This window comes from Paracoccidioides lutzii (genome assembly GCF_000150705.2).
Source record: "Paracoccidioides lutzii Pb01 unplaced genomic scaffold supercont2.2, whole genome shotgun sequence".
NCBI lineage: Eukaryota > Fungi > Ascomycota > Eurotiomycetes > Onygenales > Ajellomycetaceae > Paracoccidioides > Paracoccidioides lutzii.
The window spans coordinates 1121040-1188958 of NW_015440948.1; the positions used below are offsets into that span (position 1 = coordinate 1121040).

General features: G+C 47.2%; 21 protein-coding genes across 21 annotated transcripts in view; 11 read left to right on the forward strand and 10 right to left on the reverse strand.

Annotated features, from left to right (window-relative positions):
* Positions 1–2628, reverse strand: part of PAAG_01002 (NAD-specific glutamate dehydrogenase) — a gene marked incomplete at both ends in the record, with an annotated part of 3641 nt that extends 1013 nt beyond the window's left edge. The window contains 2 exons of the mRNA XM_002797097.2: positions 1–2159; positions 2256–2628. The exon at positions 1–2159 is cut by the window's left edge and continues 675 nt beyond it. Coding sequence (XP_002797143.2) covers positions 1–2159; positions 2256–2628 — 2532 coding nt within the window. The remainder of the gene's footprint in view (positions 2160–2255) is intronic.
* An 8447-nt stretch (positions 2629–11075) lies between these two features.
* PAAG_01007 (hypothetical protein) lies at positions 11076–11324 on the forward strand (the record flags this gene model as incomplete). The annotated part of the gene is made up of 1 exon (XM_002797102.1): positions 11076–11324. One exon carries the CDS (start codon positions 11076–11078, stop codon positions 11322–11324), a length of 249 nt encoding a protein of 82 aa, XP_002797148.1.
* A 1084-nt stretch (positions 11325–12408) lies between these two features.
* Positions 12409–13500, reverse strand: PAAG_01008 (hypothetical protein; the record flags this gene model as incomplete). Its single annotated transcript, XM_002797103.2, has 2 exons — positions 12409–13329; positions 13444–13500. 2 exons carry the CDS (start codon positions 13498–13500, stop codon positions 12409–12411), a joined length of 978 nt encoding a protein of 325 aa, XP_002797149.2.
* Positions 13501–14175: 675 nt separating this feature from the next.
* PAAG_01009 (DNA repair protein RAD14) lies at positions 14176–15475 on the forward strand (the record flags this gene model as incomplete). The annotated part of the gene is made up of 3 exons (XM_002797104.2): positions 14176–14271; positions 14328–14916; positions 15051–15475. 3 exons carry the CDS (start codon positions 14176–14178, stop codon positions 15473–15475), a joined length of 1110 nt encoding a protein of 369 aa, XP_002797150.1.
* Positions 15476–17078: 1603 nt separating this feature from the next.
* Positions 17079–19236, forward strand: PAAG_01010 (hypothetical protein; the record flags this gene model as incomplete). The annotated part of the gene is made up of 3 exons (XM_002797105.1): positions 17079–17136; positions 17246–18675; positions 18745–19236. The coding sequence occupies 3 exons, from the start codon at positions 17079–17081 to the stop codon at positions 19234–19236; spliced, it is 1980 nt and encodes a 659-aa protein (XP_002797151.1).
* Positions 19237–20752: 1516 nt separating this feature from the next.
* On the reverse strand, positions 20753–25580 carry PAAG_01011 (JmjC domain-containing histone demethylation protein; the record flags this gene model as incomplete). Its single annotated transcript, XM_015844211.1, has 2 exons — positions 20753–21877; positions 21969–25580. The coding sequence occupies 2 exons, from the start codon at positions 25578–25580 to the stop codon at positions 20753–20755; spliced, it is 4737 nt and encodes a 1578-aa protein (XP_015700992.1).
* A 3538-nt stretch (positions 25581–29118) lies between these two features.
* PAAG_01012 (pre-mRNA branch site protein p14) lies at positions 29119–29576 on the forward strand (the record flags this gene model as incomplete). The annotated part of the gene is made up of 3 exons (XM_015844212.1): positions 29119–29183; positions 29237–29364; positions 29476–29576. The coding sequence occupies 3 exons, from the start codon at positions 29119–29121 to the stop codon at positions 29574–29576; spliced, it is 294 nt and encodes a 97-aa protein (XP_015700993.1).
* A 1353-nt stretch (positions 29577–30929) lies between these two features.
* On the forward strand, positions 30930–32184 carry PAAG_01013 (hypothetical protein; the record flags this gene model as incomplete). Its single annotated transcript, XM_002797108.2, has 2 exons — positions 30930–31418; positions 31537–32184. 2 exons carry the CDS (start codon positions 30930–30932, stop codon positions 32182–32184), a joined length of 1137 nt encoding a protein of 378 aa, XP_002797154.1.
* Positions 32185–33336: 1152 nt separating this feature from the next.
* PAAG_01014 (U3 small nucleolar RNA-associated protein) lies at positions 33337–35548 on the forward strand (the record flags this gene model as incomplete). Its single annotated transcript, XM_015844213.1, has 4 exons — positions 33337–33687; positions 33772–34299; positions 34379–35291; positions 35397–35548. 4 exons carry the CDS (start codon positions 33337–33339, stop codon positions 35546–35548), a joined length of 1944 nt encoding a protein of 647 aa, XP_015700994.1.
* Positions 35549–35933: 385 nt separating this feature from the next.
* On the reverse strand, positions 35934–37911 carry PAAG_01015 (hexokinase; the record flags this gene model as incomplete). Its single annotated transcript, XM_015844214.1, has 5 exons — positions 35934–36809; positions 36881–37291; positions 37396–37421; positions 37603–37725; positions 37872–37911. The coding sequence occupies 5 exons, from the start codon at positions 37909–37911 to the stop codon at positions 35934–35936; spliced, it is 1476 nt and encodes a 491-aa protein (XP_015700995.1).
* A 903-nt stretch (positions 37912–38814) lies between these two features.
* On the reverse strand, positions 38815–40174 carry PAAG_01016 (NAD-dependent deacetylase sirtuin-2; the record flags this gene model as incomplete). Its single annotated transcript, XM_002797111.1, has 2 exons — positions 38815–39960; positions 40052–40174. The coding sequence occupies 2 exons, from the start codon at positions 40172–40174 to the stop codon at positions 38815–38817; spliced, it is 1269 nt and encodes a 422-aa protein (XP_002797157.1).
* A 511-nt stretch (positions 40175–40685) lies between these two features.
* Positions 40686–43505, forward strand: PAAG_01017 (hypothetical protein; the record flags this gene model as incomplete). Its single annotated transcript, XM_015844215.1, has 2 exons — positions 40686–42089; positions 42180–43505. The coding sequence occupies 2 exons, from the start codon at positions 40686–40688 to the stop codon at positions 43503–43505; spliced, it is 2730 nt and encodes a 909-aa protein (XP_015700996.1).
* Positions 43506–45431: 1926 nt separating this feature from the next.
* Positions 45432–45987, reverse strand: PAAG_01018 (hypothetical protein; the record flags this gene model as incomplete). Its single annotated transcript, XM_015844216.1, has 2 exons — positions 45432–45841; positions 45981–45987. 2 exons carry the CDS (start codon positions 45985–45987, stop codon positions 45432–45434), a joined length of 417 nt encoding a protein of 138 aa, XP_015700997.1.
* A 169-nt stretch (positions 45988–46156) lies between these two features.
* On the forward strand, positions 46157–48064 carry PAAG_01019 (ammonium transporter MEP1; the record flags this gene model as incomplete). The annotated part of the gene is made up of 4 exons (XM_015844217.1): positions 46157–46265; positions 46385–46716; positions 46804–47395; positions 47469–48064. 4 exons carry the CDS (start codon positions 46157–46159, stop codon positions 48062–48064), a joined length of 1629 nt encoding a protein of 542 aa, XP_015700998.1.
* A 1712-nt stretch (positions 48065–49776) lies between these two features.
* Positions 49777–53115, reverse strand: PAAG_01020 (calcium-transporting ATPase; the record flags this gene model as incomplete). The annotated part of the gene is made up of 2 exons (XM_002797115.2): positions 49777–50366; positions 50466–53115. The coding sequence occupies 2 exons, from the start codon at positions 53113–53115 to the stop codon at positions 49777–49779; spliced, it is 3240 nt and encodes a 1079-aa protein (XP_002797161.1).
* An 850-nt stretch (positions 53116–53965) lies between these two features.
* PAAG_01021 (hypothetical protein) lies at positions 53966–54508 on the forward strand (the record flags this gene model as incomplete). Its single annotated transcript, XM_015844218.1, has 3 exons — positions 53966–53971; positions 54046–54288; positions 54383–54508. The coding sequence occupies 3 exons, from the start codon at positions 53966–53968 to the stop codon at positions 54506–54508; spliced, it is 375 nt and encodes a 124-aa protein (XP_015700999.1).
* Positions 54509–54687: 179 nt separating this feature from the next.
* Positions 54688–54941, reverse strand: PAAG_11194 (hypothetical protein; the record flags this gene model as incomplete). Its single annotated transcript, XM_015846887.1, has 2 exons — positions 54688–54832; positions 54874–54941. 2 exons carry the CDS (start codon positions 54939–54941, stop codon positions 54688–54690), a joined length of 213 nt encoding a protein of 70 aa, XP_015703494.1.
* Positions 54942–55004: 63 nt separating this feature from the next.
* Positions 55005–56890, forward strand: PAAG_01022 (double-strand-break repair protein rad21; the record flags this gene model as incomplete). Its single annotated transcript, XM_002797117.2, has 2 exons — positions 55005–55268; positions 55328–56890. 2 exons carry the CDS (start codon positions 55005–55007, stop codon positions 56888–56890), a joined length of 1827 nt encoding a protein of 608 aa, XP_002797163.1.
* Positions 56891–59652: 2762 nt separating this feature from the next.
* Positions 59653–62017, forward strand: PAAG_01023 (hypothetical protein; the record flags this gene model as incomplete). Its single annotated transcript, XM_015844219.1, has 9 exons — positions 59653–60116; positions 60200–60348; positions 60482–60653; positions 60712–60744; positions 60800–60886; positions 60947–61356; positions 61412–61523; positions 61677–61810; positions 61941–62017. 9 exons carry the CDS (start codon positions 59653–59655, stop codon positions 62015–62017), a joined length of 1638 nt encoding a protein of 545 aa, XP_015701000.1.
* A 1186-nt stretch (positions 62018–63203) lies between these two features.
* PAAG_01024 (hypothetical protein) lies at positions 63204–65804 on the reverse strand (the record flags this gene model as incomplete). The annotated part of the gene is made up of 7 exons (XM_002797119.1): positions 63204–63644; positions 63709–64015; positions 64077–64490; positions 64550–64929; positions 65040–65369; positions 65431–65564; positions 65624–65804. The coding sequence occupies 7 exons, from the start codon at positions 65802–65804 to the stop codon at positions 63204–63206; spliced, it is 2187 nt and encodes a 728-aa protein (XP_002797165.1).
* Positions 65805–66289: 485 nt separating this feature from the next.
* On the reverse strand, positions 66290–66705 carry PAAG_01025 (hypothetical protein; the record flags this gene model as incomplete). Its single annotated transcript, XM_015844220.1, has 2 exons — positions 66290–66441; positions 66561–66705. 2 exons carry the CDS (start codon positions 66703–66705, stop codon positions 66290–66292), a joined length of 297 nt encoding a protein of 98 aa, XP_015701001.1.
* Positions 66706–67919: the final 1214 nt, after the last annotated feature.

Consider the following 67919-nt stretch of genomic DNA (forward strand, 5'->3'; position numbering starts at 1 on the left):
AGGTGACAGCTTGGATTTGTTGAATTCAACGATCATGGCACGCTTCTTTGCCAGTCTGACTAGTTCATCGTGATCTAGACCCTGCGGATCGACAATGACGCCGGACCCATCAACGATAGCGCAGTATTTCTCGTTACCTAAGAGGATCTCGTTGGAGCCCAAATCACCGTCCGGACCACCGGTTTGCATCTTTCGAACGGTTGATGGTTCGATGCCTAGCTTGCGGTAGATGCCAAGCACATACTGGCGGACAGATAGAGTGGTCATGCCATATCTGTCGTGGGGGATACCACCCAGCTTGGGACTCTTGCCCGTAAAGAAGGATTTCCACCAAGGCGCACCGCGCTTGCGAGCATGCTCTGTAGCCCAGTTGACCAGATCTGCCGTATTCTCATCAGGGCCCATGAAGAGGATTTCATCCTGTCCGTGCAAGTCGACAATGGGGTCTTTGATGCCAGGACTAGCCGGTGGTAAGAGAAGGTCAAGGATACTATCGATGTACTTCTCAAACGCAACTCTAGCTTTATTCTGGTGATTGACATCGAGCAAGATGACGCCCTTGGCGCCTCCTTCGGGGATATCCTTATTTTTGCGCTGCTGGGTATTGGCCAGGTTGTAATTTTCATCGAAGAGCGATCGAGCATTGATAGCGTACGCTTCCTTGTCACGACTCTTCACGATTCGGATACCTCCACGCGCGATGTCACGGAAGCGCAGGTGGAAACCACGGAACTCAGAGCTGATGACCAGGAACATTCCATACAGGCGCTGGGGATACTCGTGTTCCGGCAGGAAGTCTGCTGCGAGACGGAAGCTCAGGGCAACTTTCGTAGGGGTGTAGAAGTTGGTTTTGAGGACTGCATTGTTGAAGATGCGGAATGAGTTCATGACCATCTCGTCATTCTCGCTGACGACTGTCTTGGAGACAAGTTTGTCAAGTCCCTCTTGATCCAGGGGTTCATCGACTTGCAATCGTAGGTAACTCAGCGTTGGCAGGAAGTCATCGGGGACACCATCCACCATCTGAACGTAATGGGTCTGTGCGAAATCAAGATAAAGCTTGTGGATGAGCTGGGGATACTTGTTGATGATTTCAAGGATATAGTCCGACGTGAAAGTTTCGGTACGGAGTCTCTTCTTGATCTTTGCCAGGAGTTCTGCATGGGAGCTATTGCTCGAGTCGAGGATGGCGGTAAGGGATGTATATTCGGAACCCAGGCGGTTCAGGAACTGTTGCACAAACACCCAGACGCAGTGAGCGTAGATGGTCTCCTGTAAGCTGAGAAGGCCGCTGGCAAAGTGGCCCTGAAATTTGTTTTGAGGGATGCAGTAGAGCAGAGAAATCTCCTTCATAATTTGGTGAATAGCAGCTTCGATGGGTGGGTGTTTCCCAGAGATTTCAGCACCTGCCATTGGCTTAAGATAGAGGGATACCACAGTGATGCCGTTGGAGAAGTTTTCGAGATACTTCCGTGAGCTTGTCAGGCGGTAGTAATGGTAGAGATCAGAAAGCGCGCTGAACATGCCCATAGCGGATCCCTGGCGATAAGCAATAACAAGTCTCTTCTCGCGAGAGCCTTCAATTTCAAACATTTCGATAACAGGACCCGAACGTGCAACAGCATTGATGATGATTTCCTGGTAGATGGCCTTCGTGTTCGCGGTGGCCTTTTGCAAGAAGCGCTTCTCTCCAACAATTTCAATATTGGTCTCTTCCGCGTCTGGATGGGGCTCGTTGAAATGACACTTGTAGACGAAGTAGCAACGAAGCTGCTGCTCATGGTTATCTGGTAAGGAACTGGCAGAGCGGAACGTTTCGACGCGATACGCATTTTTAGGGGTGCAGCCGTTGATGTATTTCTCGTCGATGCGCTGCTCGTAGCGAGGACCATCGAAAGCACTGATCCCTGGCTTGCTAGTGTCGATGTACACGGCATGATCAGGGGCTTCCTTGTCCAATCTTATCTCTAGACGCTTATCATCCCGGGCATATGCCGCGACCTTGGCAGCATAGAGTGACAGGATGTGACTGACGATCGCATCGACCGACTCAGTCTGGAAGTACATGTCGTCAATGCCAAGCATGTTGTAAAACCAATTGGTTTCTGATGGGACAAACTCCGAGGGGATGAATCCCTTTTCCTCAAGCTCATCCATCACTGTAGAGTTACTAGATGTTAGTCACTTAAGACCCATATGAAGTAAAAAACACAAAAATAGCAACCAAAGAGAAAAAAGAAGAAAAAACCACTCACCAGCCTCCATCTGCTTCTTCTTCCCCTCGAACTTCGCCGCAACATACCCGGGCCCCTCCTCGGAGAGCACACGATGCGTGCCACCGGGGATACCCAGATGTGTAGGCTGAGGGGATGGCTGACGCCCCGGGGTGCGAATCACCATCTCCAGTTGCTTATTGATAAGGGGGGGCCTCTGGAAGCCGGTGGTCGGGGTTCCAGTGCCAGATCCTTCCTTGGAGGAGAAGGGGCTGGGACCTGGTCTAGTCGACATGGAGAAATGGGTGCTGCTCAGGCCGTTGGCTACGAGCTTCGGCACTGAGTTGTCTGTGGCCGCTGCCGGCTCCATGTTAGAGGTGGAGGTGGGGTTGATGGTTACGCCTTGGGGAGTCATGGTTTTTATGTTATGCGGACCGGGCATGGGACTTCGTTTGGGGTTTTTGGGAGGTCTGGCACTTTATTTCAATTCGGTCTCAAGACTGGCGGAATACAGCGATTGGCATGGGAGGTAGCGATTGTACTGTAGTTGTACAGCAGAGTACAGTCTTGGAGATTTAGGGATGAATGGATAGGAATGTGTGTGTGTGTGCGTGTGTGTGTGTGCGTGTGTCTGTGGGGGAGGTGTTTGCGGGGGAGGTGTTTGCGGGGAGATTTTTGCGGGGGAGGTTCTCGCAGCGGATCAGCGAAGCTGGGAACAGCAAGGTGGGGAATTCAAGCTGAGAGGGAGGATAATAGGGATAGCTATGAGAGACGCTTAAACTGGAGAACAGGAACAGCAGGGAGCGAAGGTAGCAACAACTGCCATGGAGCAGAGGAGAGGAAATTCAGAAGATCGGGAATTTTGATCTGTTCATGTGTCAATGTCAAGACCATGAGAAAATGATCAAAAAAAGTAAATAAGAGTTTCCAAATTTAAAAGAAGCCATTCAAAGAAAGGCGGAAGTTTTTGCCTTAAATAAGATAAGCCGTTGGGCAACGTCACCCAGAATGACGAGAGGAACTAAGGAACCGCCTGAAGTATATACAAAGTAAGTTATATATACGTATGGGGTACTGTGTACGGATGAGCGTCATTTGATCGCAAGGTACGGTACAGGTGATTACAACCCTCAAAACACTAAGACAACCCCACACCACGCGGCAAGCCATTGCTCAGGCGGGGCATACGTATTGAAATTTATCCACACCGAGACACCTGCAGGAACAAGGTGGCACGCGTGAAAAAAGCTTGGGAAAGGCCGTGACAATACACACCGTAGCTTTGGGGCCAATCAGAGGTGGAAGTGTGGCTCTCCCAACAACACGGAAAGCATCGGTTCAGGTGCGGTGGGGCAAGGGCTGAGGGAATTATTTTATTCCTTGCCGAAACCTGGCACAGATATGCGGTACATACGGTACATACGGTACATACGGTACGGTATGCGTATAATACGTATGGTAACTGGGAATACCGTAAAATTCATCACCAACGCTTGTGGATCATGGTTTTAACAGCTCCCTTCCACCTGTGCAAAGACAAAAAAAAAAGAAGATATCCAGGATATCTCTATTCATCTTCTTTTTTTCTCAGCGGAAAATATAAATATCCATTTACAGCTAATTGCAGGTTCAGTTAAATTAACACTCTAATCATTTATGGTCTCCCGGACTGAGAAAACCTCAGCCATCCGAACCTTATAGCCAGGCGGGCTCTATCTATCAACCTTCCGGAGGCATCACTCTCCCCTACTCTTCTCTATCGCATCATTATTCAAACAAGATCCATCCTGTATACTTCCATACAGGCAACTAAGCAAGCACACAAATAGGAAACTAAATCCCGCCAACCGATCGCTCTTTAAACTCGATCAGATCTCTGCAGACCACGAGATCAAATTAAAAAAAGAAAATAAAGAACAACCAAACCCGGTGCTCGCAACAGGCCAAACAAACGGAGGCCAATCCATCCATCTATCCATCCACGAATCAATCCGTGATCCATCCAATGGATCCACGATTCCACGGATACGGTCCGTAGGTAGGTAACCTCCTCCTAACAAACATCCATTCCAAGCTTTCCCAAGGTTCCCCCGCTGCACGTGACTGACAGTTTGGCTTGGCTGCGGCCCAGCCGACCAAGTGCCCAGGTTAGGACCGAAGTTATTCCACACCGATATTCCTCAGTAACAACCCAGCCCATTGATCGACACAAACCCGGCCGCACAAACCTGGGAGCTTGGAGGCCTAGACCCCGAAAAACAACAGAGAAAGCTGAACGCTGCTTGTCTGAGCTTGCGGGGGAGAAAAGCACTTGAAAGGACGCTGGGGCGTTTCTGGCTCCAGATTACGTAACCGTCCCCCGTTCCACCGCCAGGCCATGTGGGGTTTTGGGCTGGAACGGGAGAGCGCTTGGGCTGTGATTGGGCGGCTATAAATATCTTAGCTCTTTTTAGAAGGTTTAATTTGAGGTTCAATTTGCTTTTTCCCCGCCTGTGGATTGACTGTATTATGTACCTTTTGCACGGAGAAAACGTCGGACGGGATGTGAATTAACTTTTCTCAGGACATTTGTATTCGTTTTTAGTATGGACTGGATCCGAGTGTTCAGAGTGAAGGGGTTATAGGGACCTACTTATGTTGAAGACAGGTTGGGTATACTGTGCTGGATAAGATTGGAATAGTAGTTGAGTGCAATTTGGGAATTCGAGTTCGGTATATTTAAAAATACTTTAACGGCAAATGATATTGAAATGGTTTAGGTACAGTCCATTCTGCTACAGGGACAGTAGTTACATGATGATGCCTTTTTGCTGTGTTGCGGGGAAGGGATAGAACAAGGTTCTTCCCCTCCCCCTTAGTGTTCCTGTTTAGAAGGAATAAGAATTAGTACATGATGAGGAAAAAATCATGAACATTGTGCCAGAATGAATGACACGGTATGATCCCATGGGTTTAACATTGCTGTCGAATTCTGCTTTAATCCTAGGCTATTAGTGACGTAATTGGACGAAGAGGTATGAATGGAAAAGAAAACAGTACCTCCTTGTCATGAATGCCAGGTAGTTACCATGGGGCAGGAGAAAGAAAAATAAAAATTAAATCCTCAGTTGTCCTGAGATTTAAAAAAAAATTCGAAGTGAAGCAAATGCTGTAGGTGAAAAATATAGATAGAGAGATATATATATCATGATATCATATCTTTTCATACCCATACTCCACTCCTATCATAGTTAAGTTACCCTCCACTGTAGCTCACCTCCTGAACAGCCCGGAAACAAACCAAAAATCAAATAGTGAAACAAAACACCTCAGGCCACCAGAAACTGCAAAAGATTCACCTCACCAACACGAACAATGATGCATTCCAACCCTCAATTCTGAGACGGGCACTGAGCAGAGAGAAAGGAAACCTAAAATACAAAAAAATTGAAAAAAAAAAAAAAAAAACCCTACACATGGATCATATGTTCCCACCGCCACCTTGTCCAATTGGAATCATTATCCCTAAGAATCCCACTTCTCCAAGCGCCCACCGTATCATATTTCAATTAAACCCAGCTGCTTGGGCCCCCGTTCATCTCGTCCACCTTCGGGTTAATGTGGGTAAAGCCGCACCAAGACTCCCTTGCGCTTCCCAGTTCCCAGTTACTATGTATTAGACCCCCAATTCCCAGTGTTCTAGTTATCCCTGTGCCCCGGTTTCTCCAGGCCTCCATTCAAGGCTCTCTACCCAGACTGGCTATTTGCGCCTCACCACTCAGTGCCCTAACCGGCCCCAAATGCCGTATCCCGCCTTTTTCAGCAATGGAAACCAGATGAAGAGGGGGGCTTTTTCATAGGGTTAGAACGGTTTGATCGGAAGGGGAATATGATTTGCACGAAAAAAAAAAAAAAAAAAAAAAAAAAAAAAAAAGGTGTGTAAATAAAAAGAAAATAAGATGAAAATGTGCAGATAGAGAACATGCTAAACTTCTCAATGGATGGGAATTTTTGCGGTTATGAACGGGAGATGAGAGGGAGAGGGCACATAATTTAGAGATTGTGGGACAATAATACTAAAATTCTTGCATATTTGTACATATTGAACATATATCATCATTTTTTCCATAGTTGTCTAATGGTCAGTATCGATTCCACAGATTCATTTAAGGTTCTCATCAGTAAGTAGATGACATGATGTCTACAAGCTAGGGTAAGAGAGAGAGCATTCACTAAATGTAAAATGGGAGCGGTCAAGAGATCTCGATGTTACATCTCTACACCAGGTTCCATTTCGTGCTCACTTCTCCTTCTTCTTGAGGCTATATCCCCACATAGCTGCTTGAAGGATTTTATATGTCGCTGTTTTGCATTGAACAATTTCTAAAAATTATTCCGTCATTGATGACATAAAAATAAGAAAAGAAGGATACCGTTGGTCCTGGTGGGGCTTCGCTTACATATAAGAAATAAATAAGTATGGATCCTTGCACATGCACGGGGATGCTTGTATTCCTAGAGAATATGGAAGTGGAGGGGGATTTGGAAGATTCTTTGGACAGATTGGCAAGCTTATCGATTGCAAAGGTTGCTAACTACGAGAAACGATATACAGGAAGAAAATAGATCACGTGATTGGGTACCGACATCTTTTGCACAAGACTTATCCTTGCGCGAACCTACACATGAATAGATCAACTATGCCACTGCGTTGATGGGTAAAGGCGTGAAATTAAGGGGAAATATTTCCGACGTTGGAACCAAAAATGTCGCTGGCTGAGGTTGAGAGATCAAATTGGGACACATTTAAGTACGAGAATGGAGCGGCATTCCAATTGGCAGGGGGATATAATATATATCTGCATGGGATTCTCGGCGGAAGATGTGAAATCTGGGGGAATGAAAAATATGGCCTATGACCACTACTTAATGTGGAGACAGACATAATGTTTCATGATCATGACCGTATGGGATATTATCACGGTGGAACCGCCGCTGCAGCTCAGGACAGGTTTATGATTGGAACATGCCAGGGTGAGTTGGCCTCGCGGGGCTCATTTCCGGGTCAGGAAGGTAAGTAGAAAGTCTTCCACTCTTATAGGGGAAGAAGAGGGTGTATGATGCACATTCCATCTCCGTTTTAGGTGCAGGGGGGTCCGTAGAACCACACTGAAATAACTTAAAGAAACTGCAGCCCGTTTTGCAGGAGCGTATAAAGGTATGCAACCTAGTGTATGGCTAGCTCATATGCAAGATACCTAACACAAGCGGCGTCATGCTTCCTTTCTGCTCTTTCATTAATTATTATTAATGATTTGGATAGAAAGGTGGGGAGTGCAGCAAATGGCCATGGCTTCAAAGCATTTAAATTGTGAAAACGGAGGAAATTTCACTATAGTTAACTGACAAGATGCGTCAGTAGAGCTGTCGCGATGAGATGAGATTTTAAGAAGGTTGAATGTTGAATTAAGTGTATAGCATGTTACGACAGAGGCAAACGTGGAAGGAAGAGGCTCTGAGGAAGGAGGTGCCAGGTCTATCCGGTTGGTATTTGGGAGAATGGTCAGGCATGACGCTGGAGAGGTGCATAGGTGTGGTGACGGGGAGTTTGGGATTCCGTCGATGGACTTGAGGAGGGATAAAAAGAAGCGCGGAAGTCTCTCTAGAGAGATAGATGTGGATATGATCCGCGCATAATTTGAGAATTGTTCCAAGCTTTGTCTAGCAAAGACAACTCATAGGTAGACATATACACGTATAGACGAAATATATCAGTCCACTGACGATTTCACATGAGCTGTGGTATTCTATCATTCTGTAGCTCTCAGAAAGGAGAGATTGAATCCTTTCACATAAAAAAAGGAGAAAGATAGTTCAGCAAGTTGCCATTCGGAGCATAAATTGGATACCAAAACCGTGATGCATAACATATATAGCAAACGATCTCCCGTCCCGTCCCGCACAAACGACGGAAGCGCATCCGTATCCGTATCCGCACATCTCGCGTACTTTGCCGTATCTGTCAAGTCAGTTGTTATATCCCAATATTATCATGTGGTGAAGAAAGTCGCCTTTCCTCCCATAGACGATGCAAGGATCATTGAAGGAAGTGGAGGCAATTTCCGCAGACGCAGATTTTCTAGAAGCCCCTTTAGCACACAGCTCGAGCAGAGTTAGCAGGGGATTGGAGTCCGATCGGCGGCAGTTGGCCTGACTAAGCTGGACACGAAAGAAGCCGGAATGGCTGTCATTGGCTCCTTAACTCTTCCCTGACTTTTTGTAGAAATTTTAAGACCAGGAGGCCTGAAGCGTAGAATTGGACACTGTTACATTTTTGTGTGGGTTTTGTTGGATGTTGTTGGAGGTTGGATTGTTGGCTGATGGAAAATTTATGTAAGGTTGTGTTGATCTCGGGAACTGTTGATCAGCTTGCTTGTTCCAGTTAGCATTTAGATTTTGTTAGATTTTGACACTGCAGTCTGGCAAAAGAAAGGGGTGCACCTATTCCCTCTTATTAATATATATATATATATATATATATTTATTTATTTTTATTTTTTTAAATTAATGATTGTTTTTACTCGTAAACCTCTGAAACCTTTAGCTGGCCATCCCCACAAAGCCACTCAGGCCTAGTATCTCTCCATCTGGGGGAAGCTGAGATTTCGTTACACTACCACGAATGCTCCGTACTGACTAGCGAGTTCGAGAACCCATTCAGTTTGCGTCTCAACTCTCGAGTAAGAGCTAAGCAAGTGAGCTCAAGGAAATGAACAATATAATAATAAATGGTAATCCCGAAAGTATGGGATAAGACATGTCCCAGAGGTTGCCCGCACTCGCACGAGGATTCACATTCATGGATGTGATATGAATCTTAACCCCCATATTTAAACCCATCTTCTGTATTGACACTGGGGGGATCAGCTGTATGACAGTGTCAGAAATTTACCTCTTCAGACCAACTACCATCGCAGCTGGAAAAGCTGGGGGAAATCGAATACGAGAATTCAGATAATAATAGGAAAATCTGGGGAACCTCTCACAAGAACTCTTATTGTTGCCAATTAGCACTAAGCTCTGGCAATCTGCGTACTGATAACACAGACCGTGGTACAAAGGGAAGAAAACGACACGTCAAGAATTTGGTTGTTTTTTCTTTTCTTTTCTTTTTTTTTTTTTTTTTTTTTTTTTTTTTTTTTTTTTCCTGAGGTGTAGGTATGTGAGCCAACGGGCCTGTAAACTGCAACGGATGTCGGTGTTTGAGGCTACTATTGATGCGCTGGCACCAAGGAGCCGGTTCAATGGAGCCCTAAGAATGAGGTTAGTGAGGCTAGGCCGGGCAAGGCAGCAATAATAACAAGCCGTTGTTATATCGCAGGAGAGGGATGATCGATTTGGCAAGTTGTAACTCGCCAACTTGTCATCGATACCAAGAGGCGCGTGCTAAAAAGGCTCTGCAGCCAGTGTCTGTGTTCCTGCTTCCCCGGATATTCGAAGCAAGGAACCTTGTGAAACCTTGGAAGACAGCCAACAGCCAGTTATTGTGCACAACCGGCTTGAAATCAACGGCATCATCTCCAATATCAATCATCAATCACGCCCTGCACCTGGGAGGCCACAACCCTTTGCCCCCAAGCCCAGAACGGATCTTGCAACCCGCTACACGAAAAGTACCTCAGAACCTCAGCGCTAAGCTGCAAATAGCTCTCTAAAATAACTGAACTTTCCATTTCCCGCCTAGTTGCCCTCCACCACCTCCCCCCATCCCTCCCCCCACTGGAGGGGGGAACGGAACTGCGGAACAGGTGGATTCGTTGGCTAGGAGGTTACAAGTACCCGGTACCACCGGTCGATGGTAGCAGCTCTGGTTAGCCAGACGGAGACTTGTTTGTTCTGCCGTACCCCTAGCCTGAAGCGACCTTATACAATACCATACTGGCACTAGTTAGTTTAGCTGGTTTGGTGATGACTGTTCTACCCCGGTTTTTTTTTTTTTTTTTTTTTTTTTTTTATTATTATTATTTCAGCTGCAACCATCTGGCGAGATATTTAAATATGTGTTGGGATTCCGCTGATATTTGGATTTCTCCTTTCTTCCTCTTCATTTTTTCCCCCTCCCTTATCTGCTTGAAATGACCAAATAATCACCTAAAAAGAAAGCGGTTACCTTCCCGAAGCTGTATTTTATCACTGATCGAAACTACGACACACCACTCGTTTCCTAGCTCTCTCACCTCCCGACATACTTCTGCTCTCCTGAACAACGGAGCTCAGGCAAAAATACCTAACCATCCTCTCTGCTCCCTTAATCGTAATACCATAATCACCAAAGAACAAACCTTCCAAAGCCCAGACGAGACACAGTAAGTAGTGATTCAAACTTCTCATCTCGCCTCTGTCGTTTTTGTTTTCGTCTCATTCATTCTTGTTTGGCGTGGCCCTATTCTTCTCGGCCTCCGACGGGACCTCGGCTCGCCATCATGGGCCTGGTTGGAGCGAAAATAATAGAATGGTGCCTTGTGGCGAAGGATTTGAACATCTACATACACGTGCAATGGAGAATGGGAAATATAAAAACATTCTTCTCCTCCTTCATCTTTGCTAATGACTCGTATCCTAGACTTCTTCGACTATCAGATTCCACCCTCTCGCTGGACGTAATACACACCCTCGATACCGTCCTAATTAAAACCTTACACAACTGCAAAGAACAGGACGAAAGCAAAGCTTCCGTTGAACGGGAATCTAACAATCCAAACACCAAAAAGACAACAAGCCATACAAAGGTATATCAATATCATATACTTCGACAATAAAAACGAGGCCTCCACCTCACGTCCTCCACCTCAACCTCCTCTTTAAACCAGCCGAAACGCCAACATGACCTCCACCATATCTGAACAACCCTACCAAAACATCCTCTCCCCCATCCCCTCAAAGCCCAAGTCCGACCGCGTCAACGACCCCACCGCCACTTTCTCAGCAGCAACCTTCTCCCAAGAAATCTCCCGCGCCATGCAAGCGTCCTCGTCTCAACTGCCCAAGTACGTCTCGTACTCCTACATGGAGGATGCATTCGATCAGCCGCCTCCACCGCCCCCATCACCAGTGGGGTGGGCGAAGTCTTGAGAAATTTGGGTCGAAAAAATAAATGTGGGGAAGACAAAGTGCCCCACAGGGGGTTAAGGGTTATCATAATACAAAAATTATTTTCTTTTCGTGAAGTTTTGCATCTTTGTTCTCTTTTTTTTCTTTTTCTTTTTCTTTTCTCTCTCTCTCTCTCTCTCTTTTTTTTTTTTTTTTTTTTTTTTTTTTTTTTTTGGTTCTTTTCCCCTTTTCACCCTTTAATCTCTCTCTCTCTCGCTTGATCATTTCCTTCATTTCATTAAAAAGGCACATTTTGATGTTGATTCATACGATCATCCACATGCGTACGAATATATACATTCGGCGCGTGGTGTGGACGGAGAGCGTGCGCATGGATAGATTTTCAATAGATAGGACTGGTTCGGATATCCCTTGGCGTCTCTGCATTGGATTTTTTTTTTCTTTTCGTCCTTTGGATATTTTGATTTCTGCTTTTCGATTCACCTGCTTTCTTTCCCCCCCCCTTTTCTCCTTGCCCCGCTTGTCAGGAGATGCGTTTGGTGGCAGTTTTCCTCCCTGTTATTATTTGTTGTCCCGCTCTCGTTTTACATTTCCGGGTCCTAAAATCCATATATCTGTATCTACTTACAGTATATACCGCCTCATAAATCGAATTTTCCTACCAATTGGGATACATATTTCCCACTCGTGTTCGACTGTCAGCCCGTCGTTGGAGAGTGAGAGGTTGTGCTTTCTTCCCCCCCCGGAGTTCCTCTGTATTACATTTCTTAGCGCGGGCGGAGGGTTCGCCTGTGTCCATCGTCTGCTGTGTATCAAGAGCCCCGTGTACTGTATTGTATATATGTTCCCATGTACGGGGTACATGAACAGCGTGGCGAATTTACGTTCGGCATCTACATATGCCCAGGTGTGGGGAAGTATGGGGACATAGCCTGACGTCCTCCAACATCTAGTTTCCCTCTTAATCCTTTTTACCATTATAAAAGCCAATACCCCATCGCATATCCTGCCCCTGATGCCAGACATGAAACCGGGAAGCCCCATATATTCCGAAGGTCCCCATCAATCGCCATTTGAACCACCCCCAAAAAACAATCAGGTCAACTCAACCACCCTTTTCAGCCTTCGAAGATCCCCCACGCTTTACTTGCCCCGTTTGCCGCCCTTGCCGGGGTTGTCCCGGAGGCGCCTCTGTACGTACATAAATCTCCTCCAGCGCCCTGAGCGCATTCGCATCCCCCTGCAGCACGCGGCGGTTAAGCACCTCCAATTCAGCCATCTGTTTCCCCGTCTGTGCCCAGCCCTGCAACTTCGCCTCGAAGTTCTGGTTGCGTTTCTGGGAGAAGGTTGTGCGGACGACATCTGTTTCCCCCTTGGCGCGTTTGGCGTTCATGAGGCGCTCAAGGAAGCGGGCTTGGTTTGTTGAGGCTGTTGTTTGAGGTGGTGGTGGTGGTGGTGGTGGTGGTGGTGGTGGTGGTGGTGGGGTAGATGCATCTCCTGCTGTTGCAGTGGGTGTGGATGTGGCTGTTGAGCCTTGGGTGTCACTACTTTGTTTGGGTGTTGTAGAGGACCCGGAAATCAGATTTGCCTTTTGGCCCAAGATTTTGACACGATTGGCGGAGATCAGGTCATACTCTTGATGATGTCGGAGGCGAGGGAGCGTGGAGCGTTCTTCGGGCATAGAGAAGGTCATCTCTGTTCCGACGAGGTCGACCCATGAGCAGGAGAAGATTTGGTTCCGATAGGAGATTATCGGGTTGTCGGAATGCAAGTCCATGATCTGGATCTGGTCTTGATGCCGCAGGGTCTCTAGATCTGGCTCTGTGCTGGCATTGGCTGGCTGCTGATCATTATCGTTGGCCTTTAAGTTTGGGAAGTGCGGGGAGTCGAGCGGGGTTGCGGGTGGGGGTTGGGATGGTTCCGCAGTGGACGTGTCATGAGATGTGGAGGGAAAAGATGTGTTTCGTTTCCGTGGGGCTCGAATGAGGCCATTGGAGGATGTTAGGTCGAGGTTGAGGTAGAAAGTCTTGTGGTCGCGACTATTAGCGGGGTCTTTTGAATCTTGAGCAGATTTACAGTCTCAAGTGCTTCAATATGAAAAACTTTCTTCGAGCAGGTATAGAGTTTGAGATTTACGCACCTCAGTCGCGGAATCATCATATTCGTATTCATAGTCCAAATCGTCTGATGCATCCATGGGGGGCAGATGGCCTGGAGAGGTAATTTTTTGAACCCGATTGCGCGGTGGCTTGCTCAGGTAGGACAGACAGATAATGGTCCGGAACCAAGGGCTTCCTAACGTAGGCTGAGTGAGGGAACTGGTAATTTACTCTTTGTATGTATGTTCATGTTTAGTATAGATTAATTAAACTTGGAATAGCCATCAGCGAGAGCAGTTAACCGCATTCGTTTCCAACCTCGTTCACGCGGAGGCGGAGGGCGGATAGCAGCTGGAGTTCCCAGATTGCTACCTCGAGCACCGCGAACGAATGTTGAGTTCAGATTCAGCCATACATAATCGTTCCTAAAGCATGAAACATTGCAGTCGTCGCACAGACGTTCACAAATTGAAAGAAGACCAGAAAAAGGAAGGGAATAAGACACGGATGGTGAGCACGGATAGCACAGGTGGTATTTTTGTAGCTTGGTTTGAATGGCGGAGAAAATGATTTGGGAGATTGACATGATGACATAAGCTGGAAGTTAACTAGTTTAGCTCCCAAATATCAGCTATCTCTCACATCTTCACATCTTCATACACACAGCTTTTGATCTTCTTCAAATTGTTGATTCGATCTTGAATAAGATGCCTTAGTGCAGGCCACAGGGTTAAATAGTTAATATCTAGCATAAATATTATTGCGCAGCAAGAATGGAATCTCAACAGCGCGCTGTAACTCCGCCGCCAGTCAACTCTGCGTCATCCAAGCCCAAATCACCTTTGACTCCAGAGCAGCTTCGCAAAATTGTAGGTCTGTTTGCATTCCATGTAAAAAGTTTTGCGCATACTCACATGAGATATAGGAGATAAATCGAATGAAAGCAAAAGCACTTCGAGAGCAGCATGATTCTGAAGTGCGAACTGTCTCATTATCTGGAGGTTCTGTTTCTGCAGGACAAAAGCGACCATATTCAGCAATTTCTTCTTTAAAATCTCCTTCGAGCTCTCGCGATGCACGGTCAAATAAACCCAAAGAAAGACCTCTTGATGAGATCCTCCCGGCGCGTAACTTCACAAAATATGTGGAGTACGACCTGAGCAAGATGACTGATACTAAAGGAGGGTTTTTAACAGTGGAAGATGATCCGCATAACAAGGTTTTGCACACCAGTGAGAAAGACACAAAACCCGCTCACATGACATTAAAAGAGTGGGAGCGACATCAACTTCTACAATCCTTACGCCGGGAGAAGGCAGGGCCGTTCGAGCCCGGGCTGAGTGTCCTTGATAAGGAACAGAAGTCATGTCGAGAATGCGGCAGCATGGAGATTGACTGGAAATGGGAAGAAATATTGAAATGCGCTGTTTGCAATTCTTGCAAAGAGAAGTTCCCTGAGAAATATAGCCTCCTCACTAAGACAGAAGCAAAGGAAGATTATCTATTGACAGGCTGTAAGTAGTTTGATACACTTTTTTTTGTTTGTATTCTTTATATTGTTTTTGCTTGTGCTGTTTTTTGTTGAAGTCTTCTTCTGAGGCGCATCCACTAACTGAGCTCCTTTCTCTACACTTTTCAAATTCACCAGCTGAACTGAATGATGAAGAGCTTCTACCTCATCTTGAGAGACCAAACCCTCATAAAGCAACCTGGAATAACATGATGCTCTACGTTCGATTCCAGGTAGAGGAGTATGCGTTTTCGCCAAAGAAATGGGGATCACCTGAAGCTCTAGATGCTGAATTTGAGAGGCGGGAGGCTACAAAAAAAAGACAGAGAGAAGCTAAATTTAAGACCAAACTTCATGATTTGAAGAAGCGAACTCGAGTTGAGGCATACCGACGAAGCCGCCAGGCTGCATCAGGAGAAGGGGCAGGTGGCCATTTTGGTGACGATCTTGGCAGCAACAAACATGTGCATGAATGGGGGAGACTTGTTGAGAATCCTGAGACAGGCATCGGGATAAAGACATGCGTGGGTTGTGGGATGGAGGTCGAAGAACTTGAATTCTGAATGTCGTCGTCTTCTACTCCTAGTCATTATTCACATATGCACATACATTACCGTACAAACGTGGAAATCTGGAAATGGGAGATTGAAGGTCCAACCGGGGAGAGGAAGGGCTGTAGGGGCTGTTTTGCGCAGTCCAGTGCCCACTTGACTGCCTCCTAACACCATGTCCAAGTTTTGTCGGATCTAAGATCTATTATATTGTGTACCTGAACTGCCACGCACCGCACTGTACAGAACATGTCTTGTAGTATGCATGGATGTATACACACACACACACACACACACACACATATATATATATATATATATATCCACCCCGCCAAAGAACAAAGGCCCAAAGGACAGAGAGAGAGAGCAGCTAAACAATGAATATATAGGGAAACGGCTTGAGACTTGCTTAGGAGAGACGCCTCCCACTTATGACGAAATCACCGGGAATTTCAATCACTAACTAGTTAGTTATCTATAGTAACAATGATAATATAATCAAGGCGGGAAATCACTTTGGTATTCAAAAGCCACATAAAAAAGTAATTTGTAAGTTATTTATCTTCTTGCTAAGAATAGTGAGCACAACTTACTTTTGCAGTGCATAGTTATTTATGTATGACAGGACTTGTATGTGCCTTCGAGATCAGCCATTGGACGGATGGAACCTGAAACAAGAAAGTCAGCGTCATCGTTCCCATCCTTCCCACCACCCAACTTTTGCACGACCTGCAACAACCGAGCACCAACAGCCAACCACAATGCGTTATCCACGTTATCCACGTTATCCACCGTCTACCTTAACTCTGAGACACGCAAGGGCGCATTCGAGAATCAAGACCAAACTCCCCCCTTTCTCTGTTGCTGGATCCCCTGGCTATTCCCCCGTTCTATTCGCAAGGAGTGAGTGAAATGGTCCGTAGCCTGCCAAAGGACTTACTTTCCTGCGACTTAACGGCAAAAACTAACTATCCGGCCATATTCGATCGAGTGCTTACTGCAGGTAATAAGCTTACCGCGACTTCCTGGACGAAGGATCTCCCATCAGCTCGCATTTCGTGACGAGACCCCTTAGCTAATGCTATGAGATATAGCTGCCACTACAGCTCGAAATCAGCGCTCGCATCTCTAGCTTAACAGCTGCAGTTATCAAGTCAAGAGTAGGTATTGTCTTTAGATTTAAATTTCTTGGAATGGCCCGGCCAGTTCTCCTTTCCCGCACCGTTTCTTGTTGATTGATTTCCATACTTGGGATGGCGATGGCGATGGGGATGGGGATGGCGGATCCTATGACAAGCATCCCCTCAGTCTATAGAAGAAGTAATGTCAAACAGGCCATTCATAGGCTATATCTCGGTCTTCGTTGGCCCTGGATTCCGTCACAACTGTCCTCTTTCTGCATGACGCCATAGATGGACCGAAACTCCTGAGTTCCGCCTGCTGCCGGTCCGAACTTCTGACTGGCCCTTGTGTTTGGCCGAACATGCCGTTTGACAGGGATATCTTCCGATTTTTATTTTCCACCGCTGCGCCTTTGATTATTATTTGATTGCTCGTTTTGAATCTTCATACGGGTCCCGGGAATCGGCTTGTAGGGCTCGTAGGGCTTGTATCTATGCATTCCCGTCAGGCATCAAACCGAACCATATGGGAAATCCGCCATACTTTCTGCGGTGTTTTTTATGTATAGATATATATACATATATATGTGTCTTTTCCTTTCCATTTCTCAGGATCAGTACATTATTTTCTCGTATTTCCGTCGCTCACACCGTTAAATAGTGGCCCTCCAGCCGCCCCTTGGCCATGGCTCCCACCTGCCGCTCCTTCCTCCTACACCCTCGCTTTCGCCGCTTCACCAACATCCTTTGCTCGCCTCCTCGACATCATTCGCTTCTTATATAGACAATCCAGACGAGGATGAAGACGAAGCCCCCACAATTATTGTCCCAGAATCCGAGTGTGAAGCGGAACACGGAAATCCTACTGATGTGGCACCCGGAAACCTTCCCGATATTGAACCCGTGTTGGTTGCTCAGCGTCCCGGTGTTCCGTGGGCGCAGTCGGACCTTTCGATCTGCCAGCAAATGAAGGCAAAATCCCGCGCTGTCATCACCGTTCTATCGTCTTTAATCACATGTGTATCTATGAACGGTCTGGCCAGGGCTCTTAACCCTTCTGCATTCGTTTGGTCTGATGAGGATAGAGAGGAAAAGCATTGGCTTGCGACTTCCAATTCTTGGTGGGATCGTAAAGCATGCCGCTGGCTCGGTCTCTGTGGCGTTGCTCACTACCATGGGGTAAAGGGCCGTTTTGGACATCGCAAATTTAGACACGATGGTCAGATACCACAGATTGATGATGACAACCGGGATTGGGAATACGCATGGCCAAGTGGAAACAAAACTAGCCCCGAGGATTGGGCGGATGATGAACGTCGATTACGCTTGATACCCGATTACGTTCTGGAATATGCACCTCTGGTTCATCTATTTTCTGGTGAACAGTTTTGGCCTACAGATATTGCGGAACATTTACATCACGTCACACCACAATTGAACTATACTCCAATTAAATCTCAGGAAGAGCATTCTACCCTCTCCAACCTTGATGAATTGAATAAGTGGCAGCTGGGGAGATTTGTTTTCTTGACCAGCAATGACAATGTTGAGGGTCGCCCGCTTTGGCTGGGAGGGAAGGGAAATATCCCAAAAGCTGTTGACTCGGGGGATGAATTGGAGTGGAATGGTGGAGTTCATGGAGCGCAGGATGACCTTCCGCTCGACGATATGAAAGACTGGTATGATGTGGGAGATGGAAGTTCTCGATGTGAAAGTTGCGATAGAACGGACCCTGGTTCTCCTGGACAGCCTGTTACTACGGAGACTTCTGAAGGGGAGCAGTTTGCGGCTGGAGTATTTAACGAACGAAGCACACGCGAAGTGAAGAACAACAAGTCTGGCCACAGCAAAGCCCCTGCAGTTTTAATCGTCGTGGATAAAGGCAACGACGTTGTGGATGCATTCTGGTTCTATTTTTACAGCTTCAATCTGGGTAACGTCGTTCTCAATATCCGTTTCGGGAACCACGTTGGCGATTGGGAACATTCTCTTGTTCGATTCCATAATGGAAAACCAAAGGCAATATTCCTCAGCGAACATTCGTTTGGAGAGGCATATACCTATGAAGCGGTGGAGAAAATTGGGAAAAGGGTAGGTTTTCTCCCTGCAACAGAACCTGAGAGATAAATAAAGTAATTCAATCTGACTAACACCTCCTAGCCAGTGATATACTCCGCAACAGGAACCCACGCCATATACGCCACCCCAGGCACGCATGCCTACATTCTCCCCTGGGGCCTCCTACGCGACGTAACCGACCGCGGCCCCCTCTGGGACCCCATCATGAACTACCACGGCTACACATATGACTCTACCAACGACATCCTCCGCGCCGCAAACACCACACCCCACTCACCAACAGAATGGTTCTACTTCGCCGGCCACTGGGGCGACAAATACTATCCCCTTAGCGACGAGCGGCAGTACAGATTTGCCGGCCAATACCACTATGTGAACGGACCCTTGGGTCCGCGGTTCAAAAACCTTGGCCGAAAAACGGTTTGTCAGGGCAGTCCGAGGGATTCGTGCGTCATTCGGAATTGGATTGGGAATAGCATGAGACCGAAACGGTGGGTTAATGTTGGGGAAGGAGAGATGATTAGTGAAGAGGATGCGCAGCAGCTTTTTGGGGATGAGAAGATAATGGTATGAAAAGGGGATTGGGAGATTAGTTTGATTTTCCCCTTTTCCTACATCCCCCCCCTCCCCTTTTTTTTCTTTCTTTCTCTTTCTTGGTATTGGTGCTATTGTGAACTTACAACAATCGTTGATTTGGTTATTTATTTTCTTTCGTTCCTTTTCATTTTTTGGACCTCAAGGGTGGCGGGCAGAGATTTGTTTTTCTCCCTTTCGGCAATGTGTTCTTATACTATACCCTTGTTTGTCCGTCTCTTAGGCGTCTTGCCGGTACTGATCCCAACGAGGGATATTTGCATATACAGGTGATAATTGGTTTAGAGAAGAGAACATGGATATAGCTTCTAAAGTATCCACTGCATTTTGCCTCTTGAATACATAAAAAGTTCACAAAGACAGAACAGAAATATAAGAGAAGCACGTAGGAAAGAGATGAGGTATCATGAGCCGTGAAATGTACATACATATGTATATGCACGCGATTTGGGAGGGGGAAAAATAGAATGTATAGGTACATGCATCAGAGGAGTAGATAAAGCATAAGAATGACAGGGAGAGATGAAAAGATCTCAAGAAAAAAAAAAACAAGGTGAGAAAGAGGCTGAATCAAAGCTCGCGGCGTGTTTCTTCCTTTAGCACCTCATAACCCTCTAAAATATAACGAGGGAAGCTAAGGTTGCTAGGTGAGCGCGCAGAGCCTTACTATATATATAGATAGAATCAACAAATAGCAGCCCCAGAAAAAAAAATCAAGTGAATAGAAAGCATAGAAAGAGATTTGAGTAGACCCATTCACAATTTAAAGAGAGAGGGAAAATAATGATAAAAGTAATGAAAAAAGAAAGGAGGAAAAAAAAAAAAAAAAGAAAAGAAAAGAAAAGAGAAAGAAAAAGAGAAAGAAAAAGAAAAAAAGAAAAATAAAACGGAAACCCCTGCATACTACCTACCGGAAGGCCCAGATAAGGGGACATAATATTGTATAAAACGAGGAGGGAATATATGAGATAGAAATAGCGATAAAGGGTAAGAAATGAAAACGGTTAAACGCCTATTGTGGGAGAGTTGGAGAACAGGAATACTCATGGCCATTGAAGGGGTAGAAAGAAATGGGATAAAGTAGTACTGTAAGGAAAAAAAAAGGGCAAAACCCCAGAGATGAAAACGCCGTCCACCAGTCGCCTCCAGACCCAACCTGGGTAAATAGATAAGAAATCCCCTTCGGGGGAACGAGGTAATAGAGGGAAAATGTAAAATAAACCAGAGATCAGAACGAAACGGGAGAACGAGGTGGGAGAAGGAGGGAGGGAAAATAAGAAAACTTGTCATGGAATACGAAAAGCGAGGATAGGATGGATGAGAAGGGAACAGGGACAAGACAAGCAAAATCGGAATAAAAGGTCGGTGACGATGGTGCTGGGTCGTCACTATTCTGAATTGCGGCAACAAGATAAATTTGGTGTAAAAGAGACTACAAAATCTCTCTTCTGTTGTCTTTTTCTTTAAAAAACAAATCACATTTCATTCCTACCCCTCACGTCCGGGCAGGCCTCTTCCTCAACCCAAAATCTTGCTCCTGCATCTCCCTAATTAGCCGCAATGTATCCGGGTCTGCGTCCGCGTCAGAGAAACTACCGCGGTCACGACCCGTTAGTTTGCTGCGATGACGTTGGGGAGACGCCGGCGAGGTTCGTTGGCTACGATTCTGACTCTGGCCCTGGTCTTGTTTATGGTTTGGATGAGACCTGGGACTGGGAGGCGGTTTGTTGCTTCCTTCGTCAACAGCGACACCACGTTTCTTGTCAACAACGGGAGTGTGCTGTCTCTGTTCCCTTTCGTGCTTGAAGGAAGAGGATGATGGGGAAGTGGTGGTTGAGCGGTTGTGTGATGAGGGCCAGCGACAGGTGGAAGGGGAAGATGAGGTAGTGGAAGACGGCATTTTGAGGGTGGTGGAGATGGAGGTAGTAGATGAAGATGGGAGTGTTACTGACAGGTCTGAAGGTTCGGTTGTGATTGTCACTGTGGGTAGGTTTCGTGTTGTTGCGATCTTGCAACTGCCTGCCTCCGCATCAGAAACTGCTGTTTCTGAAACTGCGCGAGATTGGCGGGTAGGGTTGCGGGATGCAGTGGTGGATGTGTAGGCAATGACGGAGCGTTCGCCATTTTGCTTCTGCTGTTCTTGTTCACTCTTAACGTTGGAAGCCTTTTCCTCGCCATATGTCTGGTTGGGATCAACCTCCAAATCATCTGCGAGCGAGGTGGGTGGGGAGACAAGACTGCTTGCTGGGGCCGTAGTTGTAGGTATGGACGTGAGTTCTGCAGCAGGTACGAGGTCCGCCTTTAAGGTTGGTGGTGAGGCGTATGACGTTTGACTTGGGCCAATTTCTTGCTGCGTTGGAATAACAGCGACTGGTTTCTCATTCTCTCCATTCATGTGGTTCATGGGAAACCCTGTTCGAACGGACTCAAAGTCAAGTTGAGCCTGGGGAGGTTGCTCGCCAGAAATGTAAGACTCTGGCTTTTGGCGCTTGGTTAGAGAGGGAGATAGATTGTCTTCACCGGATGGTGGACGCTTCGTTGAAGCCGTTGCGCGAGGTTTAGAACGTTCCTGAGCCTTGACGGGATCTATCCGGCCATTCTCATCATGAATACACCGACGCTGCAACGACCAATGGTTAGAGAAGCATGATGAAATCATTAACGAAATCACACGAGAGAGACGAGATGATGGGATAAAACCAAAAACCAACCTTGCTCTTCCTACACTCATCGCAAGCCTTACTTCTCCTCTTCTTCCCGGCACCAGAAGAATTCGAACTAAACCCCTTCACTTTCCCCGCGTTAGGCTGGGATGTCATCAACAGTGACCCGGTCGTCGAAGAAGCAGCAGCTGCGTAAGCATCCTCACCCACCGTGGCACCAGCATCACCAGCAGCAGCAGCATGCCGTTCCTTAACCCCATCCACATTTACCGCAGAAAATGTTCCAGCAGCAGCAGCAGCGACAGTAGTTATAACCCTGCCATTGATAGGCTGCTTACCTGACATTGAAGCAGTAGCAGGCACAAAACTCTCCACAAGCATCTGTTCATCCTTATGTCGACAGCGAATTCTCCGTTTCCGACAAGCGTCACAAGCAACACGTTTCGGACCCAGGCCCGTCGGCTTCTGCATCAAGCGCAGCTTATTGATATTATTATTACTATTATTAGTAGAATAAGAACTTGCCAACTGGCTAATGTCATCCTTCACATTGCTAAGTGAAGCTTTCCTTTTCGGTGGACCGGGCGTTCCGCTCATCGATGGCGCAGTTGTGGAACTAGAGCTGGTACTGGAAATGACACCGTTATTCGTATTTTCTGATGAGAGATCTGAAGGACGACGACCGCTGGTTTGCGATTCTGTCATATTTTTAGCTTCGTTGGCATTGAGCTGCGGACTTTCAGCAGCGATGTTCCGCTGCGAGCGTCGACTTGGTCTTCCAGCTGGTTTCCTATCCGACATATCAACCTTGGTGTCAAACGATATGGCACCGGGGCGCGTCCACTTGGCGGCAGGCTCATTCCCGCGCTTCCATGCAACCCACATCCCAAACTTCATAATCGTATCAACGGGATCTCCCTGTCCCTTGGGAATGGATCTCCTAACCGCATTCCTAGTCTCAGTCGTAACGCCGTCAACTTGGTATCCGCCAGCAATCAATGCAGTTCTCAGGAGATATTTTGCCAGTTCAGGCAACCCGTCTAGCTCAGCCTGGGAGTAATATCGAGCGTTATAATACTCCGTTCCCGGCTTAGCAGTATTGCCACGTTCTCCGAACTCATAGTAAATCGGATACTCACGATAGAAGCGGTAATTCTCGTCACGGGAGAAGGATTCAAGGACCGATTGCGGGATCGGGTCGTCCTCTAGGTATTTGATGGCAGCATACCATAGGATCTTCTGGAAGAACGGGTAGCGGAATTTCTTAGGTACCTTGGTGTCCTTTTCAATCTTAGCGACTTTGATTTGCATTCCGTAGTTCATTCTTGTGAGAAAGTTTCCGCCAATGACAAGACTATCTTCTGGAGTCCAGACGGCATGAATCCAACCGGATGGAATGAGCATTGTGTCGCCCGCTGAGAGATCGACGCGATAACATTCCTTAGTCTGGTTTCCAAGAAACGTAGTATCCTGCGCAGCGGAGTTGCACCATTCTTCGTACTTTTTCAGGTATTTATCCTTGGGTGGAATGAAGAAGAATGTCTTGCTTCCCCTGAGAATGTGGTAGTAAACCGAAGAGCCCCCAAAATCTATATGGAAGTCAGTGTAGCAATCCGCAACGGACATTAAGACGTAGAATTGTACTTTGGGGAAATCGCCTATGGCCTGTAGCTCGGCTGGCCACACATGATCCTGAAGATCAAGGTCGCGGACTATCCTGGGTCGACGAATGAGTCTTCCCAGCGGGCTGTTCGACACCTCGAGACTGATAACATTTCGAACAATTTTGGATGCGGAATCATCATAATAGTAATCCGCCCACTTTTGCATGTTCCATCTCTTGTCCTCCCCTTGCTGCGATTTGACATCGATCACTTCGACTCTCTCCTCCGGTCCATAGAGTTCAGCAACATGTCGAACGGTCAGACCTTGGGGGATGACCATGTCCAACAAGTCCTGACCGCAGTCGATTACTTCTGTGTAGTTACCACTATCGTCATCCGCGGGCATGTTATCTATGATTTCATCAAGTTCCTCTTCAGTGGAAACTTGAGGCGGAATATAATCAGAAGAACCGGGGACAGAGGCGCGTGTATTGAACGATGCCGGTATGACAATCGGCTCGGTCATCCCAATACCTTTCTCAAAATACTCCGCAGTGACGAGCTCGGGACGTATGCGCGCAAAGTTGTCTGGCAAGAACGTGATCTTCCCATCTTTAATTGGCTGGATATAATGATGCTCCGGAGTTTCCGTCGAGGACATTATGAACCCCTGATTCAAGCCAGCATAGTCAATAGCTGTTCGTGCCCGAGAAGACTTGCGTACAAAAGTCGTGGGTCCATGGAAAGGTCGACATGTACGACAGATAAACTTGTCAACCGTTCTGGTGTCGCGGTCACTTTTAAACCCGGCGCACACGATATGGAACCACCTATTACATCCATCGCAACTTATCCATGTCACGGAGTCCTCCTCCTCTCCATCGGATGCGATCCGGTCGAGGTTGCATGAAGCACAGGTTGCTTGACTCGAGCTGTCGTTATCAGAGTCCTCAGCTTTTAAATCGGAGGCAGGCACGCTATTTCGACGCTGGAATGGAGTGGGTGGCTTTTGTTGGACATCTAGGTGATTAGCTTGCGTGGTACCGTGAGGCTTCTCTGCAGTCTCACGCGGATCGACCTGGTCATCTTCAAGAGCATGTCCCATCAACGGGGGTAACGGGGAAGAGCCGGAGACAAGGCCATTCATCACCGGTCTTCCCAAGAATGCGGAGCCATCCGACTTCGATCGAATACGGGAAGGGGCCCCGCCAGAATTGCTCCCAAAGAAAGCGGAGGATGGTTTATTCTCAGCAGTAATGTCCCATTTCTTCACCCACAAGTCAGCAGGACCTGTAGCCCATTGAACTGCTGCAGTTCGGCGATTCGGTCTTGCCGGCTGGTTCGTGGATTGCAGCTGGAGTTGGGGTTTTGGGCTATCTTGGTAGCGGGGGAAGTTGCTTGGTCTCGCAAAGTTGAGCAACAGCTCCGCATCGGTCTTCATACTGTCGAATGCCGAGATGTGGCTTGTCACAGGCCTCGTCAGCCATGAAGGAGATGAAGCTTTTTCCGATCGAGCGCGTTTGGATGGGCGTTCGGACTGGTCGGTACTAGAGGGTTGATGGTGTTTGGTGGTGGTGGCGAGGCCAGCGGACGCAGGTTCATCGTATGTAAGAGGCGCAAAGGTAGGGCTTGTCGCAAGGGCAATGGTAGCCAGCGTATCGATGTTTGAGCCGGATCTCTGCCCGATTTTGTTCGCAGGGTTTGCAGTTGGATGGCTGGCGGATGATCCACGGTAGTGGTGATACTCTTGTTGATGTGGTTGTGGTTGTGGTTGGGGATTATGAGGATGTTGACTTCCCGTTCTATTTCCATCCTGAAAAGGATTATTCCACTCATGCTTTATTGAAGATTCCTTATCACCAAAAAATGTATCATATCTGGGTTGCTGGCCATCGCGGGAAGGGACGTTGCGGGTGATGGAGGAGGCGGACGTGGGGGAATGGGCGGGAGTTCGGGCCGGAGAGATCAACTCCACGGCATCTCGGGGTGGGGATGGCGTGTGGTAATCTGATGGGCGCATCATGGAACGATTCCGGAAGGATGAGCAGTTCGCCATGACTAGTTTTATTGGCTGGAGATGGCAGACTCGTCGGAATGGATCGAAGGAAGGGGGCGGATGGGTTGCGGACAGTTTCGCGTTTGTTGGGAAAGGGAAAGGCGGGGAAGGGTGATTGTTGACCACAGAGGTCTAACAGTAGACGATGGGTGATGCGCGACGACGCATTCCTGAAGGATCAGAGAGAAGGAGGATGGAGTAGGATGCAGGGATAGGGCAACGGAGAGGATGGTAGGGAGAGGAGGGTGACTGGGATGAGGGGATATGCTTGGAGGGTTGTTGTCCGCGGTGAGAGGGCAGTCAGAGGGCGAAGTGAGGGAGACTAAGCGAAACAACGGGGCGGCTGGATTGGAGCGGCGAGCGGGTAACTAGACCAACTCTGGCACAGAGCTCTCAGCCAGCGTGCAGGGCGGCCATAGAGAAGCCTAAGCGATGAGAATTGGGGATCTTTTCCGATTGGCGAAGGGGGGGTGTTTCGGTGGGAATTGTTGTTGTCGTTGAGAGGGGAACTGGAGGGCGAAGACGAAAGAGGAGGAAGATGAGGAGGAAGAGCCGCAGCCGGTGGTATTGGTATTACAGATGATTGGACGTATGTTTGCTGCGAAATGTGTATATCATGGGGTATTACGTTTACACTCAGCTCTCTTTTGTCTTTCCAGCCGAAGACTCTTTTTGAGATTCTTCTGATATCAAACTGAGAGACAGCCTTGATTTATTTACATTTGATATATTGTAGGAATTACAGAGCACATACTTGAGTAATTCTATTACGTATTTACCTACTAATAAACCTCTTCATATTGTGACTGCTCATACTTCCTCTCACACAGTCGCCTTGTTCACATCGGCAACAGAAGAAGAACAGAGCCCACACTTTGTCGCTGCTGCAACCTTGACAACGAGAGATACATATCCAAGGCAACCACCAAGGCTATCCGCCATCTGCCGCAAGTGCATCCCCGCTCTAGTCAAATCAAAACTTGTCCACGGAAGTCGGCTCCGCCTTTGCTCCCTCCGTTATGCCACCACATCTCTCTTCTAGCCCCTTCCATGGCATAAACAATGCCTATTAAGAATCCAAACGGTTCAGGATGGATATGGATGGATATAGAAAAACGAAAGCGGTGAAAGCGGTATGGGTATGATAGCGGAGATCAGAGATGGGATTATATGCGGTGCATGAGATCCGTAACCTGTCAAGAACATCCAGCCAGGGCCATGCGCTAGAGGAAACAATAGCTGCGTAGACACGGACGCAGATAATAACGATAGGGATCGGGGTTCACCTGCCATCTAATACGCAAGCGGAAGGCTGCCGGGTTGTGTTCGAAGGGAGCTCCTCGGAGGTGCTTGGATCATGTCCATTGGAATCGGAATGTTGATGCCCTCTATCTAAAGGCTAGTTTTGATAACTTACTTAGTAGCAAGTTCTTTCTCAATCGTATATTCTATGCTTTAATGCATTCTCCGCCATTGGTCCATTGCTAAGCTGCTGCAGCTGGAATAAGGCACCACAGCAGGCTTTGCGAGTCGACCTTCTCCAAGGCGGGGAATTGATGGGAAAGAAATGATCTGTCCATTAATTACCTGACTCGTGCGAATTGACCCTCAATGGAAAATAAATAAGACATTCAATTAATCAGGCGCATTCACAGCAGCGGGATATCTATCCCATCCAACGCCAGAGGATAGCAGAGGTCACCCTCCAAAAATAGTGCATTGGGTCCAGGCCTAAGCCTATGACGAATTACGCGGATTGTAGGGAAACCTGGGAGCTAGCTGTCAATTGAGTATTTCATATTTTGGTACCAATTTGTGCATGCATGCAATGCATGCAGAAGTGGGAGTCCGATTTGGACAAGACAATGATCACAGTACATGGGTGTGTTTGGGGGGACCAGAAACTGATTGCTCTGAATGAGTGGTTACTCATTTAGTCATAAACAAGCAATCATAACCTGTTCTTGGTAACTATATCCTTTTAAGCTATCTATTCATTTGATACAGATAACTACAGCGGCCTTGGTTGTTAAATAATGTAATGCACCAATGAGCGGATCACCTTTCATTTCAATTCTTTCTATCCAATATGCCAGCCACCCCTAGCAAAGAAGTTTCTAATCAAGAAGGATTATTTTGTACTATTCAAACTTCTGTTAATTATTCTAGTAATTTATAATCATTTTCAAGTTTTCAATCTATTTATATATATTGATAGACAAATAAGTTCAAAAACTTTATAAAATAAATAAACTAATAAAAAAATCTTGATTAAATTATTTAAGATCTGTAAATATAAGGATGATTAAATATCACTATTTTATAAAGATATAATACCAGGACACATTTATTATAAAGGAGAAAGAGAAGCAAAAAATATAAAAGATCTAATCACAGCATTCAATGTAGAAAAAGGGTTTTGACAAGTGAAAAAGTAGCTGAGCGTACTTTTTCATCTTCTGAGCTTAGGTTGCTGGCAGCAGAGTCTAATCCGTGCTCATGCAACAATTGTTTCACATTCAGGCGCAACAAATCTAGATGCCCTCACCCTAGTGTAATTTAATTTAATATAATTATTTGCCGCTGAGTGAAGATATTCCGGGTTAAAATCTAGTTGAGTAGTTATGCTATTCGTGGATTGTTGATCGGTTCGGTGGGGTTGATCGGCTCAGTGGGGGAATTAACATTAGTTTAAGCTAGCTAATTAACTAACTAGTTAAAGTTAAACTAGGGCTAACTAAGTTAGTTAGTTAACTAACTTTATATTAACATGGCCCTTCCAAGCTGCCTAAATATCCACTAGCCCGCATATGAACTAGTACGTTACTTGACAGCCATTCCCACGCTAAAGGACGAAAGCGGCCAAGCGTGAATTTGTGCGTTTTTGCCCAGGCGGGTCTCGCGCATTATCCAGCCCAAAGGTTGTCGGAAGCGGCTTGTGCCTAATACACCACGTCTCCCCCTCAACTTATCATCCAACTCCATTCCTTTTACATTCCCACAATACCTCCCCCCATCATCCATCACTCCGGTTAATACTCTCGCCCGTCCGTGGCCGTCTTCACTCTCAAGCTACTAGCCTTATCGCCGCATACTCCGCCCAAAAAGATATGAGCCGCAGCACTAAGCTTGCCCCGGAAGCCAACAGGTACCTACCAACATATCCCCGTTCCTCGCCCAGATAAATTTTCTAATTTGTGAATACTGGATGCTCATATGCTGTGGCAACAAAAAAAAAAAAACACTAGGATCCTTTTCGTAAAGAATCTCAGGTGTGTGATTCAGTCTCGCTCTTCGAAGAATAATTTAGAACTCGCGCCCGCCAAATATAAACTCTGCCCAACATATAATTTTGCGTTAAGTTTTTTCCCTTCCATGCGATAAACGACGACAACTCCAGACGAAGATCTAATTCTGCCTTTTTTTTTTTGGTTTGACATAGCTACAACGTCACCGCAGAGGAGCTGTTTGACCTTTTCGGGAAGTTTGGGCCTATCCGGTAGGGGACATTCACTCTCTCGCTTCCTCCCCGATTCACATGCATTCGCGCGATCTGGTGTATCCATACATTGCTATTACCAGGCGGAGAGTGTTTTTCTTGCCGTGTGCTATTCACCTACTCTTTATTAACCATACCTCTTGGAAACGGATTCTAGTCAAATACGCCAGGGCATCGCCACAAACTCCAAGGGTACCGCATTCGTCGTCTACGAGGATGTCATCGATGCAAAGCAGGCCTGTGATAAATTGAACGGCTTCAACTTCCAGAATAGATACCTTGTCGGTTAGTATATATATATATTTATATATAGAATACCCATCTTGTAATGCGTATTGGGTATGGGAATGCGGTTGTATCGGAGAGTGCTTTGCTAACTTGTCCATAACTTAATAGTCCTATACCACCAACCAGAGAAAATGGCCAGATCGAAAGAAGATCTGGCCGCACGACAAGAAAACCTAGAACGACTTAAGCAGCAACACGGCATCGATTGATTTTTCATATTTATCTTTTTTGTTTTTTTTTTCTTTCTCCCTTCTTTTCTATCTGTTCATGTACTTTACGTTGTTGTTATTTATTCAATTCCCCATTGTTATTACCTTTACTTCTTACTTCTTTTTCTTCTCTTTTCTTCTCCTTTTGTTGACGCATCCTCATTCCCTCTTCTCTGTTTTCAAGTGTATCCCGCTCTTCTAGTGCAAGAGGGTCATCCTTCCAACCATACACGTCACTCCCGAGGATATTATCGCATGGTTTAGCACTGGGAGTTTCGAAACGTTGCGGGAGCTAAGACTGCTTGGTACCAATCCTGTCTTTGGCTGCCTATCCATCGACCACTTAAGAGAACGGAGATAATTGGATATTTTGAGATCGTCTCCTCTATCTCGTACTTCTGTTCTTGCTCTGCCCTTTGTTTGGCCCATGTTTTTCATTTTCATTTCCTCAGCATATGATATGTCACGTCTGACTCATGTTCACGATTAGTATTGTTTCTTCTACTGTTATTGTTATTGTTATAGGCGTAGGGGGGAGGAGGAACATTCAACAGCATGATCACGCAAATACATATAGCCATTTCCGACACAATTTGATTTTGAAAGTAATATATTGTGGCATGAGCTCAACTAGGAGGGAAGAAGTATGGCAAATATGGCTAGACACGATATAGCTATCCCTCGCCTCCCGTTTTCCTTTTGAACCCAGTCTAACCGCGCCGCTCTATGAATGCTACTTGCAGCAAAAGTGGCCTCTTTTGTGTTTGGAAAATGACAGTTATTGAACCATTCCACATTTACCATTTATCCGTTGTAGCGTAACTTCTGAGGCAAACTCCCTCCTTTTAGCCGCACTCAGCGGCAGGGCGAAAGGGGGTCACCTGACCGACACCGCTAACCCCGACGTTGCCTTAGCTGATAGCTACCGCCCGCGCACCTCTGCGGATTTCTCAACGTCAACCTCAAAACACCGCCACAACAGGTAAAAAGACTCGAGAAAACGGATCTGAAGGCTTACTCTATAGCAATGAAAGCATCGGCTTAATAACTTTCGTTCCTTTTACCTATTTGTTTTGCTTAGTCCTCCATTTAGCCTCGGACTCGAAGAGCTCCCTCTGGCGTACTAACAACTTCTACAACAATTTCCCAACCTTTCGGACAGATATGTAGTATTGTATATATTATAATACCATCGAAATTTCTCTATTAACAAATACGAACAACAAGAGAAGAAGCCGAAGAAAGAGGAAATAACCAAACCAACCACCACACATGCCTCCGATCCACAGGCAGCTACATCCTACTCGCGAGACGTAAAAAGTGTCGATCTCCTGACCTCCAAGGAACCCAGCCATGACAGATCTCCTCTCTACACAAGCCTCACATGCCATCACCTCCCTTGCCCTCGCAACAACCCACTCCATCTTCGCCCCCTCGCCCTCCTCCTCTTTGTCCCTATCTCCATCCCTATCCACCCCATCCTTCCTACCGACCATGCGTCCCTCACCAGGATCCACCGCAACCCCCTCCCCTTCCCCTTCCCCAACCGCCCCCAATGACGACAACAACGGCGAATGCCAGCTCCTAGGCCCCTTCGCGCTCCTCGTCCAAGTTACCCTGGGCGCTCTTGCCCTTCTCGCTCTGGTCTATAAGCGTTGGCGCGAAAGGCCCCAGCGCCCAATAAAAGTATGGGCGTTCGACGTGTCCAAGCAAGTCTTCGGTTCTGCCATGCTGCATCTGGCCAACCTGCTCGCGTCGATGTTCTCTGCGGGCCAGATACCCGTGACCGCGACGTACCAGCCGAACCCGTGCTCGTATTATTTGTTGAATTTGGGGATTGATGTACGTTTGCACTGGTATTTCTATATGAATATATAGAGTACAGAGATAGGGTTGAGAGAGCAATCATTGTACGGCATTTTGGATTTGGCTAACCGCTGTATTCTTTATACCATGACAGACAACCCTAGGCATCCCCATCCTAATACTCATCCTCCGTGTCCTCAACCGCGCCGCCCTCTTCACCCCACTCGCCAACCCTCCCGAATCCATCCAATCGGGCAACTACGGCAGCCCTCCCCGTGCCACATGGTGGTTCAAGCAGTCCATGATCTACTTCGTTGGCCTGCTCTGTATGAAAACCTGTGTCATAATCCTCATCCATATGCTTCCCTTCATCGTTAAGGTGGGAGACTGGGCCCTCCGCTGGACGGAAGGGAATACAGCTGTGCAAATATTTTTCGTCATGTTGCTGTTTCCGGTCATTATGAATGCGGTGCAGTATTATATTATTGATATCTTCATTAAGAAGCCGAGTGAGAAGGTGGAGGATGGGGAGGGGGATGATGATGAGGATGGGAGTGGGAATGGCGCTGGTGGGGTTGGCGGCGCTGGCGGTGCTGGTAGGTATGATAGTCTGGATGATGTGGTGCGGGGTGATGATCGGCATAGAAGGAGTGCGTTGTTGGCGGGGATTGATAGAGATGACTTAAGTGATGAGGAGGATTATATGGTGTTTCCCGATGATGATGATGAAGGGAGGGTGAAGAGGACGCTGGAATCTGCTGGTGGTGGTGGTGGTGGTGATGATGGTGTCGTTGAAGGGTGATAGTGATGGCGATGGTTCTGGGTTGGATATGCACCTGACTGAAAGACGCTGCAAGTGATCGATTGATGGATCGATTGAGATGCGGATATATCTCTCGTTTTCCCATCGTCTCCCTCGGCCAACTACTCTTGAACCCCCTTTTTCATAAAACTCCACAGGGGCTTATGAGTCGTTCCCCTGCGTTCGAGGTACACTAGTTTCCGTCTTGTATTGCATTGTTCGTTTCTGCTCTCTGTTCGCGTTTTTTTAGCCGGTGAATGGCGTTGGCGAAAGCATTATGTTTTCTTTTTCCATTTTCCCATCTCGTTTGCTCTTTACTCTTCTCTTTTTGGAAATTTCTTTGAAGGCCTCCGCATTCCCACGCCAGGTTTGGGCTCCGATGCAACTTACATACCCAGCATTGTACATCTTTTTTAGCTCCCATTCTGGTTTTTACAACAATGTTTTCTAGATGCATATATTAATATCCCAGTGGATGATAGGCATTTTTCTCTTCTCTCGCTTTCTTTTTCTAAAGTTCAATTTATTCTTTCTACCTCTTCTTTTAATCTGGTGATATATACGCCTGCGGCACTATTTTATATGGACAGAAACTAATTGTTGTTGAGCTACGATTCTACTTATGTTCCCTATGAGAATATCTTCGATTGGTCGGTCACATGTGGCTGGGGTAGGCGTTATCTTAATCATCCGAAGCATATGTAGGTAGATGCGTCAATTCTTGTCAGGATATCCATAGGGGTTATGTATAATGCTATCACAATGTTAATCTTATTCATGTCTATGAATTTGCAGCGAAAACATTTTCGTATATGTTATTTTGATAATGCTTCAGTCACGTCCAGGGGAGACAATTCACAGCTTCTACCAATATTTAATAGGTGAAGGATCACATGATCTCCACCCGCTAAACTGACTTGGGAAAATATGCAGCCTCAGGCATCATTTTTACTTCGAGTCTCTTAACCTTTTTTTTTCTTTTTTTTTTTTTTTGGTAGACGACCCAAGACGGAAAACATGCAACATTGAATAGAGAGGAGTGCCCACGCTGCTATCCATGGATAGAGTTACCTGTTATTCCATACAGTCTAACTAAGCTATTATCTTCCTTACCCTAATTTACTTCCGCTTCCAAGCCTGCAACCTCCCGCAATGCCCACCATGCAAAAAGTGCGCCTAAAGCAGAAAAAGGCGCCTTCAACTGCCACTACATTACAGTCCAACGAAGAAGCTTTCTTCATTGATACCCAGGACGCTCTAGAAGGCGATCATGCCAGTGAAAGTGGGAGTGATCGTGATGAACCAATGCCTAAAGACGAGACGGAGGAGAAGCTGGAACGATTGCTTTTCGGCGATGCGAACGGGTTCCATGATGCGTTGAGGGAACATGATGCTGAGGGCATGGAGCTGGTGCTTGCGGGGGGTAGTGGCAGTGAAGGCGCACAGGAAAAGGGAGAGGGAGGGGGGGAGGAGGAGGGTCTGGAAGGGGTTGATGATGCGGATGTAGGTCCATCATTCGGTTCTGGTTCTCAGTATGGGTATTTTTCTTTGGCGCTAATATATATATATATTTTACTATCTGGATAGCTCTTCTTCCTAGATTCTGGCTCCGCTGTTGCCGATGACGTCCAGTTTCATGTGACGCAGGATACAGCAGACGGCCAGCATGAAAATGAACCCCCGGCCGCATGGGAGGATAGCGACGATGAGCGAATCACCATCTCTCTAGCTGGGAATAATCGGCTGAGAAAGCTACGGGTATCCGAAGCGGATGACCTGGTTACGGGCTCGGAGTATATACGGCGGCTGCGCAAGCAGTTTGAGCGGCTACATCCTGCTCCCGCGTGGGCGAATTCGTCCAGCGCAACGGGTGGGAGAAGTTCGAAGAGGCAGAAGACGGGAGCTCAGAAGTCCGATGTAGAGAGCGTTTCCGGTTCTGACCAGATGGATACGGATGAAGAGGAGGAGATGTCTCTGCAGCCGTTGGCACGGTTGTTGCAGAATGCTGGCAATCTTACGAGAGGAGAGGATACGGCTAAAAGCGGCGGGAAGCGGAAACTCCGCCAGGAGGTGCTGGACGTACAACGGATGAAGGATGTTGGTCGGGGCCAACCTGTAAGTTTTACCCCCTTTGCTTACAGTGATTGATTTTCCGTCTTCCGAATCTTTCTACTCATATCAATCCAAAACATAGTCTTCTGTCGACTCCCTCTCCTTCCACCCACACTATCCCCTCCTCCTCTCCTCCGGCCCTGCCTCCACCCTATTTCTACACCACATCTCTCCCAAATCGGCCTCACCAAACCCCCTCCTCACCTCCCTTCACATCCGCCGCACCCCGCTTCATACAAGCACCTTCTCTTCGCTCACAGGAAACCAAATCTACTTCTCCGGCCGCCGCCGTTACTTCCACATCTGGGACCTGGACACAGGAAAAGTGGAAAAGATCAACAGCCCCCCCGACCGCAAAGAAGAGCAAAAGTCCATGGAACGCTTCAAACTCTCTCCATGCGGTCGGTGGATGGGTGTTATCGGCAGCACACGCAAGGGTGGCGGCATCGTAACTATCCTCAGTACCACAACGCTGCAGTGGGTTGCGCAGGTGCGGGTCGACAGCCATAATGGCGTGGCTGATTTTGCGTGGTGGAGTGATGGGCAGGGAATGTGCGTTGTTGGCAAGAACGGGGAGGTTAGCGAGTGGGATGGGAGGCAGAGGCGGATTGTTGCGCGCTGGGTTGATGAGGGTGCTGTGGGGGCTACAGTTATTGCGCTGGGTGGGAAATCGGGGTGGGCGCAGATTGGTGGGGATAGGTGGGTGGCTGTGGGGAGTTCGAGTGGGATTGTGAATATTTATGATCGGAGGCCGTGGGCAGCTGCCGTGGCGGCGGTGGAGGTTGGTAGGAAGACGAAAGGGAAGAATTTTGAGGTGGATACCCATGATGATGGTGTTGGTGATGGCGAGGAAGGGCGGGGTGGGATTCTGCGCAATCCTATACCTACGCGCATGCTTGATCAGCTAACGACGCCGACGAGCCATCTTGTGTTTTCCGCAGATGGGCAGTTGCTTGTCATGGCTAGTCGGTGGAAGAAGGATGCGTTGAGATTGAGTATGAAATCTCCTTTACCTTCACCCTAGTTCCCCTTCACACGCCCTCCCTATTTTTCTATGTTCCATGTGAAACTTCAGTTTACTAATTCCAACCTGCACATAGTTCATCTCCCGTCATGCACTGTGTATAAGAATTGGCCGACGTCCAACACACCTTTCGGACGCATCTCTGCAGTTGCAATTGCTCCGACTTCGGATATGTTGGCTGTCGCGAACGAACAGGGGAAGATACGACTGTGGGGGATTCATGGCTAGGTCTGTTGCTCGTATTGTCTGCATGCACGCGCGCGCGTATGTGGACAAGAGCCTTCGATGCCAGGACCCTATTTTTTTAATGCATGGAAATAAAATGAGGGAAGCAAGGCAGGAGTTGAAGCACTGATGGAAGATATAGACATGGATCACAGGACGTATGAAAATAATTGAACCCCAGAGAAAGGTTCCCAGAGAACTACGCTTATATAGAGATGATAATTCATAACTTTCAAGCACGAAACTGGACGGAGAATGAATTGGGTGCGACCGAGACTGGTTCTATATGATACGTATATGGAAAGCTATTCTAGTTTCTCAACCCTCCTCTTCTCTGCCATTACTCCATATTCAAACTCCCAACCCATTAAACCATCCCTAACCCCCATCAACAAAACTTCTTTATCGTCTCCTTATTCTGAATCCCCACTAAATTGCCCTTCTTAACCCTCTCAAGCGTCAACGCCGCAATCAACGCCGCACCAACACCGGATCCATCCTCCGCACCACTCATCACAATCCGATCCGGCTCATTATCCGGCCAGTCCAGAATCTCCCTCAGTGCCTTGGCACCCCTAGCTTTGAAATGCGGATACTTGTTAAACACCGACCCGTCCGCACCAACATGACAATGTGAGATATTTTTCTTCTTGCAGATGGCCGCAACGCCGCAGACGGAGAGGCGCGCGGCACGAGTGCCGATTAATTCCGCCAGGCGCCGGCAGAATTCCAGCTCAGAGGAGGAGGCGTAGATGCCCAGCTTGCGCTGGAAGAGGTCGCGAGTCTTCGAGAGGTTTTCGAAGGGGTCTTCTTCGATGTAGGAGAGGAAGGAGGAGTCGAGGGAGTAGGGTTTGCGCAGTCCGGAGACGTCTTGGTTGGGGAAGATGAGATTGTTCTTGTTATCGATGAGGTCGAGGAGGACGAGGCGGTAGATTTCGCCCAGGTAGAGGCCTGCGGTCATCTTTTCGAAGGCCTGTTGGCCTGGTCGGGGTGAGTCGCGGTCGATTATGATGTCGTATTGGGTTAGGGGGAGGACGATGTGATCGTTGTCGAAGGCGCCGTATTCGCAGTTGATGGCGACGGGGGTGTCCGGGGGTAAGTTGTAGTGGGCAATTTTGGGGATGGAACCGGCGTTTTCCATGTAGGCGGCATTGACGCCAGTGCCGAATATACAACCGATTCTCATCTCGGGATCGGTATAAGCGGAGGCGATGAGGGTGCCGGTTGTGTCATTGATTAGAGCGGTGATCTTAATGGGGAGGTTCTGTTGATTTTGTTAGGAACAATCTGGATTTATACTCTTTGGTGACATTGAGGCTCTCGAAATATAAGTACCTTCTTAGCCAACGCTGCTTTTAACATTGGAACAACATCATGGCCCTCCACTCCGTCGATATCAAAGCCCTTGGTCCACCTCTGCAGGACTCCATGATCAATATAATCCTGCGTAGCGGGGTAGGAGAACGTGAAGCCCATTGGGAAATCCGGGATGGATATATCGCCTTCATGGTAATGTTCGATGAACTGCTGCACGCAGTCGGCAATATACTCCCAGAGGTCTTCTGAGCTTCCGTTCTTCAGCTCATCGGGTATTCGGTACTTGGATTGTGTGATGTCGAACTCGCCCTTCTCTTCGGTGAGGTGAATTTCACAAACTCGTAGATTGGTACCGCCCATATCGAGGGAGAGGTATGTGCCTCGCTCATAGCCAGTGGGGAACCCCAAGACCCATGTTACGTTCATAGGCTTGAAGAAAGTTTGTGTCAGTAAAAGACTAGAGGAGTTTGTAGCCCGCACTGGAGGCATGCGGGAAAGGTTCACAGCAGCAACAAAGCATTGGGTAAGCTCACAATGTTTCCTCCATCGACACTTAGGCCTTTTTATCCATTAAATTAGGTTAACCGTCAGATATATATCTCTAATGAAAATCCCACAATGGCAATGGCAATGGCAATTGCACATAGTTTCTTCTGCTCCTCAAATCCGCTTTTCTGTCGCATCCTACCTAGGAAGTGCGACGCAAAGGGGGAGCGGGTACGAGGGCGCAACAAACTCACCCTTCTCTAACTCCTTGATAAAATGATCAACGATCTTCTTCAGTTTTGCCTGATCGACCGTAAAGAGTTCCTCCAATGTTTTGAGCTGGTCCAGCAACTCCGTTGGCATTTCAGCCATTGATCCTACAGGGGTCCGATTTAGTCAGACTTGGACTCATTTGCAATTGGCATATTGACATATTGGCATTTGGCGCATGAGTACAAATGATCATTTCATGCCCGGAAGATATTATGCATATCTCAAAGGGAATTTGCTGCTGTATACTCACCCTTACGGGAGGACCTTCGGCGAGGAGGAGGCGGTGGCATTGTGGTTTAAAGCCCCTGGGTTGTGAGACTGGTAGATGAGGAACAGATTTGGTATAAATAAGTGGCGGTTACTCAGTATAACATATATAAGAGAAGAGAGAAGAGAACGTGGCGGGCGAAGATGCAACGCGGAGAATTCGGGATTGAAAGTTGAGGCTGAAGGTGGAGTTGATATAGGGTTATTTTTTGTTGGGGTTTCCCGCCTTTGCCGAGTCGGCGAAGCTGACATTGGCGTTGCTTATTGTGGATATAACTAACTGGTTAAGGGAATTTACAATAGCTAACAACTCCACGGAATATGTTAGATTCTTCCAATTCCTCATGCTATTTGCACTTCCTCTTTATAGACTGTATATACCAATCAGCATTGGTGATATTTGAATATTGTTTTGTCTGATCCCCGAACTGCAGCTATTCCGGATCACTTTCGAGTGCGGCGACGTCATAGTCCCTGAAATTCCCGAATACTTATAGATTCTTCCACTAGAAATAGACAGGGTTCGAGAGTAGTAATAAATAGACAAGGGAAGATATTCATAAATAGCGAATACAACACCGCTTCATAAGAACCAATCATAATCAAAAAATCTTTCATATCATCATCATAGTGTTTGTATGAGTGTGGCCAGGAAAATCAAAGCAAGAAATCAGAAGGGACCAAAATAGAAAAGAGAACACAGAGGGAGTAAGTCAATATATGAAAAATTGAACGCACGACAAAATGTAGACTCTAAATGCCCGTAATGTTGGTTGTCATCATCACTAAATCTTCATAGTTCATAATTTTCTCATAAACGGTTCGCACGATAGTCGATATCGACCGAGTCGGATAATGTTTGCTTCCCCATTGAGCCCTTACAGAGTAAACGGTCTTTAGTCCACAAATATCTCACCCCTGTCGTTTTAACCAGTGTCCTGATTTGGCTGTTTCAGTGGCGGTGGTGATGGTTCTTCCTTCTGTGCTGCGGCACCAATTGGCTTTGGTTTAGCCTGGTGTTCCCGTACTTTGTCGGCGGCCTGTTCAGGGATGGAGGTCTCGCTACCCCTCTCCATTTCTCGATTCTGATTTCTATCATCTGCAGATCTATCCGTGGATTCACTTTTGTCCAGCTTTTGTGCTTTCCAATGTACTCCTCCCTTTTGCTGTTCCGTCTCTAACTCCAACCGGACCCGGTTCTCATGCCATCGTGATAAATGCAACATATGATCCACTTCCTCAGTCAGCCGGTCAACCTCGTCACGTAGTTTTTCATCACGAGTTCGAGCCTGCTTTTGCCTATTATCCTCCTGCATTTGGCTTGTTTTCTCGGTATTTACCTTGGCCCATAACTCCTCCAGCTCATCCCGCCAGCCCAACGCATCTGCAAATTTCAACACACCATCGTCGCATTCACCCAGCAGTAATACATCATCTGGCCGGCTACCGAGCCCTCCCACTCGATTCAGGTTGATCAAGAGACGAGGGACACCTTCTCTGCACAGACTAGGTAAACTGGCAAACGGCTGCACAGTTAAACTTGTGCCCATGATGATGCACAGTTCCGCCGCAGTGGTTAATGTGCGGTTTATGAAGAAACTTTCCGGCAGTGACTCTCCGAAGAACACAATATCAGGCTTCACAAATCCACAGCATTTAAGGCATAGGGGTATATCGTTGGATTCTATAGCCTTTCTCATCAGGTCGTCTGGGTACGGAGACTTGCAATCAATGCATGAGTGGGTTGCATAGCTCCCGTGCGCTTCAACAATCATATCCCCCGGTACGCCAGCTTGCCGTTCCAGACAGTCGATGTTCTGAGTGAAGAGCTTCAATAAACGGCCTTTATCGTAGAGGAGTTTAATAAAAGTGTGTGCTATGGTGGGCCGATAGCGGCCTGGAAACATTTCTTTAGACAGAGAGTAGAAGGGTTGGGGGTTTTTGCGGAAGTATGAAATGTCAAATACGGCTTCTGGGTGGGGGAGGTTTAGACGAGCTAGGTTGGCGTAGATGCCCGTGTCTGGAGAGCGGAAATCTGGGATTCCTGCTGCGGTGCTGATTCCCGCACCGGTCTGTGGGGTTGGCCAACGGGTATTAGCAGAGTTTGGTTTCCGGTTTGTATGACCTCTTGTATATATGTTAGTGGAATAGAAGCTTCCTTACGAGAACCACAATCCGTCGTACATTTTTCTCTTTGATGTAGTCAACGATGCCTTCAAGGGAGCGGGATTTTAGTGTTTCTGGCGGAGTCTTCTCGTCCACAGGAACGGAGCTTTCGTTCCCCATTTTGGGTGGGCGGCACGATGAGCCCTTTTGATGTGTGGGTCTCCGGCGACGGCCTATCTTGAAGCCGGAATGATAATATGTATGGTCCTCTGAAGGAACAAGATATGTAAAAAAGAAAGCTGAGCTAGTTACGTCCGAATTGAGGAGCTTGAGTGAAGGTTCCAGACCAGTGGAATGGTAGAACGAGGGTGTGAGGAACGTAACTAGTACTGATAGCGGAAGGAATTAACGAGAGACAGGGAAAATTAAAGCAGAACAGCTGCTAATCCTCAAGTAATGTATGTGTAATATGTATTGTTGGTTTTGTTCCGATTTTGTTGATTGAGATTGGGAACGTCGCTTATAGCTAGGGCGGCTAACTAAAGCTAAATGACGTTAGGCTATCGGCGTTAGCGCTTAACACCTCTCGACTTTTGAACCTGCAACATCACAACTCTGTGGACAACAATATAGCGGGTATGAATGGCTTTTCCTATTCCTCGCCTTTAAGCCCACGCTTAGATTCCAATCCATGGACTTCAGCTTGGAGAGCCTCGATTATCTAAATCGGCATGGGGTATCAATGGCCCAACCCAAGACTTTTTCTGCTGCTGTGGCTCTCAACGGACATAACAATCGAGGGACATCAAGCCTCGTAACCAAGGATAAGAAACAGGATGATAGCACCACAACAAAGAAAAATGAAAATCAAGCCAATGATTCATACGTAAATCATCAACAAGTTAATGGCCACAATGATGAAGCGGGACCAAATCCCGACCTGTCGAGGCCCACAGACATCTACAACGCCCGCACAGTTGCCGACATCAAAGCTATCCTATCCCACCTCCACGACCGCGAAATTGCCGTAACCGCCCGCCTCGACGCCTTCGTAGCTTCTCAGAACGACTTCTTCCGCGAGCTGGGCCGACTGGATCTCCTCCGTGCCCACCTCAGATCGCAGGCCAGCACCACCCGCACGATCAGCAACGACATGCTATCGGACGCCGCAAGCACCGCGGACCGCATCTCCAGCGCTGTCCGGCGTCTCGACCTCGAGCAGTCCCGTGTCAAAGCCACGCTAGACGTGGTGGAGCAAGTTGTAGAATTGAAAGCGTGCGTGCTAGGCGTCGCGGGGTCCATGGGCGCATCGCAGGATTGGGAAATGGCGGCAAATTACATGAATCGTGCTTCGAAGGTTCCCCGTGAAGTGCTACATAGTGACTTTGCGGCGGAAATTGTGCCTACTACTGAAGTTCCTGATCCCCCAAGCGTGACGTTGGAGAATGCGGCGGAGTCGTTGTGCGGGCTGTTTCTGAGGGAGTTTGAGAAGGCGGTTAAGGACAATGATGATGCGAAGATTACGAGATTTTTTAAGCTGTTTCCACTTATTGGGAGGTCGGAGGTTGGGTTGGATGTGTATGGGAGATATGTGTGCCAGGGCGTCGCGGCGCGGGCAAGGGCGAATTTGTATCCTGGGGCTGGCGCGGAGCAGAGGAAAGATGGGTTCTTCTATGCGAATGCGCTGACGAAGTTGTTTGAACATATTGCGCAGATTATTGATGGGCATGGTTCCTTGGTTGAGAGACATTATGGCTCGGGTAAGATGACGAGGGTTGTGGAAAGGTTGCAGGTCGAGGCGGATGTCCAAGGAGGGATTATTTTGGAGTCCTGGAGCGATGACCGTCATGTGGATCGCAAGTTGACGGATATCAAGTCTTATGCTTTTACGTTCCTTGTCCAGAGCTTCCTTCCAGCTTCAAGGACTATGGGGACGCCCGGAGCGAACTCGCCGGCCAATCGCGATGTGGCATCGCATAGATCGAGTGAGGATGAAGGGGTGGATATGAAGGAAGTCGATGGATTGTTGAATGAGGCGGCTGTTATGCTGGGGAGGTGGTCTTTGTATTCACGCTTCTTGGCTGACAAATGCAGGGTAGGTTCAGTTTTACTATGTCCTTGCATATGTTTCAATACGACATTCCTTGGTATATGGAAGCGCAAGTACGGGCTAACAAAAGTACAGAATGACGACGAGGAGGAATTCAAGCTACCAGAATTCCTAGTTCAGTCGACGCTATCCCAAAAGGTCCATGACCGGCTAATAGTCCCATTCAACTCAATGACCACATTCTTCCTCCGCCGCTCAGTAGAGAAAGCCTTCCAACTCGACGAAGGGCCCCCCGAACTAACACTGAACCGCCACCAACCCCTCCGCGCCAACCCACCCCACATCACCTCAGCCGTCGACGACATAATGTACATTGTCAACAAAGTCCTCCAACAATCCCTCCGCACCGCCCAACACGCCGTCATGGCCAGCGTGATGCCAACGCTCTCCCGCGTCCTTGGCTCCGACTTCATCGGCATGATTCAGCGCAAGATGCGGGACGAAAGCTACCCACGAGCAGTGTCAGGCGGTACACCCCCGGAGACCACAATCATCGCCTTCCTCGTCCTCATCAACAACCTCGACGTTGCCATCGACTACATACAACGCATCGTGAAAAGCCACGTCGAGCCACCACCCACTAAGCCGATGACGGCAACGGAAGCCATCAACGACAGGGCTGGCGATGGCGGTGCAGTCCCCGGCGAATCCCCGCTAGCCAACCTCTTCCCCCTCGCCGATGAGGCACAGGAGGTATGCAATCTGCTACAATCCTTCTGCTCTTCCTTCGACTCCAAAGCCACCGACCTCATCAACGATGGGATCCAAGTCGTCGCCAACACCGTCATCAAGTCCCGTCTCCGACCGATCCTAGCAGACTCATTTCGCGACGTCGAGTACCAACCGCGCGACGACGGGGCCGTAGACAGCCATCACCACCATCAGCACTACTACGGGAGCCCCGAATTCGACAACGAGATGCTGGACGAAACTGGCATGGAGGGTACCGGAGGTAGTGCCGTGCGTCGCCGCTTTGCGTTAGCGTGGGCGGATCTCCTGGAGCCCATTGCGCGAATCCTTACTGGGCGGGCCTTTGAGAAGTTGCTGGGCGTGACTGTGGCAGCGCTGGCGCGGCTGCTGGAGAAGCGGATCTGGTCGTATCATGGGCGCGTGAATGCGTTGGGTGCGACGAGGTTGGAGCGGGATGTTATGGGGATTGTGAGTGCAGCGGTTGATGTGGGGGGTGGGGGGGCGGCGGAGGAGGAGGAGGATCGGGCGCGGTTGTATGGCGGGGTGCGATATCGGCATCGCGAGGCGTTTGGGAGGTGTTTGCAGATTGTCATGGTGATGGGGATGGAGGACGAGGAGTGGGAGGAGGTCGTTAAGGGGGGGATGGAGGAGGTGGTGGATCGGCTGAGCGTGGAGGAGCGGGTAAGGGCGAGGGGGATTGTTGGGTACTGAGTGTGTTTTGGGGGGTTGGGGATTGGTGATATATTTGGTTTCTTCTATGGGGTTAAGCGGTGTGCATGTTGCATTTATGTGGTTGGTTTTTACATTTTTGGATGAGAGCGTCGACGGGTTATAGATGCGGTATGGATGCCCAGCTGGGTGCTATGCTATGTGCATGCATTCGCAATCTTTTTGTCCATCTATCTATTATTTACTGTCAATGCCATGTAGCATATGCAACATCCATCCAGCATGCATAATCTCTCCATGTGATCTGCTTTTCGTTGTTAGGCAAGCCCTCCATATGGACATCCCCGAGGCCGGCCAGTTCCACGATGTCAGAGCCATAACTAGGGCAAGCAAACAGACGACTGCTCTCCCGAAACCACCCGACCGGCACCGCCAGCACCACCGGCTCCTCCTGCTCCTCCCGGCGGCCTCTCCAAGCCCTAATTAATTCGGGCAAAAGATAAACGAAACCTCCAAATTCAAGCCCGAATTCAAATCCTCGGATAGATAAACCCTCATCCACAGCCCGCCGGCCAACAACAACTCCAGTTGCGTTTCTAAATCCATCTCCTCCTCATGATCCCAGTCCAACGTTTAATACTACTATTCGGAGTGGTCAATTAACTTTGGAGCCTAGGATATCTAAAGTCGACCTTTGATCCGCGAACGGAAACAAAATCACCCCAGCCCCGAAGAGCCCTAAGCGCCCACCCGACGCCTCCAGCGGGATCTAACCTTATATTTGACTGCGAAAATAAAAACTGCGTCCCCACTGCCCATTTGATCCATCCTGATAAGGGCTCTGGTAAGTTAATACGTTCGTGCATAATGAGTCAGTGTCCTGGCCAAGCAAGACCGCCCCCAACCGTTCTGCACAGTGCGTGCTCCATACACAGTTTTAACACCCCTGCAGTGCCCAGCCCCGCCAATCTGCTGGAGACAGCCGTCGCTGCTGAGGTAGCGGGTAAGGATCCAATGAGAGAGGACAGGCTTATCACCCGCCAATAGCAGGGACAAGAGTCTCGACGAAAAAAAGAAAAAGAAAAAGAAGTAACTGGATGGAGGTTTTTTTTTTTTTTTTTTGGCATTTCCTTTTTCAGAACCCAGCTGATGTGAGAGAGGGATATATATATATTATCTCAATGGCGAAACAATCTGTCTGATGAGGGATTATAGTAACTGCTGTTGTGCTGTGTTCTATCTGTGCTGTCGAAATAGCTGGGAGAGAACATGTATCTCTAGGGATACTCGGGATATTCGGGATATTCCGTAGTGGTTTATTCCACGCCCCTGACAAAGCCCCTGGACTCTGCGTTATCGGCCCAGTCAGCACACGAGGATAAGAGAGCTGCAGCTGGGAAATGGGGCGACTTCTGCAGTGATTAGTTGGAACTCGGTGGGGGGCGTCCATGACTGCATACTATTATTTATTCCCCAGCTACACAACCTGCTTGTTTTTCGCAGTTCCTTATTCTTATCGGGCGGGAATTAGCCCGCTATCATGGAACCAACTGGTTGTCCAATAACTAATTATCCAATGGCGGGATCCGATTCTGGGTTCTGGGGAAGGCTCTGGGGATGGTTTGTGTTTAAATAATAAGAATAGCTAATCAGTCGGGTTAATATTAACTAACTATTGACTTATCACCGCCCACTGCACTGCGCCCAGATAGCTATCCCAGGCGTTGTACACACTTATGTTCGTATCTCTATCCTTTTATCAACCACGAAACCTTCCCCTTCGCCTCCCATCAATCATTGTCGAACGGGGGGGGGGGGGGGGGGAACCTAGGAATGGATATGCTAGATCCGTTCAGATGATAATAACGATTGCCCGTTAAACTAACTAGTTAGCAGATTAAAATATCCATAATAGATATCGGCTTTTCTTTTCTTTTTTTTCTCTCTTTCAGCTTTGCCGAGATCGAGTCACATTTTCGTCTCTCTTTGTATGCACTCAGATACCTGTCTGTGCGCCCGCCGCAGTGCTGATGGTTTTTCTCTTTTCTTTTCTTTTCGTTCATTTTTAATCTCGGGTTTAATTTGGAGGTACAGTTCTGGTAACGTTCGGCACGAAAATCCACCACTTATCCAGATCCATACATAGAGACGGAGCTGTGTTTGCCTCCCGCCAGCCCGCCCATATATATTCCCGCTTAGCACTGTGAAACGCTGATCGGCTTTTTCTTCTTCCTCCTCTTCAGCTCGTTCTTCCATCTCCATCTCCATCTTCTCTCCTGACCTTCTTTTCCTTTTCTTCTTCTTATCCTTTCTCCTCGTCCACCTCGCTCCACTTCGTTTTTCTTCTCTCCATATACCTTTTGCATCTCCACCGCCTCCTGAACTCAGTAAATAATATATATTATATGTAAGCATGTTTATAGTTACACAGGCCTGCCGTTAAACTTACCTTAAACTAACTCCCATACCCATAGATAGCCTCAGAACAAACTTCAATTGAAATTGCGGAAAACGTACTTTGCATATTCAAATTCTGGGCGACTTTGACAATCAGCGAGAGAGGGAAGAAAAGATAAGAAGGGAAAAGAAAAGAAAGGGCGAAAAATAGGATATATCATAGCCAAAACACAAAAGAAAGGAAGATATATAAAACCAAATAAGCAACAAAGACAAGCCATTCCACTGGGAGTACAATGTCGGTTTCCAAGGCCCCATTTGCCCCCGACTATGCCTCGTATAACTGGACCGGTGCCCCTTCGAATTTCAACCTCACCACAAATGCAGATCTGGGCGGCAATTCCCGTGCGTTCCCACCACTCACCTCTCTTTTCTGTCTTCTCTCTTGATATATATATATTAAAACACACACTCACACTCACACACACACACAAAAATGCTTAAAAAAGCTAACTCAGAACCAGGCGTTGAAAACCTCAACAAATGGTTTCAATCTGGCGACCAGGCGTACATCCTCGTCGCCTCCGCAATGGTCATGGTCATGGTACCAGGACTGGGCTTTCTCTACTCCGGGCTCGCTAGACGCAAGTCCGCCCTCAGCATGATATGGGCCTGCATGGGTTCCACGTCCATTGTAGTTTTCCAGTGGTACTTCTGGGGTTATTCGCTTGCCTTCTCGCCCACGGCAACCAACGGGTTCATTGGCAATATGCGTTATTTCGGCCTTATGAAGACACTGGGTGATCCTAGTCCTGGCTCTCCGCTGGTGCCGGGGTTGCTATATGCTTTTTATCAGGTATGTATACATTTTTCTTTGTTTCTTTCTTTCTATTTCCAAGTGCGAGCATGTAAGAGCTGACTGGCTTGGCGGTTTTTCTGTTAGATGCAATTCTGCGCTGTTACTGCCGCCATCATCGTGGGAGCGGTAGCTGAACGTGGCCGTCTGCTACCGGCTATGGTCTTCATTTTTTTTTGGGCAACACTAGTATATTGCCCTGTCGCCTGCTGGGTCTGGAATATCAACGGGTGGGCATTCAAATACGGTGTCTTGGATTATGCAGGTGGCGGACCGGTCGAAATCTGTTCTGGTATGTCTGCTCTCGCGTACTCAATGGTCTTGGGCCGACGCCATGAGCGTATGATGCTTAATTTCCGCCCGCACAATGTTTCGCTGATCCTGTTGGGAACTGTCTTCCTCTGGTTTGGATGGTTGGGTTTCAACGGCGGTTCATCCTTTGGAGCGAACCTGCGGGCAGTCATGGCGTGCTGGAACACGAACCTGACTGCCGGCTTTGCTGCTGTAACCTGGGTGCTCCTCGACTGGCGACTGGCTCGCAAATGGTCAATGGTTGGCTGGTGTTCTGGCACCATTTCTGGTCTTGTTGCTGCCACACCTGCCTCGGGTTTTATTCCACCATGGGCCAGCGTGGTTCTTGGAATCGTGACGGGAGTCGTAGCCAACTACAGCACCAAAAGTGAGTACTTTCCCACAAACAGTGTTACTTCTGCACTGGTTAAACATAGAACCCCAACTAATCATCTCAATAGTTAAATACTGGATCCGCATCGACGATTCCATGGATATCTTCGCTGAGCACGGAGTCGCCGGCATCGTCGGCCTAATCTTCAACGCCCTCTTCGGTACAGATGCCATAGTCGGCCTTGACGGCGTCAACACCGGCGCTCGCATTGGCGGCTGGCTCATCCACAACTACAAGCAGCTATACATCCAGATCGCCTTCATAGTCGCCGCGGCCGCATACACCTTCGTCGTCTCCGCCATCATCGCCTATGCCATCAACATCATTCCGGGCCTGAGCCTGCGCGCGTCGGAAGAGGCTGAGCTGCTGGGCATGGACGACGATCAGCTAGGTGAATTCGCGTACGACTATGTTGAGGTTCGCCGCGATTATCTTGCGTGGACGCCGCAGAATCATGTGCAGAGCCAGGATGGTTATGCGACACCCCGCGCACACCTTTATGGTACGAATGAGCATAGTGTGATGGCGACGGGGCCTGATGCTATCAATGGAAGACCGGTTGTGGCGCCATCAGAGTCAGAGTCTGAGGGTGCTGGGAGCCAGCAAGAGAAATCGGACTTGTCCGTCCCTCCTACGCCTGCTGTCGATGAGGGCGGAAAATAGACCATTGCTTGTATCCATTCTCTGTTTCCATTTTTCCTTCTGTTTGTTTCGTTCCTCGTTTTCACGGAGCACATATATATACCATATCGCGTTTTCGATTGTCAGGTTTGCCTTCTTTCTTTCATTCTTCCTTCTCTTTTTTGCCGGTAAGTGGTTGGGCTTTTCCCTTCTTTGTTCTGAAATTAGAAGGCTCGTTTTTCGTTTCGATTATCAACTTTTAGTCAATGGTTGTTTTCTTGTGCATATACACACCTAGTTATTAATCGACATATACCCCTTGTATAAGCAGTTTTTGTAATGTGAGTCCTCGCGGCATACCGCTGCTTTGTTCAGCTGGCTGGCAACAAAAGACGAAATAAACGGCCTGGGGATGCACGCTGCCTTTTGTCGGGGCCAGTCTGCTTCCGCCCGCACCATATCTGGTTCATAGAGAAGCCGGGTTAAGAAAATGAGGTTGCTCATACTCTCTAGTTCTCCTGACTGGGTATGGACAAAAAAAAAAAAAAAAAAAAAAAAAAAAAAAGGAAAGAAAGAAATTGAGGAATGTGAGCCTCCCGACATCCGTTTCCTGGAACCTGCTGGTTAATGCCTAGGCAGCCACTTAGAAATTTCGCATTGTGAGGTTATCCAATGCCTTGACGGAATCCAAGGTGAACAGGGCCACTTTTTCGTCAGGTATGGAGGCTACACATCAGACAGTGAGCTCCTTGACAGGATGGATAGACCTGAAGCCCGAAGGAGGAGGCAGGTTCGGACTTTTTTATAACATTTCCACTGGAGGCCGTTCACACCTCGCAGACCTCAACCCAGATTGGGGCATGATGGTTAAGACATATACAGCCGGTAAACCAACTAACTCCAAACCCAGGGGAAAACCAATAGGTTATTACACGAGTGGCGTGGAAGATTGAAGGAAGCGGGTGTCGGTTGTCGAGAGAGGAGGAGGTTCAATCTTCCAATGGCTCTCTCCTGGAAGTCACGGACCGAGGCGCTCATTGGCGGTGGGCACGTTTTAGGGCTGGCACTAGTCTTAATTTGGTCTAGAGTCCGCAAAAAGAGCGGCAGGTCCCATTAAACTCTAAAAGTCTATTGCTTCAACGACAATCTCTAGATTCCAACTTCATTCATCTCATTCTAAGTGCAGTTGTTAACAGTTGGTGGTGAAGGTGGAAATCGTTGAGTGCGGTTGAACAACTGTCAGTATGCCGTTGAACAGAATAGGATGCCTCCTGCCAAGTTGACCTGGACCTGGATCAACCCTTAGGTGGGGGGGTTCCGGATGAGAAAGAAATCTTTTGCGGATCTTCTTGTGATTGACGGCCAGATAGAGAATCCGCGTGCTGAACAGAAAGGAATTCAGGATATACAAAGGATGTATGCAAGTAAAAGAGATTTCTGCAGCACCCTTCTCCAATTTCGCTAGATGCTCGAGGACACGATAGAGCAGAAGGAAACAAAGAGGAAATTGATACACACCAAAACACCTTTAACAGAAACAGAAGACGAGCAGATGTTAGGTGATCGATCGAACAGAGCCAACCTGGTGACAGGATATTGGATAGAAAATGCAAATGCTCATAGAACAAATCTCTAAAAAGAAAAGGGGTGAAAAGGGCCTGATATAATTGAAAGTAAAATAAAACGCATGGGCCAATTCTCTCTCCATCCCACTCCCTCCCTACCAACTCAGTTTTCATTTCCACTGCTAAACTTTATACATTAACACTATACCCACCAACCCTAATCCCCGTTATCCCCACCCCTCTATTCCTCTTCTGCCAAGCCAAAAACTTCCTCCCCTCATCAACCCAAAACACCGTACTAGAAGTACAAACCAGAATACACAGATCCCAAAATCCAATCGCCTCCGTTTGGAAAATCCCCTGCAACATCGGCAAGTAGATAACACATGCCTGCGCAACCAGCGACCCGAACACAGCATAATTGAACATCCTGTTTCCAAAAAGTGGCAACTCGCCACGCAGGATCGACTTCGCTTCCGACCGACACGTTAGCGCGTTGAACATGTCGAACAGCACGAAGCAGGTGAATGTCATTGTTGTGTCACGGCTGGTGACGACGCGTGAGTGTGCGCCGGAGATTTCGTCGGTGTGGTCGGTCATTTGGTGCACGTAGATGGCGAATGTGCCGAGCATTATTAGCATGGCTGAGGTCAGGACGCGGCGGATGAGGGGTTTGGTGAGCACGCGGGCATGTTTGGAGCGTGGAGGTCGACTCATGATAGAGGGGTCGACGGGTTCGACACCGAGGGATTGGGCAGGTGGACCATCCATAAGAATATCTATATGGGGGGATATGATGGTTAGCACTAAGGGATTTCCCCTTCCAATGTGAAAATTGGGAGAATGCAGGGGGCAAAAAAAAAAAAAAAAAAACTTACTGATCCATAATATTTGCATTGCATTTAGCGGGTTTTTGAATCCCAGCATTGTACTGAATAGCACAAGACTCAACGCCGCAACACTGGTACTTAGCTGGAATGTGATGAAATTCTGAATATTATAAAAAATGCCCTTGCCGTGCTCAATCGCCCTTAGAATCGTTGAGAAATCGTCATCAGTCAGAATCATATCTGCGGCTTCCTTGGCGACATCTGTACCCAATAGACCCATGGAGATTCCAATATCCGCTTTCTTCAGGGCAGGTGCATCATTGACTCCGTCTCCTGTCATTGCAACAACATCCCCCCGCGCCTGAAGAGCTCGAACGATTTTCATCTTGTGGTCTGGACTGGTCCTTGCGAATATGGAGGTCCTGGAAATGGTTTGGGCCAATTCAGAAGTGCTCATATGCTCAATGTCTTCTCCTCTGAGAACCTCTCCGACATGTGGACAGGGATTAACGGGCATTCCAAGTTTCCTTGCAATAGCTACAGCCGTTGTCTCCGCATCTCCAGTAATCATAATGACTCTGACTCCACCCGCCATGAGCCTGTGGATAGCTTTGTGGATATCCTTCCGGGGTGGATCGTTCATCCCGACAAGCCCGGAGAACACGAGGTCAGTGTAAACTGCGTCGTCAATTGCTTGATTGCTTCGAACCGGCCTTGCTTTTTCTAGAAGTCCAGGCATTGCGGTTCGACTGCTAAATGGACGACCACTTTTCCCTACATCTCGAACCGGACCACTCGCGAAACCAAGAACCCTCAGACCTTCCGATGCCATTGATTCAGCTGCTTGCTTCGCTTCTTGGCGTCGAGCTTCGTCCAAAATTACCTCTCGACCGTCTTTAGTTAAATATGTATCACAACGTTTGAGAACTTCCTCTATAGAACCTTTAATATACGCAACTTCGGAACCGTTTCCGTTCCCAAACCCATTTTCTGACTGAGGGCTGTTGTGGCCAATGATCACGCCCATCCATTTTCGCTCAGAGCTGAAAGGAGTTTCTGCAACCCGCGCACTAATCCGGTCCCGAATATCATCTTCAGCGAACATATCTAATAAATCTAAAATGGCGACATCAGTTGGTTGGCCGACCCATCGACTTCTAATTGCACCAGAGGACTGGTCCACGGTCGACGATAATATTGCTGCTGAGGCAGCAGTGGCCGGGGAATTGGCATGCGCACGCGACAGTCGAGCATTATTGGCAATATTACCGACACGAAGGATAGTTCGCGCCGCAACACTGGCATTCACCGACTTGCTATCTTTGTTTATCTCGAAAGGAGCGTCAGAATCAAAGTGCCACATTTTTGTAACAGTCATGTGGTTAAGAGTTAAGGTGCCCGTTTTGTCACTGCAGACAACATTGACAGAACCTAGTGTTTCCACACTGGGTAGTCTTCGGACTATTGCACCCCTGTTGGCCATTCGAAACACGCCTAGAGCTAGTGTGACAGTCACGATGATGGGAAGGCCCTCTGGGATGGCAGCAACAGCCAGAGACACGCTAATGGTGAACATATCCAACACATTTCTGCCCTGTAAGAGCCCAATAAGCACGATTAATCCAATGACGGCAAATGACATGTAGCTCAGCTCTTGACCTAGGCGGTCCATTGAGAGCTGAAGTGGAGTTCGGGGGCTTTCGATTTCTCGAAGAGAAGCAGATATGTTTCCAAACTCTGTATTAGACCCAGTGGCAATAACAATGCCCTGACCATAGCCGGACCGTACCAGTGTACCCATAAAAGCAATGTTATGTTGTTCATTCAAGCGAAGATCAGTCCCAACCGTTCCAGCAGCTGGTGAATCGTAGTGAGGAGAGCCGGGTCGAAAATTTTCCTTTGGCGGTTGAAGACCGTTTTGTAGATTTCCCAGTGGCTCGGGAGATTTGACGACAGGTTCATTTTCTCCCGTCAGGTTAGATTCATCGATGGAAAGACCGGCTGCGCTTGTGATACGAAGATCTGCAGGAATCCGATCACCAGTTGAGAACAGAACCAAATCGCCAGGGACCAATTGACCCGCCAAGACCGTTGTAGAAGACTTTTCTGCCGATGAAACCGGATGCGGCGTACCATTCATTGTCAACCCCTGCAGCTCCAACTCATGGACGTTGCTTGCCCTTTGCGGCGTAGTATATGCGACGGAATCACGGTGGGGCACATTGCGAATCAAATGAGCATAATGTGGTACCATCTTATTCAATGCCTCCAGCGATTTTTCTGACCTGTATTCCTGAACAAACCCGACACTCACAACAATTGTAACTGCAAGGGTAATGCTGATTGCGTCATCGTAGTTGCTTATGAAGAAGGAAATGGCTGCAGAAGCCAGCAGCAGCAATATCAACGGTTCCTTGAACTGCTTCAGAAACCGCAACCAGAGGGGTTCTGGGTCTTCTGAAGCTAGCTCGTTGGGACCATCATGCAGCAATCGAGCTTCAGCGTCCGATGGGGATAGGCCATGGATGAGCGAGGTGGACAAACGGTCAGCTACCTCCTGGGGGCTGAGTTTCGAATATGTGGATGTGGCCGATGAGGATGCAATGGAACTCGTGCGATAAGGGGAAGGGCTCTCCCGGGAGGGTTCGTGGACATTGTAGAGAGGGAGTGAGGAGGTAGGGGGTGGGAGCCCTGACATGGCTCAGGATGCGAGGGAGACGATCCGGCAGTGTGGCATCCCGAGATTGTCACGAGGCTGGCAAAAGCCGGGGATACGGTAGGAGCAAAAGCATATATCAATGGAATGGGCTTTGGCGTTGGGAATTGCTGGCAGGAAAAGTTAGGAATTGTTGGTGAATTAGTTAACAACTAAAGCGGTGAAAAGGAATAGCAGGTTGGGAAGTTAATATTGGGTTGTTGGCTGATGTTTAAACGGGACAGACGTGGTGGTAAGACGGGATTCCTGAAAATCTAAAACTGGAATCGTCAAGGTGAAGGTATTCAAGGTATTCCTCTATGTCGTTGCCGTCGTGGTTCGTTGTTGTTGGAGACGTTTAGCTGTCTGTAAAAAATCCCGACAGTGAGGCTCAGCTTGTCCAGGCCGTTTATGGACCATTACCTCAGCGGATTTAGCGTGGGAGGAAACTCTGCAGAGAAAATCCCCGGATCAGGCTAAACTCAATTGGCTAATTGCTAATAACGTCAAAACCAGGACATAACTATGAGAGAGATTATGAAATGTATGAAAGGTATGAAAGGTATCAAGAGAATGAGGTATACTAGGGAAGCTGTAATATTTAATCCTGAAAATGTGGGCATGTTGTGTTTATCCGCATGTTCTTGATGAATTCGCGCAATAATAAATTCGTTTAGGGAGTCTATATATAGATTTACAGATACATTCTAACGATCTGCTAGACAGTGCTGGGAGTTTTTAAGGTCCCTGCTAATCTTCAGGTCTCCAGAGATCACGTTCTCCTTCTCCTGCCAAGGGGATGTAGGAGAGTAACACTGGCAGTGTAAATGATGGTAGGCTAGGAATATATCCCATGGAGGTAATGAGGTTAATCACCTCAAATCACCGGACGAATCCGACGCCTGCTTCATTGATCATCCCACCATGGTTTAGCAGATACTGTTGGATATTTGCAAACTGCCTCTGCTTAGTGTGCCAGAGGAATGCCGGCACATTGGAGAGAATGATACGCGCAGTTCCACTCGAACACCATTCGTAACCTTGGACGCCTTCTTTAGGCCACCTTCCTGGAATAACCAGAGCCTAATTCGAAACACTGAGAACGAAGAAGAAGAAGAAGAAGAAGAAGAAGAAGAAGAAGAAGAAGAAGAAGAAAAGGCACAAGTTCGAAAAGCAGTAAGTTGGTGAATTGGTCACCATATATGTCCTTGATATCGCCTGTGTCTCAAGAATTGATCCTTGTTGGTTCGAGATCTATGGGTTTTCACAGGATTGGAACGCGACAGGTGGGAACCTTGTGGCTCCTGCACATAAATGGGCCAGGGTATATCGGAGTGAAGAACCAGAAATTTCCCAATATCAAGATCGGCCACAACATGATATTGGCTGTGAATAACGAATTGTTTCCAAAGTTGTTTCCATAGATGGGGGGTGGTATCAAGCTTCGGGAATGACAGTCAAAGCTGACTAAGGTTAAGCTGACATAATATACACGTGACTTTCCAGCCACCCGATTCTTCTTCTTTGGGACATTTCAAACAACGCGCTTCCAATTCTCCCCAACCCCTCTTATTTTCACCTGTCACCTCCGTCGCCATCCTTAACACTTCTGCCGATTGCGATTTCTACCCTATCTGGGTGTTCGCTGCTTCGAATAGTTGACTCCTCTCCATCCTCTCGGGATTTTGGATACGTTTGATTCCGCAGCTTCTTGGTATACCTGTCGCGCCATTTCAGACTTTGGTCGACCTTACATCAGACCACCAGCGCGTCGATGACTGCGAGTCGACAACCTGGTCGCACTGGCTGTTTGACTTGCCTTCTGGCATCCTGAACTATCTTAATACAAACACTTTAATACTGCGCGGAGTTTACAACTCCATCTCTTCACCATGTTCTACTCCGAGACCCTCTTATCAAAGACAGGGCCGTTGGCTCGAGTCTGGCTTTCCGCGAACCTCGAGCGCAAACTGTCCAAATCCCACATTCTGCAATCAGATATCGAAAGCAGTGTTAGCGCAATTGTTGATCAGGGCCAAGCGCCAATGGCCTTGCGATTGAGTGGCCAGTTACTGTTGGGTGTCGTCCGCATCTACAGTCGGAAAACTAGGTACCTTCTTGATGATTGCAACGAGGCTTTGATGAAAATTAAAATGGTTCGTATCACCACTAATAGGCTCAAGGGTAGGAAATGTAATACTAACAGCCCAATAAGGCCTTTCGATTGACAAACAACAATGATCTCCCCAGCTCTGTTCCTATTCCCGCTAGTGGAATTACCCTACCAGACATGCTTACAGAGTCTGATTTATTTATGAATCTGGATACTTCCGTTTTATTCTCACAGCCAATGCCACAGTTAGAAACAGAAGGGAAGCGGCCAGCATCTTCAATAGGCTGGTCAAGCCAACTTCTTCCTGATACGATCTCTACTCAAAGGTTCGCCACGCCTATGGAGAGACCACACCTCGAAGACGATACCGGTCTTGTTCTTGATTTGGGCGAGGATGACATGCCTTTGGGCCATGAGATGAGTATTGAAGTTGGACGAGATGCACCTGCTCCCCGTCCTGTTGGTGATGATCTTTTCAGCGATGATCGCAGGACATTCGACGGTGAACTCGAACTTGATCATGGTGATACCGGAATCCAATTTGCCAAGCCAAGCATTGAAGAAGATGCTCACGATAATGTGGATACCTTCTTACATCAAACTGATGATGTGCAAATGGGTGGCATTGAAGAAGATCTGGGCGTCCCGGTTGCCGAAGAAGACACTACAATAGTACCTGCCGAAAAACCCAATGAATTCCTTAGGGGTTCTCAATCGCCCCTCTCATCGGTGCGGTCCAGTGTTGTGCGAGACCTTGATGATACTTTTATGAACGAAGAGGTCCGCCACACACAAAGAGTCAAGAGAAGAAAAATCATCCTACCAGATGTCGATACTGTGATCTCAACCCACCAAATAAAAGAGCAGCAAGCTGACCGATCGAGAATTTTGAAACCTACCTCAATTCTACCACGCGATCCTCTGCTACTGACACTGATGAATATGGAAAAGAACGGTGACTTTGTTTCTAGCGTTATGGGAGGTAGCAGCTGCCGGAACTGGGCACCCGAATTGCGTGATATGCTTTCAATTGACGCAGTGCGGAAGTCAAGTGAACTTAAACGGAAACGCGACAGTGGAATTGCCGACATGGATGTTGATGGTGTTGGCAAAATGCCCCAGCTCGAAGTTGATGAGGAAGATGCATACCTACACGGAGACGAAGGCGTTGTCCTTGAAGGTGACACCACCCTGCGCCAGGAATCTGAGATCCACATCGTTGGCGAGGAGGAAGCACGGGAACGCACGCATGATATATCCGACGATGAGGGTGCCGGCTATCATATGGATGGCTTCAACGACTCCAGCAGTGTTCTCCATGCGGCAGAAAGCGGACCTATCTCGCTAGGGACAAAACATGCCGTCCACCTTCTACGAGACCGATTTGGCGGCGAGCCATCCGAGGAGGGTTCATCCCAATCAAGGAAAAATAGTGTCGTTTTCCAAGATCTCCTCCCCGAGCGGACCACGAGCAAGAGCGATGCCACCAAGATGTTTTTCGAAGTGCTCGTGCTGGCCACAAAGAATGCTGTGAAGGTTGAGCAAAGTCCTAATACGGTTGGTGGACGTTTGAAAATCCGGGCCAACCAAGGGCTTTGGGGTTCTTGGGCGGAAACCGAAGCTGGAGGCGGAATAGCTGACCAGACTCCTGAAATTGCTGTTTAATTAACATTTCTGAGCATCTTCTCCGTTTGGATCCGTCTTAAATTTTTTTTTTTTTTTTGAGGGGATGGGATTGATTGTTATAAGGCCAAAAATAGTTCTAGTTTTCGGTCGTTGTCATCTCTATGCTTGCTTTTATCTTTGTGTACTCCCTCTGCTTCCAGTTTTGGTTTTGTTTTCTTCTCTTTTTCTTATTTTTTTTTTTGGTTGGTTTGGGTTTGGAACACATGGATTTCTTGCCGGGCTTATTCTTCCTCATAACCTCTCTAGGATTAGGAGAACCGTTCTTTATAGCCAATCACGCCTAAGTTCTATGTTTTTATAATTCTAAAATCAGATAGCGGGAGCTATCTTGATTATTTGGCGTGGACTGAAACTTGGATGTTGCGTGTACAGTTGGGAAGTTTGTCTTGTTGGATTATCTTCAGTGCTGGGACGTTGAGTGTTTTGTCTTTTCAATCTTTGTTTTTCCCATGAGAGCTCTCACCCATACATTTTTTTCTTCTTCCTTATGGTCGCGGGAGTAAGGATTCTGTGGGGAAAGGTGCTACGGATGATAATTTTTATATAGGTGGCTACGGCTTTTCTCTGGAACATATGGTTTACCAGAGCTGTTGGGAGAGCGGAGTTGGAATGAGGACTTTGCCTTGCCAGAGGCATTCTAACATGCCTTCTAAGATCGGTGGTGAGTTATTCATTAGTTAATTTATATGTTGTCGTTACATCAGCATAAATACAATCCCTTCAATTAGCAGATCTTATTTTATTCACCAGCACGTAGTTTCATTCTCTCCCCGGCCAACAAGGGGCTCCAGGTGTAAAAAGGCAGTCTATCAGGCACATGTGCTAGGGTTTGATAGGACTGGAGATGACGACGCTTTGTAGACGACAAGGCTTTACCATAGATAATGCGTCGGACCCTTCCATCAATTAATATATTATCCACCATATATAGTCGTTTTCGTAGTTAGCAACCAATCAACCAAGCTCGCCAATCTCAGATAATCCTCTAGACGGAAACGAATTCCTGGGAGTCCCCTTTGTTAATGCACGGGAAACACAATAAATAGCCATTTTAAAATCAGTAAATATCATGGTACCAATAAACTTGATCAATAACGACTGCAAGATGCTTACCCGTAAAAAAATGATTGGCCGGGACAATTTCATTTGGCACGGAGGACCTTGTGCATATAGTTACCCATGCCACATAATCAACGAATCTGGTCCGGATTCAAGAAGGCAGTACGTCCGTCCTCTCCAAATGGTTTTTATTGTCAAGGTCTACACTGCTTGAAAGATGGAATCGGAATATGTCTAGGTCTTCATCACCGCATCGTTTGCCGAGAAGCAGAATCTTTCGGTACGCCGAGGGACAGCTAGTTCGGTATGAACCTGTTGAAAGGTACGTAGACAAAGGATCCCCACTCTATGTTTTACGCATAAAAGGCCTAGAGGTGTTCGAGGGACCTAGCCAGGGCATAGATCAACTCCAGAGGCCCAATCCTGAAACAGCAGAGAGTTTTAAAAGGGACCGTACATATGATGGAACGCGCATCTTGGAGGAAAGGAAGAAACGTGTTTCCAGGTTCGTCATTTCCTCCTCAACCATCACATGAGGGCGGAATTTAAACATCCGACTTAATGAGCCATCACAACTCTATGACGGGGAACGAAAATACAGGCGTCAGTTTGGGATGGACTGACACGGGCTCTCTCTCCCAAAAAAAAAAAAAAAAAAAAAAATTACACGATACGTAAGGAAAGGGCTTGAGGCTTGCCAGTGTGACCGGGATGCATGATAATTACTATATATGCTGTCCTTCAGCGGGCGGGCAGTATGAGAGAGAGAAAACAACAACACATCCATTGCGTTGCGGAAGAAATGAAGATGTTGAAAAGGTTTCAATCGTTCTGATGTTGATATAAGGCTGATGGATGACTAAGAATTAGGGAGCAAACATGGCAAACAATTTTTGCCCGGAGAACCGAAGTTGGGGGGAAACTTTTATTAACTAAATAAACCACCCAACTACGGAGTTGTTTGCGGGACTCGAGTAAGCATCATTTTTGTATCCGGAGTTGTTCAATCTTGAAACTGATTTTGGATCTCGGAATTGCATAGCAACTGGGCAAGGGAGCCTCTTCGTAATCTCGGGGGTGCTATTATTACGTTTTATTATCCTTTCCCAGCAAGCGAGTCGGATCCATGCTGATGAAGTCATCGTCGGGGTTGTTTCGGCAGGCAACCTTGGTAATTGAAATGGCAACGAAAGGTTGCCAAAATGCTGGGGAAGAAGAGCAGCACTTTATTTTTATCTTGTTTTAGTTCTTCGCCGGGCGTCGATGGCGAAATTTCCTGCCGCAGATTGTTTTATTGTGCAATTCTTTAAACAAGGTTCGGCTGAAAACGGATCAAGTCATTTTCCTCCTATCATGGGTTGACATCCTTCTCCCGGTTGAGCTCAAGCATTGCTGCTGTGGTTCACGACTAGGAAGCTTTATATCCCCGCTGACTTCCCCACCCCGAGCAAAACAAGCTCCGTACTCCAGAATTTGTTTCCTGGAAAAAATGACTGGCCCTAGGTCCCAATATTCTGGAGAATTCATTTATTTAAATCTTGTTAACAAAGCATAAAAGTTCTGCATCACTGATCGTTCTCGTCGGTGAGACATCCATTCCCTGGGATGTAAAGTCCCGGCGAACTTTTCGACCTCTCAAGAAAATTCCTGTATGAGTGTCATTTGAACAACTGTTAAAAGAGATGCAAGAACCTTCAGAAGGATCCTCCTCTAACAGGGCGAAGGAATACGGTAAGGAGACAGATGAATATGAAAATCTGGATAAGGATCGGCCCGGGGACCAGAATGAAACGTATTTTGAACCAATTCGACAGGCGAAAACGAGAAATGAGGATCGACCCTTGAGCCTAGAGATACAGGCCTCCCTTTCACTCAGCCAACGGTCGTTTAGCGCGGCGAGTACAAGGGGCTCCCGTTCAATGAGTCGAGTCTATTCGCTGTCAGACGGATATTCCCATCCTGCCGTTCAAAACGATAGGCTTCAGGATCCTGAGGAGGAAGATAAGGAGGACCAACTGCCGACCGACCCCGAAAGTGAATATATCGTGAACTGGGATGGACACGATGACCCCGGGAATCCGCGGAACAGGAGTATGGGGAGGAAATGGCTCGTCGTGTTTGTGATGTCTTTTGGCTCCATCTGTGTGTATGTGTCCGTCCCTTTTTCTCCAATTCCCGTCAGCATGTTCAAGTCTGATTTTTGACACTAATTGAGTCCTCATGTTTCAGGACCTGCACCTCTTCGATTTTCGCCATGACGTATGCGCAAATAATGGACGAATTTCAGAGCTCGCGAATTGTTACCACCCTTGGGCTGTCCTTTTTTATCTTAGGGCTTGGGCTCGGACCACTTGTTTTGGCACCTTTATCAGAGGTCAGTAGGTTCAATTCTGTACTGAGATTGCGAGGGCACTATTCTGAAAAGCTTTATATGCTAGTTTTATGGACGGAGGAAAATATTCATTACTTCGTTTTCCTTTTTCCTGATATTGCTTATTCCGTGCGCCGTAGCCCAAAATATCCAGACTCTGCTCATCGCGAGGCTTTTGACCGGAATTTCAGGAAGTGCTTTCCTGAGCGTGGCGGGGGCCACCATTGGCGATATGTTTGCTCGTCATGAGCTTGGTGCGCCGATGATGATCTACACTGCAAGTCCATTATTTGGGCCAGAGCTGGGCCTTTTGTAAGAATGTCTTGTGTGAAATTTCCCTGTGGCTACAGTCGTTAATATTAATTCCTAGGTTGGGCGGGTTTATATCTCAATATACTACGTGGTATGTAGTGCCAGCTCCACATTTTCAAGCAATTGGAATCTGATATCTTTTGCAGGCGATGGGTATTTTATATGATGTTGATATGGTCAGGCTCCATCCTAATTTCTATTATTTTGATAGTTCCCGAGACCTATCATCCTGTGTACGTTAAGAGATCCAATATACATCGTTGGATTTCTTGTGTGTGGCTAACGCTTAAAAGGCTGCTCCGGCGCAAAGCTATCAGACTCAGGAGGGAAACTGGTGATGAACGCTGGAAGGCCACCATTGAAATGACAGAGCGGTCCGTTCTCCAGACAATCCTGCGCTTTGTGTACAGACCTATGCTGCTTTTAATACTGGAGCCCATGTGCTTGAATCTCTGCATCTTTTCAGCCATTCTGTTAGGTATTCTTTACCTCTTCTTTGGTGCTTTCCAGCTGGTATTCTCGACAATCCATGGGTTTACTGTTTCCCAGGTTGGATTAAGTTTTCTGGGCATTTCTATTGGAATGATGTTGGCCATCTTGAGTGACCCGCTCTGGCGGAGGAATTACGCTCGATTAGTTCGCAAGCGGGAGAACATGGTTTGTGAACTGGGGGAATTCGAACCGGAGTGGAGGCTGCCTCCAGGTAAGTTACAGTTTACCAAATTTCTAGATATACTTTGTGACGGATCTTGTTTCAGCAATTGCCGGTGCTCCACTTGTATCTATCGGCATTTTAATTTTTGCCTGGACGATATTCCGACATGTGCACTGGATCGTGCCAATAATTGGAAGCGCCGGATTTGGTCTGGGGTGAGTTCTATTAATTTTATATATTTCTTACTGAAAGAATCGAGCTTTGGCTACCCTTTTGATTTTCGGTGTAACTGATAAGTATGCAAAATGATACTACAAATGATCTGAGCTGACTGTTATGGGTTACCTACCTAAACCTATGAACTACAGGACTGTTCTTGTCTACTCCGGCATTTTCACTTTCCTCGTCGATGCATATCCCCTATACGCTGCCAGTGCTCTCGCAGCAAACTGTTTTCTGCGTTGCAGTTTTGGCGCTATCTTTCCTTTATTTGGAATACAGAGTAAGTTGGTATCTCCAGCCCTTGTTTTTCTTTATTTTCATGCTTCAATGATACACGGAAGGATTTCCCTGCCTCAGTCCGCACACAGAACTACCAGTTCCTAAGCAATTATAACTAATGCATGGTATAGTGTATAATCGACTCGGATTTAACTGGGCTTCCACACTACTGGCCTTCTTGACCATCGTAATGGCTCCTTTCCCGTAAGTACGAAGTAATACGATCTTTTGCAAATATAACATTTTTGTGCTATTCATATGTCACTGGTGACCCTTTGACGCAGACACACGATCCGGATGTACGGTACATGTAACTGTGCATAGACCTCTCCAATGTCGTGGATCATGTGTACACCCCACATCTCATCTGCTCGATATACGGATTGCTCCAATATTTTCGAGTTGAGAATGATCGGTTCTGGTTGCAGCATCGGCCCCTCCATGAGGCAAAGAGAAACGCTGACCCAAATCTGGCAAATATTCATCAGGCTAACAGGTGTATCTCTGATTATAGCTACATATTTTTCTGTTACGGCAAGCAGATACGAAAGAAGAGTCGATTCGCGAATGCTAATGGCTAACGAACAATTTACTTATCTTTAGCTGGCTGTTGATGGGGTCACGGATATAGCTAATGAGAAAAATGAAACAACGGCAAGCATGCATCGTTGTGCCACAATTCATAAATTATTGACATCGGTTTTAGCATTGGAAAAATAGATTCAAGGCGTAGTCTTTTACTATTTCCTCTAGACTTTATGATGTAGATAATAACATATTTACTCCTGCACATGTCAAGGATATATATTAATTTCTATCTGTTCCTTAAGTTTCTAATGTATACTTTATATGGATATGTCTGTTGCACTTGACGTGCGCTCTTTTAAAGAGAGGTTTAATTTCAGTTTCATCTATCTACATCACTGCTTCCAAGACTTTGTATGGCAAGGGCTGTAAGAAATTACCTGAGCAACTTCTTCCATGTTTGGTTAGTCTAATCAACAGCTGTAGAGTTCAGTCCGTGACCACTTACGACTTCTACTGGTGACCTATTCCTGTTTTAAATGGTAACACCTCTGCACACTATACCTGCTACAGGAGAGAAAGCCAAAGATAAACCATTTGCTGCAATTGGTCATGGTGTATTAAGTACATGGCTCCTCCCCGGAGCTGTACTTGAATACTTTCGTACACAAGGGGCACTGGAAAATGATCTGGGGTCATTATCAACTTTCAATAAAGGAGCGTGGAGATGTCGAGTATCCCGAGATAGAAAATACTTTGGAAAAAGTGAGATCGTTATAGCATTTCCAAGTTAGTGTGCTCGTTTCCAAATTTGGGACACAACTGCCGAAATTCATTCACTATCATCCATTGCAGTAGTTTCTCCCAAATCAAAATAGTCCAAGCCCGCCGCCTAACCCGCCGCCTGTTCCGCCTTGGTTGTCTTTTTTACCACCACCGAGAACGCTGAGTCCCGTGGTTAATGCGCTCGTGGCTAAGCCGCCTGCCAGGTCGACGAGATCCTTCGCCCCTTTATTGGAGATACCGGATACATCTTTAAGGCTCTTAGTAGCACCATCCCTGAGAGCCACCTTTCCTTCAGGATTAATGGTCCCGAGAATAGAACCAGTGGCTGACAGGACTAGGGCACCTGTACCAACGACCAAAAGCTCAGCAACGTCACCTGCCAGAGAAACGAAGTTGTGCAATGGGTTGAATTCGGTTCTCTTTGTAATGTCAGCCGAGTATCTGGCTTTACAGTGGGCAATAGCCACAGTGATGGCGGGTTTGTTATCCTTTGTATTGGGGGGAACTATTTCCCTTCCGGTAGACTGGTGATCTAGAATTAGCCTAGAACATACACCCATAGAGCAAAATAAATAGGTCGACGCTCACCGTGACAACCTGAACATAAAGTCGCTTCTTCAAGAATTTCTCAACCTGATCCCCGTTTTCGATATCGATGTTTTCGTCTCCCGGATAAAGAGGGAAGAATCTTAACAAATGGCTGATGACCAGCTGGGCCGTACAAGTAGCACTGCTCAACTCAAGGATTGTGCAGTTGGAGCAAACTTCTTTCCCACCGGCAGTCGAAGGGGCGCTGAAGTTATACACGTTGCCGATCAAATCCTTTGAAGGATCTTTCTTATCACCGTGCTGAAGGTATATCTTCACATTAAAAGGCATGCCGGAAAAGAGGAACCTGTATCTTCTTAGCAACTGGCAGAGGAAAGATGTTCAAAAATTGGGGGAGAATAATATACTTGTAGAAGCTGACATTAATGACAACTTCAAGAGTTTCGGTGCTGGTTGTCTTTCTGGTTTTGAGAAGAGTCGTTTTATAGCCAGCGTACAACTGGTTGATTGTAGACCATATTGCGATCTCGTGTTCGCCCTTATTCGGATAGTTCCAGGTTTGCAGCTCTGGGTAAGCATAATTGAATACTGTGCAATCGCGCACGCCGTTTGAATTATAAAAATTACCCTGTTTGTTGCGGAAAGGTGCAAGTGGAGTGGTTGGGCCAACAGTAATACGCATTGCATCTTCTTCCTTCTCAACAACTTCGCCCTTGTCGTTCAGCATGTTTCCAGATGCATCTTTCAGAATCTCTGTAGTGTCTTCAAACCATTTATCACTGTTCAAAAATTGCCATATTGAGTAGAACCGCTCGACGTTGCTGTGCAGAAATTCGATTAATATTTCTTCCAAAAGTTGATAGTAGCAGAAGCAACTCACGCATGGTGAAGCCAGAAAAATGGATCAAAAGCAGCAACAGGGACTTGTGCCATGTGTCCGTTGTTATCACCACCAGCAAATAGGTGGACATTATTGTGAATTGATTCCAAACTCTGATACCAATGTTTTGTTTTTACCTCGTCTTCGGTTTTTGGAAGATCACCATTAGTGGCAAAAGCCGGGTAAGTCAAAGAATAGTTGAATAGACGCCAAATATTTTCGGCTGCATCATGGTCCTTCTTTGAAATATCTGGGGTGCCTGGAATGAACCAAGGAAGAGTGTTTGTGAAGTTCTTGTAAACCTCGTAAGTCAATATTTCTCCGTCGCGCCATTTTTGGGGGAAGTCTTGGGTCCATATTATGCCAGCCGCCTCGGCCTCCTGTTTAGTGAAGTAATATTTTTTTTCGGGGCACCTACTGAGGCCGACGCAATCTCCATACTTGTTACATTAGCGAACTGGTCGTGAAGGGGAAAAGACAAGAAACTCACCTCAACATCTTCGGTGGGTCCGACTTGCAGTGTACCAACACCATAGTCACCCCATGTTGTCTTCTTCCCGTCTGGCTTTAAGGAATACTGATAGAGTGGGTTGTCTATCACCTCGGGGAAGCCAGGGACCAAGTTTGGAACTTCCTTTTCCTGAGAGGTTGGAGGGAGCCACTTGTTTATCACCTCCTGCTGTGAGTCTGGAGGAGGAAGCGCCCAATCCCAGAAGGGGATCCGAAAGGTTTCAGTCGCTGTTTTATACTTCTCATAATCTTTGTCACTCGTGGGGATTTTTGGAAGGATCTCAGTGGCTATTATTTCTTGGATGCATTGCTGGGTTCCATTAGTTTTGCACATTGTTACAACAAAGCGCGTTGCAAAAGGAGGGAAGTACCTCGTAGAGCGCAACATATGGGCGATGCCAACTCGGAAAAAGAACGGTGCTATGGGTACAATAGCCTGTTGGTTTTGGTCCATTTTTAGGAACCTCTTCCCCGTTCCATGGCAGATATGGCATTCCATGAATCCCTGCAGTCCAAGTTAGCTCAGGGAGGCAACTGTAGGAAATCTGCGGCCTAAAGTCCTACCTGAAATCTGAAAATATGATTTGGGGTGCTCCGGAGGCCTATCGTAAAAGATCCTCAATGCGAGGACGTAAAGACTCCATTTGGGGACATCCTTTTGCAATTCATGGATTTCTAGACGAAGAGGAATTTCACCACGAGGGCCATTTCCAGACTGGACACCCGTAACTGGAATGGGCGCCATTGCGTCTCCACAACTTAAGCCTGATTGATATAAATGCTTAGGAATATAACTGGAGGTAATCAATTAAGGTCAGATTTTGGTAAAATCAATAGAGAATATTCTAAATTGACAAACGGCGGGGATATTAAACGGCATTTATAGACCAGAGGCCAACCAAGATGTATTTCTTGCAGTGCTAGAGGCTGAAGGTTTTACTCACAGGATTCCGTGAACATCCAGTCAGAGAACCCTCCCAGCCACAACCTAAGAGGCCCGTTCCCAATTCCATGCATGCGGGAGAACTTTGGGGATTAGGCTGAAAAATTGAAAGTCGTACAGAAACTCGGGGCTGGCGTAAGACAGGAGTGCCTTGAGCTAAACTGATTATCCTTGAATGGTTGTTCATGCTGGCAGACAGGGAAAGAGGTTACGCCAGTGTCAAGAAATTCGACATGAGATGAACAGATCAACGGCCCATTCAGTAAAAGATTCAGCTGAGCCACACATTATCGCATCGCTTCTATCTCCAGCTTTCTGACCCAGCCGACAATGAATGCAATATGACGTGATTGTGCAGGTAGACGACTCTTCCCATTTCCCCCACCAGTATATCGAAGAGCTCTGCTACTCGTAGGAAGAAGCTTTTTAGAGGCTTCACCTAAATGAGCAGCAAAAGGTGTACAAGACCTTCTCAAGAAGAAAGTTATCCCTTTCGTTTCCCTGGTTGTGTCAGGGCTGGGGGTTGTCAGGCTCCAACCGGGGAATGTGTTTCCTCACAAATGACACTCTTTCCTTGACGACGAACTATCAATCCAGAACCGCCTAATTCGTTTTCGACTTTAGCCTCCCCCGTGCAGGATACGCAGCTCCAATGAATTTTGGTCAAACAGTGAACTTTCCGAGCCTTCAGGCTGTCGAACATGATCTCCCTGGATGTCTGTATTGTGGAAAATGTGAAAGCGGGATGGATTTCTTACAAACTGGGATACATTCAACCCCGCCATCCCCTCCATTATTCATTTCATCTCGATGATGGCTGCGCGTATCCTCAAATTTAAGGTATTCCTAATGTCATGTGCGCCTGCACTTGTGCTTCCCCGCTCGTTTCCGGTGCATCTCCTCAAATGAAAATTCGAAGTGGAAACACATGAATCACATCCTCTTAACCATCCCTCTTTTCAAGTCTTCAAGCAGAAATATCGCGAAAGGCGGGGCAACTGATAAGATAAGTTTATTTGTTGGTTTATCACGACGTGGTTACGTTGCATGAACCTTATTATCCTTTCCATTCTTTGCTTTTTTTCTTCGCTTGGTGGCTTGGAATACTTGCATCGCTGCAATGGCTGCTAGCTTGATATTGTAGGATGACAATTCCTTCCGTAACTTCGATCTGTTATTGTCATCTTTGCTTTTTCCCGCAGGATAAGGCTATGTTGGAGACCGAGGATAAACGTGGCAGTCTTTGTGATTTGACGACATGATTTCAGTTGAGGCCAATGTTGATACGAACAGGGTACGGACAGAAAATTTATCTGCAGTCAATTTGAGATGTAGAGACATTTGAGTTTACGCATGGTTCCCGCACTTGCATATGAACTAGAGAAACTAGGATTCAAGATCAAATCAGTGCGGTCTGTCTAGTATTCTTTAGTTTGTTCAGTACCCCTCCATTATTGTTCCAGACCTTTGCTGGAAGTGGGGTGATGGAACCTCCAAAACTCAGTCGATGCCAGTTGAGCTGTCTGATCCGTGCTTTTACAAATGGCCTTATACAGGAAGTGAAGAGGATAGGATCGATAATATGATAGGTCGATTCTGCATCCATGTATCAGTTAACATTCTTGCACATCCTATTTATTAGTAGCATTTCAGCACAACTGGAAAGGAGTGGTGTATGTTAAGTACTGGTAGTTAGATATTTCACCGGGCGCAAGTTTTTCCCCACAATTAGTTCCAGAGCTTTTGTCCCACGGCCATCCCGAGAATTTCAGGGCATATAGATCTGAAAGTAACATAAACTCATATAAGCTGGAAGAGCATGGCTGACAGAACAAGGATATCGGAGTCAGGTCCAGATCCTGACAATAGTGGTACAGTTTGAGATAAACCTCCAAAGTGAAGGTTAAACTTCAGGAC